This window comes from Rhinolophus ferrumequinum, chromosome 8 (genome assembly GCF_004115265.2).
Source record: "Rhinolophus ferrumequinum isolate MPI-CBG mRhiFer1 chromosome 8, mRhiFer1_v1.p, whole genome shotgun sequence".
In the NCBI taxonomy this organism is placed as follows: domain Eukaryota; kingdom Metazoa; phylum Chordata; class Mammalia; order Chiroptera; family Rhinolophidae; genus Rhinolophus; species Rhinolophus ferrumequinum.
The window spans coordinates 18,270,815-18,340,149 of record NC_046291.1 but is presented as its reverse complement, the minus strand read 5'-3'; the positions used below and the strand labels follow the sequence as shown (position 1 = coordinate 18,340,149).

Sequence of the window (69,335 nt, the reverse complement as noted above, 5' to 3'; positions counted from 1 at the left end):
GGGGAATGGGCCGATTCTGCTTTTGTTTCTTGGCCAGGAAACGCTTGATCCTGAAAGTCTTGTGAGAAGACATGGCGAGGAAGAGTCAGACGCACGCCCTACGATGGCGGCGAATAAAGAGAGCCCCTACACCTTTCTTGAACCCCTCCCCTTTAATGCCTCCCCTACAGCTCAAGACCATGCTCTTTTCTTGTCTCCATAGACAGGGCCACAGCGTTCTAACTGGCTTCTCTGCCCCTCCTTGGTCCCCTTCATACCCGTTTCCCTCTCTCATTGGGATCTACCTAAAATGCAGTTGTGTCCATGTTACTCTTCTGATTAAAAACCTTCAATGCCATTCCACTGTTTTGACGTGTAAAGTTCAAAGATCTTCATAGGACTTAAAAGTTCCTCCACGACCTGGCCCCCCACCTACTGCTCCGGCTCCATTCCCACCATTCCCTGTCTTATACTTGACTTTCCAGCAACCCCAAACCACTAGCAGTTCCCACAGCTCCCAAGTCGCATCTACCTCCAGGCCTTTGTGCCATTGCAATGGCCTGGCGAGGCCTTCCCAGTCCAACCAACTCTTATCTGTCTCCAGACCGAGTTCCTGAGTCTCACCACCCCCAAGACGCCCTTACACACTGAGATCGGCGCCCTGCCACCTTGCCCCCACCTCCTCACCCCACCACCTGCCTGCTTTGTTAGTGTGACAGGACTTTGAGGGTAAGAACTGCATGAGTCTAGCTCATTTTTATATCCCCAAACCTCATAGGGGCTTGATCGATGTACGCTGAATGAATAAATAAGTGAAGGAATGCCTCTGCTGTCTCCAAATAGAAAATAAGTTTGCAGCCCAGTCCTGTACTTTCCCAATGAAAAGGTGAGTAACGATATGGAACAGAGCTCTCAGGTGTGCAGTTCCAAGCTTTGTGAGGCTGGAGGGTGTCTGCTCAGCGTTTTTCTCGAGCTAGGCTTGGTTAAGGACCCATTTCACCCCACTCCTTCTCCAGGATTTCACACTGCAGCGGTTTCTGTTTTTCAACACAGGTGTGGTGACCACATGATTGGACTGTCTGAGGTCAAACATTCTGTCTCTGTCCCTTTTATCTGCACCTGTACTGTGAGACCACAGGACCCGCTGTGTGGTTTAGGTGCCGAGGACACCCTGCCCACCGCTCTTGATCCCCTGCCCCTTCTCACTTTTTAGGAAAGGGAGTTTCATACAGATCACAGGTAAGAAGGTCATTAAAAGTGTGGGGTGCAGGAATGGAGGCATGAAAGAGTCATTTACTCAGCAAATCGTGTTGGACTCAGCAAATCAAGGTTCCGGGCATACGGTGGTGAGTCTGACAGTCGGTCCTTGTGTGCAGGAGCTTACCGTCCAGTGTGGGAGACACAGTCATCGGACACTTGAACAGCTAATGTGACGCTGTCACTGTAACAAGTGTGCGAGATCCACAGTCCTCGGGGAGTTTGTAAGGAGGGGTTTGGTGTTGGGAAGGACAGGCCTTCCTCCCGAGAGGCTGAGATGACGGAGAAGACAATTGAAGGGGGAGGTGACTGGTCAAAAGGGAAGGGACTGGAAGAGCTGGTTAGAGAAGAAATGAGGCAGGGGAGACACAGACCCCACGCTCAGGCCTAAGGCTTTGGGCCTCGATCCTAAGAGCAAAGGGAAACCGCTGAAGGGTTTTGAGTAAGATCTGAGTTGATCATATTTCTGTTTGGAGAAGAATTCTCTCTGGCAGCAACGTGGATTACAGACTGGAGCTGGGTGGAGCTTTCTTAGCAGGAGGACGGTGAGAAGAAACTTCCTCTGATACCTGACAGTTGTACCTGCTCTGCCTCCCATGTCAGCTCCCCCAGCGCAGGGGCAGTTGTCTGATTTGTTCACTGATCTATCCCAAACAATGAAAACAGCACCTGGCACATAACAGGTGCCCCCCAAATTCCTGTACACCTCCAAACTCCCCTAGTGCTTCAGGGCAGGTTTATGTCAATCTCAGATCCTTGGTTGGCTAAGGAAGGCATCGGTCATCTGATGAGGCATTGGCTCATTGGACCAATTTGTGCCCGGGGCCTGTGCTCGTGCCAAAGACACAAAGGATCCCCTCGTCTCAAAGGGAAGAAAGATGGAGCATCAAGGAAATGGCTGAGGCAGGATAGTAAGGGCCCGGCTGTCTACAATGCAGAACGATGAGCTTCTCAAACATGGATCTGTTGGGAGTCCCTTGATCGAGGTCAGCAGGAGCTCATTGGGTGCCTGCTTTCTGCAAGCTGTACGACCTTGGGCAAATCACTTAGCTTCTCAGAGCCTCACGTACCGTCATGGGGTGGTGGTGAGAGTTAGATAAGGTAATTAAATGAGGTTACTTTGGAAGGTGACCTTACTAGGAGACTGGTACGTAGCAGACTGCCCAGCTCTGCCCCTGCTCCCCTCTCCTCCTCCTCTCTCCTCCTTCCTATTCTTCCTCCTCTCTTGTTGTGGTGGTGGTGGTGGTTGTTGGCTGGCCATCCTCCCTGTGTCTCTCCAGAAACCATTAACCATGGTTAAATAAATCACTCCCTGCTTCTTCTCCCTTGTAATTAATTATAAGAGTCGCCCACTTAAGAAGCAGCTCAAATGCAACTCCGACTGCAGGTCATCAGGACTGTGACTTTTTTGGGGGCTTTATTTTAAACGTGTCTGTTTTCTCTGTCCTTGCTGGATTAATATGTGCCGCATGTCCCTCCTAATCAGACGTCACCCCGGCCTCCCTTTGCATCCCATGGGTATGCAGGAGAATGGCGGCCCGTCCAGCCCTTGGGGGCGCCCTCACCTCCCGGCCACTTCAAAGGAAATTTTGCTTCCCCCCCAAAACCTATATTTAAAGTCAAGTCCTTTGAAATAAGCCCTCTAGACCAGGTGGAAAATCTCTCCAGGCATTTTTCTGTGAAATGGAAACAGGAAATCTTACTTTTATAGGAAAAACCATCCCAGGACCTCACAGTCGTGTGGAGAAGACCGGGGTCACCCTGGGATGCATGGTGCAGAAAAGACCTCGAGGGACGGAGTTCACGCTACCCGCTTCCTGGAAGGTCCCAGGCACTTCTTGTCTAGCGCTGCTGTCTGAGCAGGCTGAGCACACCCATAGGACAGGCGCACACTGACTCCAGCCCCTGTCCCACGTCCTTGCCACGGCAGTCTGGGTGAGTAACAGGACCGACCAATGCTGAAATGCACATTCTCACCTCACACTGTGGCCCAGAAGGGACCAGAGCCCAGTGGAATGGGGATAGAATCATAAACAACTCCACTGGCTACATGACACTGTGCTTATCTCTGCAAATATTGACTCTGGAGGATCAAAGAGGTGGCCAAAAAAACAATAATATTTTCCCTCAGAGAGAAGGTCCTGTTCCAGACAGTCAGGACCAAGTAGGCGGACAGGTAGCGGCAGGTGGCACACCTGCAAGGTGAAGGTCTCTGGCAAGGGCACTGCTCTGCTTCGGTGGCTCCCTGCAGAGTCCTTATGGCGAGGGAAGGAGGGATGGGGCTGAGTGCCAACAGGTGGTCCTGAAGAATCCCTGGCACCCCAGGTTCCGGACCGGAGTTTTCAAAGTCAGAAGACCGGTCCAAGAAGCAAGCACCCCACAGGGAATACCCAGCTTGGGTTTGGCAGACACTGAGTTGAACCTGCTCTTTGGACCAAACATCCTGCCAGAGACCTTCATGTGTGATTCCTCTTGATGCTTAGAGGAGCCCGTGAGCTAGGTGTTCTCACCCCGTTGTGCAGACGAGGAGACTACAGCTCCAAGCAGTTTGGTGACTTGCAAAAGGTCACCCCAGGCAGAGCTGGCATCGGGAGCCCCAAATAACTGCCTCTGATATGTTGTGCTCATTCTGGTGTTGCCAGCTTTGAAGTCCTTGGTGTTACAACTCACGTGCCCCTTTACACACTGAAGGTGCAGAGACCAGGATTCTGGACAAAGAACTGGAGCTGAAGTCACTGATTTGGCGGAGCCTCTGGGTTGTTTACTATTTTGTAAAGCTATCGATGGAAATAATTATTGACTTGTCACTGTGGCTCAAGGGCAGGAGGCAGAGTTTGGAAAGTATTGGCAAGGTGCCCAATGCTGCCCCCCAGCCACACAGAGAGTGTGTGTGTGTGTGTGTGTGTGGTGATGGTAGTAGGGGGGTTCATTGTGACTCTAAACCTTCCCTTCAGCCCAAACCCAGACAGTGATACCTTAGAGTCCCACAGCCACTGATTAGCATTACAATATAGCCGAGTCCCCAGGACTCTTTTCTACAGAAGGAAAGGCCTGGGTCAAGGAAAGAGGGTTCTAGCTGGGGGTGAGAATGGAGATGAAAAATAATATACTTAATGAAGATAACAGTGATGGAGAAAAAGAGGCAGAGGATGCAGAGAGAAAGCAAGAAAGAGACCAACCCCAAGATGAGCTTCAGTGTGACAGAGAGGAGGAACAACATAGCAGATAGAAATAGTTACATGGTGACGCGTTTGCAGAGAGGAGAACACTGCAGAACTGCAGGGAAGACAAGTTCCACTGGAGGTGGTGGTCAGAAAGATTCCCAGTGGGAAAAAGCCTTCTACACGAAGGCTGTGGGTGGCAGGGGGCGAGTGGGGGGCTGTGCAGGGGACTCGGAGCAGCCGAGGGCGCGGAGTGCTGGACACACCTCAGAGACACAGGCACTGCTGCGTCTGATGGCCCTGAGGTCCTGCCCACCACCGGGCCCCAGAAAAGTTTCCACTGGCCACCTGCTGTCCACGGCTGAAACTCAAGGGAAATGCGGAGCTGAGATGTGGGAGAGGGAAAAAGGATTCCAGGAACACCCTCACAACGAGGGCCAGAGCTCTGACGTCTACCACCACCTCCAGGAAGCCTTCCCAGCAGCCCACTGTGGAGACTGCAGGGCTCCCCATGACCCATCCCCTTGCTTTGTGTTCGTAGCTCCACAGAAATATCATCAGAGCTTTAATTCCCTATAGGCTCTTTTATTTGTGTTTTTCATGTGGGTGGGTATTGTTGCTTTTAATAGCCCGTACATTCCTCTACTATTTCTGTTATATCCTCGCAGTATCTGGTGCAGGGCTCCTGTTCTTTTGAGTATGTACAGCACTCTCTATCCTTCCTCTTTTAGCAATTTATACTTTAAAAAAAAATTCTCTCTCTCATTAAACTTTATGCTATTCTCCTGGCCATGTCTTCTATTAAAAACTCCCCTTCTATTTCACAGCTTCTTATACTGCCCACTGCCCTTCATGGGGTGTTTGTTATCTTGTGAAGGCAGAGGAGGCATTTTGTTCCCCATCTTATAGACCCGGGGACTGAACCTCAGAGACTTGCCTATAATAATTAACCTGGCCAGAAGATTAAAATACTTTGTACGTTTTGTACCAACGTATGGTACACGAGTTGATTCTAGGTGGTGTGCCAAAGGTCAGCTTTCATTCGACAAGTTATGTATTTTGTTCCATGTGTAAAGAAAAGGTAGTATATTAAACGGGTGCTTTCAGAAACATTATTGCTTGCTGTATCCTAACTAAATAAAAATAAGTGAGTTGGTTTGAAGATAAATATGAAGGAAACAATAATAACCGAGGTGGTTCAAAGATACGGCAAAAATTGGAAGCAGGTTCCCAAATGACTGATGTTTGGGAAACGCTGCTTGGCGTCAGCTCTGTCCACAAGAGCCCTCAGTCTGTGAGGTTCCCTCGGTCTGTGAGGTTTCGTTGCCCAGGTGAAGAGGAGGGAGTGCCAAGTGGAGGGACCCAGGCTCCGAAGAACCACAGATTCATCCAAGGACCTTGAGCAAGAAGGAGCTCCATTTCTTCAGGCCGCAGTTCTTCCATTTATGCCACGAGGCATCACTGCAGCTATCCGCATGCAGGCTTGTAGGGAGAGTGGGGTAATCTCCATCTACGGTGGGCAGAGTCAGGCAGAAGGGGGATGTGTGTTGGGGAGCAGCACGAGGGGCACACAGGAATCAGAGAAGACCAGTCCCTGCCCTCAGTGTCATGAGGAGGTAGAGGAGATGCATGGATGACCCAAAAAGAAACACAAAGTAATATAAACTCTAACCTCAGGACAGCTTGCACCGAGCTCCATGCCTGAGTGGCAGTGTTAGGAGCCATGGACGGGGATAGAGGAGGTGTGCCTCACCTGCAGGAGTGAAGAATGGTAATTAGAAGAGAGGCCTCCCACAGGGAGCTTCCTCATTCTCACACTGGCCTGTAAAGAATCCCCAAATTGAAGGGCCTCCTCTTTCCTCTAGGGAAGGATTTCTTTGCTAGCCCCTCCCCCCATGGCTTTGTTTCCAAATTGGATGATTTCATCATTTCCTCCCATACTCAAGTCTCCCTCCCATCCCCTCAATCTTGGTGGAGCAGTTACAATCTCACCAGGCTGGCTTCTGAGTAGAGAAGGGACACTGATTCTTAATTCCAAAGCAAAGGAGAAACAGGGTTGTCTGTACAATTGTAATGTGTTGTCCATACAGCCGTTCCCCCAGGCAGGAAAGAGGTGGGGAGTCAGAAGGGTGCCCTGCAAATCCACTTTTTACCACCACCACCCAGCAGCAATTTTGTAAGAGACCAAACTGCCTGGTGCCTACAGTAACTTCTTTCTCTCCTCGACTCTGAGACAACAGATTTCCTGGAAAGGGGAGTTAGGGCAATGAAATATGTGCGACATGGAGGGGAGTGAGAGGTCTGGGGAGGAGGGGTGTCTGTGTGCTCAGCTGGACACACAAATTCTGGAGCCTGCATTGCAACATGCCTTTGCAGTGGACTTGGGTTTCACCTGTAGGGAGGGTTCAGCTTTTGTTGTAGTTGGGACTTTGGGGGAGGCTGGTGCCCTTGGAGCCGGAGGCAAGATGAGCCAGTGAGTTTGTGATTTCACGATTTCACGTTGTCAGGGCCTTGCAAAAGCTGGCTGGGTCCCTTCCTATTCTTTATTTGTTTGTCTTTGCCTGCTTCTCTGTGGCCTCAAAGGGGTGAGGGGGTGGGGGAATGGGGAGATGAGATAATTGTAGAGGCCTGGACAAGTTTGCTCAGACAGTATTGTGTGGCTGAGACCCATTGAGCAAGCAAGAGAAAGAGAGACCCCCTGGGAGGACAGGGGGGAGGGAGGAAAACCAAGAACAATTCTAAAAGGGAACTGACAGTTACCAAAAGTAAACGTGAAGACTCAAAACCCAGGCTCTGTTAGCGTTGAGAGAGGGGTGGGAGGTGGCAAGTGTGAGCTGTCTTTCCCCCAGTGAAGGCCAGGGAGTGGGGGCAGCAGGGATTTCCTGGGAGGGGAGGGGTGCCTGCAGACAGATTTGGGATTAAGAAATCCGCCGTGTTTCGGGAGCTTCCCCCACCGGAATAAGATGGACTGCTGTCTGCCAGAGCCTGAAAGGTTTATTTAACAATTCCAGATAGAGGATCGCCAAACAGATGTAGTCTTGTTCCTAGAAAGAAAGGCTGCAGCAGGCAGGAGGGGGTGGGGGCAGGCCCATCTAATGGAGGCAGCACCCCACTCACGTTGTCCACAGATGCTGCACCCTGCGTGAAACCTTCCCAGGGAAGCCAGTTCTGTCCCGCTCTAATCCGTGGCATCTGCCTGGCTCCCTTGTGCCTGCTGCCTGTGCCGCTCTCCTTCCCCGAGAAGTCTGGGGAGCACCTGGTCCGGTTCTGTGTCTTGTCCTAGATGACCGGGAGGCTCTGCTGGCGTCTGGCCACATGCCGGATCCAGACTCTCTACTGGGGAGGCTGCGGACCTGCACACCTCATTGTGGGGTTCTGGGAGGGAGTGGGGACCAAGAGGGGTGCTGTGGGAACAGGGACACTGGTAAAGAACCCGGCATTTATGGAGCTGGCCTTTCCAACAGGCATCCTATTGCTCCCTGGAGGCTCAGCGCAGGGACCAACACACTGCGGACCTCGGGCCACTGCTGGCCTCCATCTAGTCTCATAAATAGTCACTGGATCACAGCCATGCTCGTCGGTTTGACTGTTGTCCTTGGCTGCTTTGGGGCTGTCCTGGCAGAGTTGAGTAGTTGTGACAGAGACCATATGAAGCTCACAACACCTAAAGTATTTGTCGTAGGGTCTAATCTAGAGAATTCCAGTGGAGGGATGTTTTGTTTAACACCCCTCCTTGAGATGCCCCGGGTCCCAGGGTTTTGAAGCCGTCAAGGATTTCTACAACACCTTGACCTCAACAACCTTTCAAAATGTGCTATGTTTAATGAATTGCACCTGTACCCAAGGCTTGGAGCTCTGCAGGGGTCTTTGTAAAACTGAGCGTTGGAGGCTGGGAGGACTGGGTGACGCAGGGGAGGGAACAGCGTTGATCCATTTCATTCCTACCAGCCTCGCTGCCCCCCCGGAGAGCACCAGTTGCCCCTTGCTCCCCAGGAAATGACCGGCGGCCTGGCTTCCACACAGATGCTCTCATCAGTGAGGAGGGGTGGAGGCTGTGCCCAGTGTCCTTTCTAGAGATGGCGTCCCCCGTATGTCCTGTGCCACTTGCCACTGCCCCATCCCCTTGAAGACGGGCTGTCTGGTGACTGTTTCACCGGCAGAATACAGGGGAAGCGATGCTGTGGGACTTCTGGTTGCCAAGAAGCCTGCAACTTCCACCTGGCCTCCTGGTGGAACACTCACTCTTGGGGTACTCCCTCTCGAAACGCACCACCATGCTCTGAGAAGCCCAGGCCATATGGAGGAGCCACAGGTAGGTGCTACTGGTCACCAGCCAGCCTCAACTGCTGGCCAAATGAGTGAGCAACGCTCTCGGATGTCAAGCTCAGGCAGGCTCAGGGGACCCACGTCCCTCTCTATTATGACCACATGAACGAGCCCACGTGAAAATGACCCAGCTGTGTGTCCATCCACAGAAGCACGGGACATGATACAGATGGTTGTTTTAGGACTGAAGCTTTGGGATGGTTTGTTACCCATTGAGAGGTGACCAGAAGAAAGGCGATGGCAGTGTGGGCCGTGAGGGACACGGGGGACAACTGTGGCCACACACCTGGAAGTTAACAGCAGATCTGGACGAGAGTTCTGCTTTCTTGGCTCCCCTGTGGTAGTGGCAAGGTGAGCGTTCTATACCTGGCTCGATTATATACTAGTGAGTGACTGTGGACAGGTCACTTGACCTTTCTGGCCTCATGTGACACTTAGGAGCATTAAATGAAATAACACGTTTGAAAGTGTTTGCACAGACTTACTGCTCTTAGTTTGTTCCATTTTCCCTCTTGTTATTTGCCTGCCTGTGGCTATGGCCATCAGGTCAGCTGGACCCCCTATGACACCAGGGAGAGGTTCTGGGCCCCCGTGGCTGGTTCCACGCCTTCTCCAGGCCCCTGAGGGCCGCTGTGCTTAGCTGGCTTCTCCTGTATCTTCCTTCTTACCTTTCAGTGTACTTCCTGGAGGCTCTGTGTACCCAGTTATCCCTTCCTGCTTCACTGCATGCCTGGGCGCCACTCCCACCACTTCCCACCACGTTTGAGGTCTTCCTCCTGCAAACATGTTCCCAGATTTATGAGAGGAGGGGACAGACGTAAGTGGTGTTTTCCTGACTTCACACTGAGGAACTCAGCCTCAGGCTCTACTTCTGCTTTGTGCCAAAGGACCTGGGCCCCTCCTCATGCGTGCCAGGTAAGAATAACAGTGGGACCATCTATTGTGGAGGGTTGCATGGCAGGCAGAGTGCTAAGGACTTCACCTCAATTGTTTCATTTAAGCTTTGCAGCAAAAATAGGTACCATTATTATCATGTCCTTATTACAAATAGGAAACTGAGGCTCAGAGAGGTGAAGTAACCTGCCCCAAAGGACATGTCCAGTGAATGGAGGAGAGGGCCATGAATCCAGACAGCTAGCCGCTGTCAGCCTGCAATGCTCACATGCCTCATTCCGATTCTTTTGTGTCCTTTCCATTTGGTCGCTTTAGAGTCATTCAACAAAATTCAGTAACTTCTAGAGGGCAGGGCCATACGAAAGGCTAAGCCGGTGTCTGGGAAGAGGCATTTGGTGAAGATGACGGATCAAGTTGCTGGTCTGACACGTGAGGCTTTTTCAGGAAATCACCACAACACAGGTAGCTCTTAGTTACTTACCCCAAAGGACATTTTTCACCTTTTCCACAGTGATTCTCCTCAGATTTTCATGATGGGGTTTCCAACCAAGGAATTGCATTAGAAAAGCCAGAGGTCCTCATACCTGTGTAGTTTGCTTCAGGATTCACCAAGAAGGAGATGGCGGGGGCCTGGGGCTCTCCCAGGGTTACGGGCTGGAGAGTGGAGGACACTTCCTCTGCTCGAGCGACACTCTGACTCTTTTCTGCTTCTTCCTGAAACATCAACAAAAGTAAAACAAAAACCTCCACAACAAATTGTAGGTGTTTGATCATGATACATGGGCATGACATTATATGACATGATTCCCTTTTAAAATTCCTCCTCTTCTGTCATTAAAAAGGTGCTCGCTTCCATGAATCATAAGGGACTAAAAAAATATAACCACAGTAAGATACAACTACATATCCACCAAAACGGGTATATTGAAAAAAGGATGGAAAATGTGTTGGCAAAGATGGGAAGCAAGTGGAATCCTCTTGGGGGTTCAGAATTAGTTGCCCCAAGATGTGCCTCTGTGGTATATGGATTATTTTGAGTTAAATCTTTGGGCTCAAGAGAAACTTCTGCCACCTCCCCCCCACCCCCCGCCGTGGTTTAACTACCTAGAAGAATTTAAATTAGGGGCCTTGTCCATAATAAGAGTTATTACCAGAAATAACTTTTTACGAACTATCTATAGGGCAGGGCAAACATCTAATTACTGAACATCTGCTCTTTTTATCGTTCTGTGAATTACCTCATTTTAATTATTCAACCAGTTAAAAGGACCAGAGGAGGGAAGGGAGACATTTCCCCCTCCCCTACACCTCATATATTGTGATAAAAGTATAAATTTGTACATTTACTTGGCAAAGCTTTCTGGCTGTAGCTACTAAAGCTGAACACTTAATATACTCCATGACCTAGAAATTCCACATCCAGGTATAGACTGAACAGAAACGTGTGCACACGCTCCACAAACGACTTGTTCTGGGAAGTTCAAGCAGCTGTGTTGTAAGAGTCAAAAACTGGAAACTATCCAAACGTCCATCAACAGTAGAATGGATAGATTCTGGTGAAGTCTTACCATGGAACACTACCGAACAATGAGAAAGAACCAATAACTACATGCAAGAAGAATGTTGAACAAAAGAAGCCAGAGAGAAAAAGACTGCATATTGTATGTTTTCGTTTATAGGAAATGCAAAAACAGGCAAAAAACTTATCCATGGTAGTAGAAGTCAGAATCATGGTTGCCCATGGACGGGGGGCAGGTAACAATTGGAAGTGAAGATAAGGGGGCTTCTGAGCAGTTACTATTCTCTTTCTTCATCTGGGAGCTGGTTACATGGGATGGCCAATTGTGAACACTTACCACGTTTATGATGTGTACTTTTTTTGCACGTGTTACATTTCTTTTTTTTTTTGTAAAGATTTTTTCTTTTTTTTTTTATTGGGGAAGGGGTACAGGACTTTATTGGGGAACAGAGTGTACTTCCAGGACTTTTTTCCAAGTCAAGTTGTTGTCCTTTCAGTCTTAGTTGTGGAGGGCGCAGCTCAGCTCCAGGTCCAGTTGCCGTTGCTAGTTGCAGGGGGCGCAGCCCACCATCCCTTGCGGGAGTCCAACCAGCAACCTTGTGGTTGAGAGGACGCGCTCCAACCAACTGAGCCATCTGGGAGCTCAGCGGCAGCTCAGCTCAAGGTGCCCTGTTCAATCTTAGTTGCAGGGGGTGGAGCCCACCATCCTTTGTGGGACTCAAGGAATTGAACTGGCAACCTTGTGGTTGAGAGCCCACTGGCCCATGTGGGAATCGAACCGGCAGCCTTCGGAGTTAGGAGCATGGAGCTCTAACTACCTGAGGCACCGGCCCCGCATGTGTTACATTTCAATAAGATGTTTTTAAAAATATTCCTCTCCTGATGACTTAATGGAGAAAATCTCAGCTTGGGTCAGTCTGGCTTGCCCTCCTACTTCTCTTACCCTGGATCATGTTTTGTTAACCAGAGAGTGTGCCAGGCGCAGAGGCTTTAGTAAGCAACAGTATCCAGCTCGAATTGAATAACATTGTTTTGTTTCATTGTGTTTATTTTTATGGTTGCTATCTACATATGACCATCCATACAGGTTTTCCATTTATGGTAGGGATATAAAGTTTCTTTTAAAAATAGCTTTCAGTAAAAAAAGAAAGTGAATTGACTTTCCTTAAAAAAAAAGTTATGTAAATAATAGTACAGGTGGTACTTAGTTACAGTAAACTTGGAGAGGGTGGAGTTGGTGAAACACTTTTCAAATGGAAAAACGCAAGGATTAGGGGGAGGGAAGAAAACCAGTTTCAGCCTGTCCCCATCTCTCCACAGGAGTCCTCACCGCCTCACACAGACAGGCTCTCAGGCCTAAGGATGTATCCTTTACAGAGGACTCATGAGAAATGTAAAGTAAGGTATGCTCCGGGAACAGTGGGCAAAGCAGGGCAGAGCAGAGAACCTGAGTTCACTCAACAAATATTTATCGAGCCTCTGTGCTCCAGGCACTGTTCTAGGCTCTGGGCCTGCAGTAATGAGTAAAATGGAGCCCCCCACCCTACTCTAGGCTTCAGCTGATGGAGGGTGTTCTGTGATTGAAGGCTCTGTGGAGTAGGGCTCTGAACCTCATGATGGATAGGAGAGGACGTCAAAATACGGGACTGTTGTTGTTGTTGATGGTGGTGGTGGTGGGGGCACAATTGACTATTAACCAGGGAACCAGGAGAAAAGAATTGGGGAGTGGTCTTCAGACTCATTAGAAAGACAAATCTCATTGAATACTTTGCATTGGTGAAGTTAGCCTCACGTTACCTGCTCATCTGCAGGGTTCTTGGCCAAGAGATTAAGAACTTTAAACAAGGGCAGAAGGAGAAAGAATCTCAAAAAGTGAGTAGCTGAATGAATGAAAAAATGCGTCTCCTGTCCTCTCAATACATTCATCACAACCTTTCATCCCCAGCAGCTGGGCATTGCAATGGAGACTGAGAATAAGGGTCCCAGCTGGGAGTCTTTTTAGGGAGAGTACTTTTCATTCATTCATTCATTCATTCAACACATTTACTGAGTGCCTACTAGGTGCCAGGCACTATGTTTTAGACCCATGCCCTCTCTCATTTGGTAGCTGCTAGCCACATGTGGCCATGGAGAATTTGAATTTTGGCTAGTTCAAATTGAAATGTGCTGTCAGCACAAAATACACATCAGAGCTTGAGGATTTAGTATTAAAAAAAGGAATATTAAATCAGTAATAATTTTTAACATTTATTGCACATTGAAATGATAATTTGAATATATGAGGTTAAATAAAGTATATGATTAAAATGGGTTCCATCTATTTCTTTTTACTATATTTTAATGTGGCTACTAGAAAACTGAAAATTGCACCCATGGCTTTCTGCGGTTTGCTTTGGATTTCCGTTGGTCAGTGTCATAGTGGACGCTGTTCTTACTCGGAAGGGGCTCAGACGCTAGGGGGTGAGACCAACAGAAACAACGTTACCAGGTCTGCACACCCATGAGGAGTAACCAGCAACCTCCCCGTGCCTGTCCTTTTTGACTGCTGTCAGATCTGCACTAGACACAGTTCCAGTGGTTTCCAGAAGACCAGCTCTACCTGTTTCACTCCTCTGCTCAAACATGGACGCTGTACTCCCCTGCCTGCCAAATAAAGTCAAACCGCCACACAAGTCAACTGGATTTCCTGCCAGTCTCTCCCCTCCTCCTCCTGCATTCTGCCGACATTCTGCTGGCCACAGTGGACTTCTTTTCTCCAACCTCACTTTCCCATTCCGTGTCCTTGCTTTGCCTGGTCTTGGCGTGGGGTGCCCTTGCGACCCCGACATTTCCCCTGGTAGACTTCTAAGCTTTAGTGTGAAGTCTGATTTACTTGTGAAACCCTCTTCACATCTCCATCTAAGTATTTCTCCTCCTCAAAGCCTCTGACAACCAGTTATTTGTTCATCTTAATAAACTCTCTGCCATAATATTGTTCGTTTCTTAAGATCAGGAACTTGCCTTCCTGGGCATCTAGCTCATCTTCAGGGCCAGGCCACTGGGTAAGTTGAATCAAAAGGTAGAAAGCACTGGAGTGGAGGGAACTCTGGTGGAGGGAAGGGTGGAACGGAGGTACAGTAATGCACAGCTTAACGAGGGGGATACGTTCAGAGAAATGCATCATTAGGTGATTTCTTCACTGTGGGAACATCATAGAGGGCACGTAACCTATCTCTCCTAGGCTACAAGCCTGTATAGCATGTTACTGTATAAAACAACGTGAGATCTAATCAAGCACAAGAGTAAATGATGCCATCAAGACACTCGGTAAGCATGACATGGATGAGGCTGCTGTCAGCATAACACTGTATAGGGCTTTACAGTATACTCTGAAATAATGACAAGAAGTAGAGTAAATACGTACGCCAGTAACAGTTGTGTATCACGTTATCAAGTACCATGTACTGTACAGAATTGCACGTACTTTACTGGCAGCACAGGTCTGTTTATACTGGCATCACACAAACATATGAGTAATGGCTGGGCTATGCCGTTTGGGCTGTGAAGTTACTAGGTGCTAGAATGCTTCTGCTCTAATTCTGTGGGACCACCTTCACACATGCAGTCCCTAGTTCACAGAGACAGACGTCCTTATGTGGTGCATGCCTGTGTGGAGAAATTACACCTGGGCTGAAGACAGCTTAATGGTCCATCCCTCACCAAAAAAATTCTCTGACGATGGTCTTTGTTAGGGTCACATCCCAGGGAGATGGGTGATAATTGAGGCAAGTCCAGCCTGGAATGCTGAGGGGTTGGGGACAGCTTGGGCAGGACTCAGTAAACCAAACAGGACAATGAACGGAGGCCATCCTTGGCCATCTGCATTATTAGAGAGAGCTATAGATGACCTTCCTCCGGGATGTTCTCACATACCTGGAAGGCTGATCTGACCTCTCCAAGTCCCCTGAAGCAGGGTGTTCTGGGATCACTCCTGCAGCAAATGCCTCCAGATCTATGGGTACAGGGCCCAGGTCGCTAAGTGATTACTTTTTTGGGAGGGCGGGGGAGGCAGAGTAGGCAGAGAGGAAGGGAGCAGTTTCTCGGTGTCCAGAAATTGCATTTCTGGTACTTACATGTCACCACCCGATGCTTGCAAGGTTGGGAAACTGCAGTGGTCCCTAAGGGAGGCTGTTGGGGCTAGGCTGGTCTAGAGGACCTGAACCACCTCCGGACTCACCGTCCCAAGCAACGCCTGTGTCTCTGTGTGTGTGTGTGTGTGTGTGTGGGGGGGGGTTGGGTTGAAAACCGAGGATGGTAGGAGTCGGTGGCAGTGAAATCTACTTGAAGGTCGAGAGCATGTCTTTTCTCCGTTGCATTCCTCCAGCAGTTAGTCCAGTGCCGGCCACTTGGGAAGCGCGCAAACTAAGTCCTTGCGAATTGAACCGAAAACAGGAGACAAAAAAACACCCATTCTTCGCTCCCGCGCCCGTCCTCCTCAAGCCCCCAAGCGATTCTTATTCCTCAGGAGTCAGGGATCCCGGGGTAGAAGGGTGTGGACAGGCAGAGGAAGGACTAGTAGGGGACCTACAGAGCAAGTGACGAAGTGGGGGTGGGCGAGTGGGCGTGCGCGCACGCACCAGCCGGCGCTCCTGAGTGTCGGGGGAAGGGGGTGGTCTCCAAAAGGGGGAGGGGAGAAGGCAGGGGGCGGGGAGAAGCAGGGCTCTTTAGGACCCGGCTGCGGCAGCAGGGGAGGAGAAAGAAGCCCAGGAGGCGGCTCCCGCGCTCTCAGGGCCGTGCCACCTGCCCGCTTGCTCGCTGCAGTCGCGCTCACCGTCGCCAACATGCTGCCGAGACTGGGCGGCCCCGCGCTGCCGCTGCTCCTGCCGCCGCTGCTGCTGCTGCTGCTGCTGGGCGCGGACGTGCGCGCCGAGGTGCTGTTCCGCTGCCCGCCCTGCACGCCGGAGCGCCTGGCCGCCTGCGGGACCACGCCAGCCGTGTCCGGGGCGCCCTGCGCCGAGCTGGTCCGGGAGCCGGGCTGCGGCTGCTGCTCCGTGTGCGCCCGGCTGGAGGGCGAGGCGTGCGGCGTCTACACCCCGCGCTGCGCCCAGGGGCTGCGCTGCTATCCGCATCCGGACTCCGAGCTGCCTCTGCAGGCGTTGGTCCTGGGCGCCGGCACTTGCGAGAAGCGCCGGGACGCCGAGTACGGCACCAGCCCCGAGCAGGTTGCAGGTAACCTAGGCTGGGACAACTAGTTGCGACAAACTTGGAGGGTAGCCGGGGGTTGGGCTGGCGGCCCTTCAGCAGGGAAGGAGTGTGCAGCGGGCCCTCAGAACGTTTTAGCGGAGGTAGAGCGGAGTCCTTGCCCAGCTCCCGGCGGACTCCTGTGGACTGTTGGGAGGGGAACCCGAAAGTCAGGCCCCGGGAGGGGACTGGAGTTAGAGCGCGCGGAGGAGCCTGGCTACTAATTTGTGCGGATAAATGGCGAAAGGCACCCCTGTGATCATGGTTTCCCCGGGTGGAACGTACCCTGACTTCTATTTTGGAAGGGGGGTTACTGAGGAAGAGGGGTTGGTCAGGTATGTGGGAGTAGGAACCGAAGGGTCCTGGAAAGGTCCTGGTGGAGGACGCTGCTGGGGGGGCTGAGGTGGCGGGTGCCGGTGACACTGAGGACCTCTGGTGAGGGGAGGGGCGCTAGGCGAAGGCAGCGGCGCGATGAGGAACCCTTCCTGCTACTGGGATTGTACGGTGGGAAGAAAGGACGTGTTGGCACTTGGCAGGGTGGGTTGCTTAGGGAGAAAATAAAAACGGACGCTGCTGTTTTACACGGAGAACGAAGAAGGAAGGCTCTTGCTACTATGTTGGATAGAAAAATAAAAGAGGGGCATTTGGGAGGCGAGGAAGAGACCCTAGCAGCTGAGTCAGTGTAACTTAAGCCGGGTCGCCCGCTGCAATCTAGAGGCGGGGACAGCGGTGCTGCTCAGTTTAGTATCTGGGCCCAGGGCGGAAGCTGGAGGATGCCCGGGCGACGGTCGCAGCCACTCTTACTGAAGCGCGGTGCCCCTTCCCTGCCCCCATCTTCACTTGATAGAACAGGGACCCTAAGATTCTTTGTAAGGGGCCCTCATCCCCCCCAAGAAAAGTTTTTTGAGGGACACAACTGAACTATGAGGATCTCACCTTTTTTTGTTTGTTTGTATGTTTTTAAAATTACAAAAGCCTCCTGCCCCAGTGGTCTGGAGGAAGCTGTAATTATTTTCTTTCCTCTTGGAGACAGTGGTAATATGTGTCCACTGCCTACTGCTGTTCAAAACATAAAAAGCAGGCGAGTCTGACCAAATTTCTCAAAGTTGGGGGAAAAAAAGAATGAGAGAAAGAGTGAAGGAAGGAAGGAAGGAGGGACGGAGAGAGGAAGGAAGGAAAGAAGGAAGGAAGGAAGAAAGGAAAGAAGGAAGGGGAAAGGAAAGACAAATAAAAGTGGAAACATTCTTGCTTGCTTCTCAGCTTCTGGGTCATTGTACAACTTGCCCTCTCCCCCAGGGACTCCCCCACCCCCTTTCCTCCAGCCTGCTATTGTGTTTTTCCTGTTCCAGAGACTAGAATGAGGAGTAAGAGTTGAAATCTTTTTCTATTTCTCTGGCACATTTTGACTTTGAGTGCAGAGCAAGTTCGGGCTTCCTCCGAGCAGAACCCCTTGGTCTCTTTCTTCTCCCTCCGGCTGGCTTCCCTCCCCAGCTGGGCTTGACGTTACCCCATCCCTCCTGCTTCTCGTAGAAAGTAGTAATAAAAGGAAAAGGACTCTGCAAAGGTCCTTTCACTGCGGGCGCCTGTCCCCAGTCCAGCGTTCCTACACCCTCACTCCCTCGCACGCCGTGGTCCACTATGGTTTCTGAGCTGAACTCTGACAAACTAAACATCGTGCTCAGCGGTATGAACTTTTCAAAAGGCCTCCAAGTTCATGGAATCATTTGGATTTTGACTTTTAAAAAAGTGCGTGGTACATGTCCTTCCTAAACGTTACTATTCCACCTCTCCCCCCACCCGCCTCCGCTCTTTATCCTTGTCACTCTCAACCTGAAAACCAGCTCTCCTGTGTCCCACACCCCAAAAGCAGGTTAGGGTCTTCAACAGAGAACAGATGCAGATTCCTCATTCACTCCTCCCTGGAGCCTGAAGGGGGAGGTTTGTGTGTGTGTGTGTGTGTGTGTGTGTGTGAGCCCGGGGACAATGGGGTGAGTTCGTGGGCAGAATGTCACTTTGGATTTTCTGCCTAGTTATTATGGGACTCCTTTCCAGCTGCCGTGTTAGCCTTCTCCTCCCAATGCCCAGACAGATGCCGTCCACATTTTTCACTTGTGCTCCAGATTGTGAAGAGCGGATCGAGGTGGGGCCTGGGGCCGGAAGCTGGATGTGGAAGCCTAGTGGGCACGTTGGAAACAAGTGACCATGAGCAGGGAGCCTGAGGCATGAGTCGGGCTGGGGGGAAGGGGCACTGTGGGGAGAAGCCTGGGCTTGCAGAAGTGCTGGGAAGAAAGAGGGGCGAGTCTTGAGGCTTCTGTGTAGAAGAGGGTCTTGGGCTGGGGCAGGGAGGGGGGCACTCATAGAGAGTCTAGGTTCTGGGGGGGGGCAGGGACTGAGCATGGTGGGGGCACGGCCCAGAGGAGACCTTAGCACGGAATGCTGCTGCCTCCTCCTCTCCATCTCCCGTCCCTTCTCCTCCCCCCTCGGAAGAGTGAGCCTCCCTCCATCCCAGCCTGCATTCCTCTTTGAGCAGGTTGCTTTTGAGAATTTTAAACATACCCACTCATTTCGAGGCAGCAAACCCCAGCAGTTCCGGCTTTGCTGTTAGCTCTTTTGTCTTTGTTCCCAGGACTCAGGGGCTGTGTCGCTGGCTTCCTGGGGATGGCTGGGATGCAGGGGGTGGGGGTGGGCACTTCAGCGGGGGCTGAGCCTGCATCCCCTGGGGGTAATGGGCTGGGGCTGGGTTCAAAGAAACCCTGAAGTCAGACTGGGGGATTGGAGTGGGTGGGTCTGGAAGAAAAATGGGAGCGGGACACTGAGAGCTGAAGTCTGGACCTTAAAAGTACGTGGCTGTGTCTGGTGGTGCAGTGGGCAGAAGTGCAAGGAAAAGTTGGGGAAGAGGGTTTGGGCCAGGTCGGGTCCTTTCAGAATTCAGGGCCTCCCTCAGCATCTCCCTGCTTCCTTCCCTACCATGCACAATACCAGGGATTATGCGGAGGGGCCGAGCTGCCCAAGTGAGCTGCTGTACATATAAAGGTGCTAGGGAAGTATGCAGTTATTAAAAGTCTCAGGGCAGACAGACAGACAGACAGACAGACAGACGGGCTGGCCAGCCAGCCGGCTGGCGGGCTGGGGAGGCTTTGCATCTGCAGTTGCTCCAGGAGGATAAAGGGGGGCAGAGGCAAGCACTGATTTACAGTGGTTCAGTGCAGTTTCAAAAAAAGGGGGAGAAAAGCAATGGGACTTCTGGCTCAAAGCACTGCTTTGCATCTTGTCTTGCATAAATTTGCATACTGAGTTCAAAGTCGTAAAATAGACTTGGGGACTGAGTGGGACCCACTGTCACTGATGGCTAACACCACTACCTTCCACCCCCCCACCCCGCTTCTGGACAGCTCGCTCTGCTAAGCTGCTCTGCTTGAGTCACCACCGCTTTGGAAGGAGGAGGTGGGGAAGCAGAGGGCTGCTGCTCCTGGCTGCTCCTGGGGGCCACGCGGGGTGTGGTCCTGCGCACTCTGACCTTGGCAGGACAAGTAGTAACCCAGCTAGGCAGGCGGTGGCCTCCGCGTGCCATTGTGCTGGCGGGCTGGGATTTGAGGAAGTCCCAGAACTCCAGGGTATTTGCCTGTAGTCTCTACCCACCTTCCACCTGTGTCAAGTGTTCACCCAAGACAGTTCCCTTTGTGTGGTGAACGACCCCATCCATTCCTTTGGCAAGAAACTTGAGGAAGCTTTGAGAAAAAAGCAAATCCTGTATAACAATGTCAAAAGATCTCCCCAAAACAAAACCAAGGCTAAGGACTGAATTAGAAGAGGTGGTAGAGTCTAGGGGGAAAGAACCCGTCTGTTATGAGGGGTGTATCCATGCAGTGGTTCTTGGTCAAATTGGATTACTGAGTTTCCTGGCTGGCGAAGGGAAGAGGGAGGCTTCTGTGGTTCTCACTGTAAGTTTACCTTAGCATTGAGCTTTAGAACAAAATTTTCAGGCAAATCAGTCCTTTGGATTAGGGGGCTACATAGAAATTAGTCCTATAAAGATACCTGCGGGTTGCGTGAGAGCAGGAGAATATTTCAGTCATCCTTGTCAGACATTTAAGGGCTTACTTTGAGAGATTCACTGCTCTCTAGCCCAATTGTCAGATTAGCTTCTAGTTGGTTCTCAGATTAGCTGTTCTCTGCCATAGAAAAGGGTACAACTGCTAAGGTTTGATATGAGGAAGTTCCGAAAATTCTTGGCTGTAATAAAATGCAGAATCAGAGCTTTTTTCTCAACCTGTGTATGTGTGCATATGGGGGTTGGGGCAGGGAAGGAGCTACTAAAAGGAAGAAGGGAGGAGCAGAAGATCAACAGATTATTCCCACATTTGGTTTTGCTGTTTGTTGGCTCTCTTCACATTCTGCAACACTACAAAAAGAAAAAAAAAGGCTTGGTTATTATTGTTTTTAAAGAGATTCCATGTCCAGGGACTGCATTTAGCTTCAGTCTCTTCTCTGTGTTCCCAGCTGCCCCTTTCCTCCCCTGCTTTCTCCATCCTGTCTTCTCAATGCTCCTTAGACCCTTCTCCTGTCCCATGCCTCTCCCACTGTGACCTGGTCTTGGACACGTGACCGGACGCTAAGTGAGGTGGCCAGGCCTCGAGAAAATGACATGGAAAATATGTTGCCCCCAGCCTTCCTCAGGGATCCACTTAGAGGGAGACCACATAGGTGATTGGGGACTGGCATGTTTGAGTCAAATCTAATCCTTAAATGAGGTGGGTGGTAGGCTGGCAGTGTAGGGGCTGGGCTTTGGGGGTGGGGAAATAGCCATTTTCCCCTAGGAGGGTTCATGCTACAGCTGCTCCTGCTGAAATCAAGGCATAGCGGAGCGAGGTTATACTTTCAATTCACCAGGGAAACTGGTGGTCTGGTTGGCAGATGTTCTAGGCTCCTCTGCTTTTCCTTGCTATCACTGGCCAACATTTTGCTGAAGTGGCAGGCAGCCGCCAGGAGCTCGGTCGTCCTCCCATCTGTCCTTATCCTGTTAGGAACTGACTTTGCCTGCTTTGTCTGCTGCCCACGACAGCCCTGCAAGGGACGTTTTTGCCTCCCTGTTGCGGGTGTAGATTCTGGGCTTAGTCAAGGGGAACCTTAGCAGCTAAGTAATGGGATGAGAAAATAACCTGGCGACCTTTCCTCCGGGCAAGCAAGGGAGTGGGACTGTTAGCAGAACAAGGCTTTGACCCTGTCAGCCGGGAGGTTTGGTCCTGGACACCGGCCATGTGCAGGTGACGTGGGGGTCGCGGTTCATTACTGCCATGTTCAGTGAATCGCATTCCCTCGCCTCCTCCGAGGTGCCCAAGTCTTCGAGCTTGAGGACTTCAGAAATGGAAGTGGCCAGCATGCAGCAATCAGGAGGGACAGAAAGGTCCCAGGTGGCCGTCTGGAGAAGAAAACTGGTGGGCATGAAGGAATTGAGAAGAGATGACGGTGAAAGCAGCCTGGCCTTTGCTGTCAACTGACCTGGGTTTCAGTGCACACCTGTCTCTGCGAACCTGAGTGGTGATGGCAAGGGCCTTCCCCGTGTGCGAAATGGGGATGATTGAGTATGTCTTAAGTGGGGTGCGTGTGAGGGCAACTGTGGTAGTGGCAAGTGTCTAGCACGTAGTAGGTTAGTTAGCTGCTTTCGTCTTGGCAAGCGACGTCTCATTTCTGATGCTTAGGTAGCCGGCCTTTAAAATGAGGGCCAAACTGGCTGTGTCAGGCAGGCCGCTCCTCTAAGGTTTTACCACGGTGTGTAAGGGCCTTATCAGAGATATATTCTCTATGAGTCTCAGTTCCCTTATCTGTACATCAGGAACTGATAGAATCAGCTCTATAGGGCTGTGCCTGTGTGTGTGTGACGATAGATAATACAAATATAATATAAAGCACTTGGGTTTTTTTTTCTTTAATGAGTCACTTGATTTTTACCTCTTCCCCTACAAAATGGAAATATCCATACCTTGACCTACTTTCACAGACAGTAATGAAGCCCTTTGTAGAAAGGGTAGTGGAACTATTTTAAATGCGACATAAACCCAGTTGACAGTAGGCAATGGCCTAAGGTCAACAGGCTTGCACTGTTTATGGATGAGTTAGACCATGCTCTTTGGGGCCCATGTCCTGCTGTCTGGGACCGACCGTTCTTGGTATGGGAGCTTCACACTGTAGTGCCCAGATTGGGGGTGGGAAGACTGGGGGGGACAGAGGTGGCCCCAGAGTTTGGACACTGGGTACTTGTGCTGGCCTTACTGCTATAAACAGGCGGCACAGGGCTGAGTCCTGCCTCCCCCTGGCCCTCCAACCTACAGGACCCAGCCCTCCAGCTGCCTGTGCCCAGGGGACTATGACGACACCTCTTGGGTGGCACGCTCCCTCCTGTATGGAAGGCCCTGATGGAAACCTGCAAGGATCAGTGGGCTCAACACGAGCCGAACCGGTCCGGACACGCTTAGGACATGGGCCATGTGTGCGAGGTGCAGTTGTTGAGTTGTCAGAGCCAGCGAAGACCCCCTGGTGCCCATTTCCTGCTGCAGGAAAATGGGCTTTCAGATCCATCCTGTTGGAGGGAGCCAAGGGTGCCAGAAAGTTGAACGTGATCCTGGCAAAGAAACTGGATGTTCCAACCAAAAAAGTGACGTTTCCTTACTACCAGTCTCCAGAGTTTACCTCACACCGCGGGGGGACCAGCATCGCATTTAGCAGGGGGCTGGAGCATCTCACTGGGGGATGCTGGGCGCTGGAGTTCTTCCTAATGTCGGATTCCATTTGTGGTCCCAGAAAGTCCTTGGAATGACAGGCTGTCTGGGCACAATGATGCCTGTTCTCAGGCACCTGATGGAGGTGAGGTCTCAGGACACGCAGAAGATGGATCAGCATATGCTTGTGGTGAGACTCAGGACAGTAGGGACAAAGCACAGTATTTGCCACTGGGAATCTGGGGTGGCCGGTCCCCTTAGTCTCTGGGCCTTCGTGGCGTGTGTGGTGGGGAGGGAAAGCCCACTTTACAGGCGGGTAGTTGGTCGAGAGAAGTTTCTTAGCTTTCAGGTTCCAGAGTAACTGCCCCCAGCCACCCTCACCTCACCCCTGCAATGAGTAGGGTGTGTGGGCCACAGGAGATGCTTTTTCAACTGGGAAATGGACCATCCCCCTACGCCTCTCCCCCTACTTGGCTCCTAACCCTGGGCCCGGCCCTCCTCCCCCGCCCCCTCACCACTCCTGAGCCTTAACAAAGCCAGGGAAGATCTGGGCTGGCTCAGCTCCTGGGTGTCAGTCAGGACGCAGAGGGAGACCTTGCTCAGAAAGCGGCTCCCCCGGAAAGAAATACAGACTGGACTGTAGTCAGGAAATGTTTCCCTTCCCCCTTTTTTTGTAAGGGGGGGCATTTGGCAGCCCTTGGGGCCCCTTCTGGCCGCCAGCCCCACATCTCTTCCTGGCTGTTGGGAGGCAGAACAGGAGTGAAGATTGGGGAGAAGGGGGCAGGGGCTGGCAGGCCTCCAGCTGCGGGCCAGGAGAATTGGCCCACAGACCCTGGTTAAGTTGGCCTGAACAGAGCCCGGGGAGGTTTCTAATTAGTGGACGGGTGTAGGTGTGTCAGCCTGTGTTCATTCAAGGAACTGAGCTCTGGAAGCCTGGAAGCCAGGAAGCTGAGGAGGGGAGGGCACTGAGCCCAGGGCCTTGGTAAGTTGGAGAGGTGGGGGTGGGGGCCAGGCGAGAGGAGTGTGCTCAGCGTGTCCCACCCTGATGGGAGTTAAGGAGATGGGGACCTTTCAAAGCTGGAGGGATCTGAGTTGGATTGTGGAGCTGCAGTGAGGAAAGGGGCAACCTCAAAGGGTAAATGACAAAATAAGGATAATTTGAAATTGCGTTTTTCTAGACAATGTCTACTTCCACCAAAGTCCCTATAGATTTTTTTTTTCCATCTCTGTTTTAGCCTCAGGCTTCTCTTCCCTTGACAGATAAAGAAATCAAGGCTGCATTCAGGTTCTAATGCCAACGCAAGCACAGACCAGAATGGACGGACCAGAATGGAGTCTGGGTCTCCAGCTTCTCAGTCCAGGGCTCTCTTCTGTCAGATGCACACATGCAAAGAAACAGTGAATTATATACTGCTGCTTGGAAAAGCTCATTTTCCCTGGGAGGTAGTAATTAAGGCATAACTTCTCAAAAATGTTCCTTTATGCAACTCCCCAGGAAATTTCTCTTAGGTCTATTGTCTTGACTTCTGGATGGAGGTGCCAAATTGCCTCTGGATGGTGAGCTTGCTTTCTAAGTGCCTGAGGCCAAGATAAAATGCAAATGGCAATTCCTCTATGCCCCGCCCCTACCGCTGCCACAGTCTGATAAGGCTGGGTAGTTTCTATAGCAACAGTGGCAGGGGCTGTGTCAGGCAGGATGGGGGTGGGATGGGTTTACTGGATCATAAAGGCTTTTGAGGTTGGGTGGGGCCAGCTGACATATGACTGACGGCTTCCTTCCCTGGGAAGCTGGGGGTCCTATGGAGATGGGCAGGGGGGAGAGATGAGGAACAGAAGAAATGAAGCGCTGGTGTTAAAAGCTTTGGTTGCGACTCTTCCCTTAGGTGATGCCAAGTGACCATTCTGGATGGTTAAAGAGCTATGATGTTAAACAGCATCAAACCCAACCCTGGGTTGGGTTTTGGCTCTGCCATTGCCTACGTGACTTGGTACAGTTGGCCTCAAACCCTTGGCTTTTTTGTCAAGTGTGAGAGGGGATAAGAAATTATCAACCTCGTGATTGACGATAAAACGAAGTTATGTACACAAACCACTTAACACAGAAACTCGGTGTTCGAAACTCAGATAATCAGATGTGGTCATGCAGGTTTTGATCCCCTCCTTCCGTCTCCCTCTGTTCCCTACACACAGAACAGAAGGAGAATGGCAAATGCCTGTTTCTGGATGTTTCCCGATTAGCCAAGTTCATTAAGAAGAGACACTTAAAACTCCTGTTAGGAGATGTGGCTTACCTGGACAGCTGCCCTTTGCTTTGGAAAGTCCAGAATGGAGTCAGTGGTGGAGGGTTTCTCAGTCACGGCCTTTCGTGCATTGTCAGTCATCATGACTACCAAAAGCTGATGGCTGAGCATGGCCCGTGTATGCCCCCGAGGTGAGGATTTTTCACTTGGCTCTGCTGGTTGTCTCTGGTTTGGTTTCCTGCCTCTAAACCCAGAGAGCATAAGGAAGGCAGACAACTGATGTGATGCAGTCGTATATCAGACAAAAATGAGTGAACTTGTAGTTAAAGAAAAAGAAAAGCATGGTGACCTATTTAAAGACACTTATTTATATGCAGGACACTTCTTGTGCTGGTTTGAGAGTGTGGCCGGCAATCCTGGACATCTTTGCAGGTTTTCAGTTTCTTTCTGCATCCTCTGGGTTCAATTTGTTGGGCCTGGAGGACCTGGGAACAGTCTTACGAGGATGGAGAAGAAGCGAGTGGAGAGGGGGAGGGTGGGAGCAGAGAGGTGAGTAGGACCCAGTCTGTATCCCTCCATGGGTGCTGGTCTGTGGGGTCACGGCATCCAACATGAGTATAGGGACAGTTGTTTGAATGTGGGAAGTTCCCTTCCTCTCCCATCTCCTGCTTCTGTTTGCTCACTGCCTTTCCGTACTCCTAACCACTCTTGCTGCTATGGGACCTGGATGGTGAGGGAGAAACCAGAAAAGTACGAAAAAGAAGTAATATCACTTGATATACTCCAGGCCAGAGAGTGAGTGGTGAGATGCTCTTTGGATTGTCAGCTTTCCTAATGTTGAAACAGTGATTGAACACATCTCGTGTGCAAGCTATGAGACTGACTACATAAACATGCGGTTGTCACCTGTAGCACGTACTTTTTGATCCTGGAGAAAAGCAAGAAATGTATTTGAAAAATTAAATATTATCTACGAAGAAACCAAGTCAGTAGAGATGTATATAATCTCTAAATAAACGGCCTACTCTTTTAGCCATTTGACCAAGAAGGCTTTTCAGAAGATCGTAATATGAAATAATGAAGGTCCTTTCTGGTGAATAAAGGCACAGAAGCCAGAGAATCAAGTTGGACAGATATCTATCTGCTTCTTCAGTTTTGGAAGAAGAAAGCACAATCTCTTTCTTCCCCCAAAGTAAATTGAGCACACAGAATGTCTCCTTTCTTGTCCTTTTATTATGTCTACTTTTATTGCGGGGCCCGGGGCGAGGCGGGGGGAAGCTCTCTCTGGAAGCGAAGTCCAAGTTTGTGTCTTTAAGAAGCTTCCATCTTTTGGAGGAGGAAGGAAAAGCAAGGACACGTGTCTTTTTGCCAATGCGCTCAGGTTAGAGAGCTGTGAAGGAAGGTGAGTCAAATTACAAGAGTGCTTTGCCCAGGAAGGCCCTTCCTCAACCAGTCAAATGGGCTTTGGACAGGGAAGTTCATATTGTCCTTCCTTCATCCACAAAAGGCTCTTCTAACTTATACTGGAGGAAGTCTGTGCAATTTGTCATTTTAGTTCTTTCCCATGAAACTCTTGGGTGGCTTCTAACCTGGGTCTCTCCTGTTTCTGTTAAAGGCTGTTTGATTTCTGGTCTTCAAGGTGTCAGAACAGATGTCTCCCTTCCATTGGGCAGGACTGGCCCTTGGGCATCTCCACCTCTGGCACCTGTGGGCGCCTCCAGAGCTCTTTGCGCTGTCCCAGGACGAGCTCGTCTTTCGGGTTTTTCCATTCTTAGGCCTGCGTGTCTTCTCCCTTTGATCCTGTGACTCTCTTCCACTATCTTCTTTTCTCGGACTCCTTTCCCAGTTCTCCTGCCACAGAAGCCTGACCAGGAGCCTGTGGTCAGTCTCTGACTGGTGGAGCAGGTGACCCTGGGGACACTGCACTAGCCTCTGAGAGAAGCAGTCAAGGTGGCCGGGTCACTGTTGTTTGGACCTCTACCAGCCAGTGGGGTTTCAGGGGCACCCCAAGTTTACCAAAACCCCGGCTTCACAAGAAGGATGAGGAGTGGGTGGCGTGAAAGAGGTGACTGCTTGAAAAGGAAATTTTAAAAAAATGTAGAAAAGTACGAAGAATAATGGAATGACACTAGTTTGCCACCCAGAACTGGGAGTGGTTGATATTTTGTTGTTATATTTGCTTGAAATCTTTTTTTTAAAGCTTCCTCTGAGGGCCCTCTCTACCAGCCTTCTGTTCCCTACTCGTCCATCCCAGAGGTAACCGTCAGCATGCAATACATTATTTAATATTTCTCTTTTTTATATAAATAGATTTGCTGATGGATGACCATTATCTAGAATAGATCTCTGGAAATACATGGAAAACGTACATAAAAGTTTTATTTTGTATCTTTTCTCCCCTGTCAATCTTAGGTTCCTGAGATCTACTAACGTTGAGTAGATCACATGAGTGATTAGAGGTCGGAGCTATTCTTTTCAACTGCTGTATGTTGTTCTGTTGTATTCTACTGATTTACTTATCCATCCACCTATTGAAAGACTTTTGGGTCTGGTTGCCAATTGTTTTTTACAAGTACAAATAATGTTGTAATGACCGTTGTTGTACATGGGCCCTTGGGTACATGGCTCAGAGAAGTAGAATTGCTGGGTCAGGCACATTCTCCCCGTGCCCACAGCTCCTGGTCCAAATTCACACCAAACACACTCTCTACTCACTTGGGCCTTCGGCAGAGAGGTCACCTTGCCAGATTCTCGGGTGGCTCTAGTTGAACCCCACAGGAGAAACGTTCGGGACCCATGGAAAGGAGTGAAAGCTGATAGCACTGTTTGCCATCTTGGTATCAGTTTCTCTGGCTCTTCAAGGACAGCCTGGCTTGCAGAGTCCCAGGGGACCGTGGCTGAATTTGAGCATGTTTTTGTTTTCTCAAACTGTCTGCCTCTGCCCTGACCCTCCCCAGGTCTTTGCGATTCCAGGAATGACCCTGGTGTTTATAAAGCAGCCCTTTGGAGAGTGCATAGGCAGGGAGGCTCTGTAGAGGCTGTGCTGTTTCTGCTCACTCAGGACATGGCGATGTGAGGGCACGCTCTAGAAATCTCCAGGATGCCTGGCCAAGAAGGGCTCCTCCACGTGCATCCAAGCACACAGATGTGTCTGTTTAGCAACCCATGCATCAATGGGTGGAAACCGCTTATACAACTGTGCCTTTGCACACTGGCTGGATGAAGCCATATCTCTTGAGAAGAAGAGGCATTTTGTTCTCCCATCACCAAGAAGTTCTTTAGGAAACTGAGACAGGAGAGAGCACCACGAAGGAATGGGGCCCTGGAAATGCCAGAATTTGAAGGGGGTTGTTAAAAATACAGATCCTTTGACCTTTGTTTAGGCTGCTCTCTTTGAACTTCAGGGGCTGGACTCCAGGACCCTATTTTTAGATAGCTCTTCAGTTGATTTGTGAGGCACAGCTCTGTTTGGGAGCCGTTCACGTAGTCTAACTCTCGGAGTTTACAGGTGAGCACACTGAAGCCTACACATCTTGAACACCCTGCTGGCGTTACTCAGAGCCCAGGCATGGTGGCAACATCAAGGTCAGAGCCTTGGGCCTCCAGGCCAGCGCTGCTCTTCCTTCCACACTAGAACCAGTTGGCCGAGGCTTTGAGCCCATCTAGAACAGCGGAGGAGGTTGCTTGCAGCCATTTCCTCCTACAAGGAGAATTCAGAGGGGGAGAGCCACCTCCTATTGTTCAAAAACCATGCTGAGGAGCTTCTGTTCTGTTCCCAAGGGATTTCTCCCAGAACATGGTGGCATCTGAGAAATGTCAGGTTTGCTTAGTTGGCTCCCTTGCAGGGAGCAGGGGCTCAGAGTGGGGAAGAATGGGGAAGGGGTTTGGAATGAAGCTGGCTGTCACCAGGGGGTGGGTGGACCGAACAGGAGAACATCATTAACTAAACTGGAATGTGTCCTGGGTGCCAGCCTGCACCCCAGCAGACCTCTATGCATTCACTATTCATCCACTGCCCACTGCTGCCGCTGACCTTTTGAAAAAAAAAGGAGAGGAATACACATAAACAATGTCACCCACCCAGGGAGACTAGGACCTCAGGTGAAACTTTAGCTGAAAAATAACAAAGAGGCCCCCCGCCTTTCTACTCCATTTCTAACTTCTGCTTGCTTCCTTCTCCACCTCCCAGCATGGCCCAAAGTACCCACCCGGCTTCTTGGTGAGCTAGCTGTGTTAATGAGCATAGTGACCACATGCTAGAGGGAGTTACGTGACCACAATCAGCCATCCAATGGGACTAGCTTCAAATGCTTTCCAACGAAAGCTGTTTCCCCTGTGTGTTGGTGGTTTACCTATGAGCCCTGCCTCACCTGTGCATGCGTGGCAGTTTGACAGTTTGAACCACCACCTGTCCCCTTCCTTCCTTCCTTCCTTCCTTCCTTCCTTCCTTCCTTCCTTCCTTCCTTCCTTCCTTCCTTCCTTCCTTCCTTCCTTCCTCTATATTCTATGAACAAAGGTAAAGTAATTTAAGGAAGTTCATACTGACACGAGGACTTTCGTCGAATGGCAGAAAGCTTTGATGTTCTGCAACATACAGAACTTATATAAGCAACAAAGTAAAGTTTTCGAAGAAATAGGTGAGTAGTATTCCAGAACTCTCTTATAACTCATCCCCCACCCCCTACACATTTGGCCATTCTACAGATGAGCTGTTATCCACCGTTCCCCTCTCCCTAGCAAATATACCTTTCATTTACTCATTCGAGAAATACATCACCTCTCTGCACATTTCTCCTAAAGCTTGATTTTGCCCACATTGGGAGTTTGAGTAATAATAACACTGTATCCTATTTAAGTTGCAGCCTTCACTTTAGTAGAAGTATCATTCCCATTTTTCAGAGTTGAAAAATTAGAGCTCAGAGAAGTTAAAGTGTTTGGCCAAAATCATGGGTGTATCATAAGTGGCAAAGCCAGGATTAGAATCCAGGGCTCTTGACTCCCAGAGTTCTTTGCCCACTCGGTGTTTTAATGAATTGTCCACTTCCATGGATGTTAATGGAGAAGTTGTCTGGGAGAGAGGAGGGAGGTGGTAGTTAGTATTTATTCTTTTGCCCAATACATGTCAAGGTGAAGTGCGTTTTGGGAGCAATCAACCAAGAACGAGCCACGTGAGTTCTATGCCCAGCTAGGGTGGAACCAGGAAGGCAGCCAGCACCCCCTGGCCTGTTACTCGAAATCCATTCTTGAAGGGCCTGCAGTGCTATTACTTGTTGAAAGGTGAATCCGCTGGGGGGAATGACAGAATCGTGGTTGGATTAGGTCATCTATGTGGTGCTCCAGCTCTTAGATTTCCAAGTAATCATGAGATAGACTAAGGAGAAGGTTGGAAAATGACTAGAGTTTCTTCAGAAGCAAGAAAGGACCTATTACCCTGCTACAAAGATGTGTGGTGGTTCTGGAAAAAAGTCTCCTTTTCTTACTAGGCCTGAATAAGGACAGATGCCGCATCCTTGAAGCAGGAAGGAACAAGAGGTTGCTTTAGATACTCGGGGTGTATTTCCGTAAGAGTGCTTTAAGGTCTCCCATAGATCAGGAGTCACCCACTGTCCATTGGAGCATTGAGGTGAGATTGTCGCCCTAGGAGGAAATGAGGTTTCATGAGTGCAAGGATATGCTAGACACAAGGGCTTTCATTCACTGAGTAAGGTCGTCAATGGTACAAATGAAATGACATTGTGGGAAAAAGGGCTTGCCGGAATGGAGGTTCTAACACCAGGGTATGACTGCATAGGAGTAGACAAACACAGAGCTCTTTCTCCTGGAGTTGTCAGCTTCCAGCTGACCTCCCCCACCAGATTAGAGGCTGGGTCAGAGGACGATGTGGACCCCATGCCAATTGGGAAGCACCTCTGATGGTGGCAGAGAAGTTGTGGCTCCTGTAGATCCAGATGGTAGTCCTTCCGGGCCTTGGGTTTGCTATGTGTAAAATGGGACACTTCATCCATTCTCATCCCACCGCCTTTCTCATCTCCAGCTCTTCTCTAGGTGCGTAAGGTGGCAAGGTATGGGGAGACACCAGAAGCAGGATGGGACTTCTCCCTGCTCTTCCAGGCCTCCCCCAAAGAGACTGGGACTCTCTACCCTTCCCTTATTGTCTCCCTCACTTCTCTTTGGAAAAGCTTTGCCTTCTGTGTGTAATTGGGAAATTCCCTGCTTCAGTCTCGACCCATGTCCTGGGTCTCTGTGTAGAGAAGAACAGCTAATGCTCACTAATCTTCAGGGGGAGATCTCTTCACGGGCCTTGGGAGTCCCTATCCATCATCTCTGAGCCTGAAACCTTTTCCAGCTCTGCTTTCTGTGTTGCTAAGAACTGTTTCTTAGAGTGACCTTTGCACTGCAGCCCACGGAGCTGCATACATAAGTGGTTGCTTAATAAATATTATTCTGAACCTAACTCTCTTAGGCAGAAAAAAAAATGCAACTTGGTATTTTTGTTCTGAGGGCAAATTCCATCTCTAGCTGGAGTTCTGCATCTGGAATGTTTTCCCGCGGACTGCTCCTGTCACCTATCAGAGAATGTATGGGAAGAACTTGGTAATGTGTGGTAATGGCCTTGTCTGACTGAGTGGGGGAAGCCATGTGGGCACTTCTCTCCCTCGGCAGATGGGGTGGGCGTGGGAGAGAAATGAAAGCAGCTAAAAGCCGTGAGTGCCCAGCACTGTAAATGCAGCACCTCTTGCAATCTCGGCTGCCATTGGAGGTGCTTGCTGTTTGTCTGAGTTTTACAGATGTGCAGTGGAGCCACAGAGAGCTGAAGAAACTTACCTAGGGCTGCAGAGTTCCGTGGGAAAGCTGGGACTCGGGCGATTGGATCCGGGAGCCTGAGTTCTTGAACCCCTTTGGCTGGGAATGATGACAGTCAGGGAATCAAGCCTTTGCCCAGCCTACAGTCCTTTCTGATCTCCACCCAGTCAATGATTTCCTTTCCTTTCCCGGGGCTTCTACTTCCAGATATGGAGGGTCAGCATATGTGGCAGCAAACCAGGCCTGGGGATTTCCTCATCGAATTGGCGTGTTTGTTGGCAGTGATGCGACCAATAAAGGCATGGAACGAAGCATCCCCTTGAATCTGGGAGGCCTTCGTGAGGGCGAACAAACTTGACTTTCACCTCAGAGGGGTCGGGGCCATCTCAGGACAGGAAGCCAACTCTGTCTTCCTGGGGGAAGCCCGCCCAGGTGACCCTCATGGTCTGGGACCTGGAGCGGAGCTTCATCAATGACTTTGGTGGGCTTTAGACATTGTCTTAGTGGGTCCCTTCCTCCATCGTATTTTATCCAACTGCAAATACATCAGTATTGTATAGTGAGACGTTTTCCTTGCCCTAAAAGCTGCTTTTCTTTCCTGATACTCAAAGAAACGGAAACATTTTCTAGGCCCCTGTGCACTGTGCCTGCTATGCCCAGTGAACGAGCCCTGCAAGCCTGGACACACTCATTTGTGTGTCCCCCTCTGTCATTACACATGTTCCCAGAGCTTGTGGAGAGTGTTTTTTCTGAGTGCTGACCTCTAGGACTCAGCCAGGAGATGCATCTTTGGCTCCATCATAGGTGTGAGTGTCCAGGAGAGCTCAAAGAAGAGGAAGCAGCAGGCTGAGTCCATCAGGATGCCCAGAGAAGACCCCGTCCCTCTACTCCAAGAAGGTGGACGAGGAGGCTGGAAGTGTGGCTGGGGATGGAACGGGGGGTCTTAGCAGAGGGTGGGGAATAGTAGTAGAGCTCAGATCTGCTGTATGTGCGGCCGGGGTCTTCAGCACTGGGCTGCGGAATTTCCTGGCCTCTGGAGGGAGCCCAGCTCCTGCACAGTGGTTTTCAAGTGGGGCGATTTTACCTCCCAGGGACCATTTGGTAACGCACGAAGACAGTTTTGATTGTCACAACTTGGGCAGGGTGATACTGGCATCTGGTGGGTAGAGGCCCAGGATGCTGCTCTGCATCCTACAGTGTATAGCACAGCCACTCTGAAGAGCCCTCTGGTCCCCGTGTCAGTAGTGCTGAGGTTGAGAGAACCTGCTCCAGAGGGTGTTCCAGGCATTGGGTTTAGGTGAGTGGGCATTCCCTGCGCCAACCAGAGAACGTGTAATTGTAGCCACAGTGGAGACTGGCTGTCTTAACCAAGCCTAGGGGCGGGCAGGTGATCCTCCTCCCAAAATAGAGGAGCCAGTTGAGCTTCTGAGAGTCACAGGCTTCTGACAGCAGAGTGGATGGTTCCAGAAGTGGTGTCAGTGTGCTGCCCCAGCCCTCGTCTTGTCGAATTCCCATGTGAGTTGAACACAGGGTCTTGAGTGCTGGAAATCACCAGAAATTTCTCCCTGGCCCTGTCGGCAGGAAGCCAGCAGCTGGGCAGGGTGACCTCAGGTACAAGGGTTTGGGCAAGGGCAACTGGGGGCTTCCCAATGCAGCAGGGGACCAAGCGCTTTTCTAGGCACCTTGCTGTCCTCTTCCTGTGATCCGTGGGCCAGTGCCTGCAGGGGTGGGGACAGGAAGTGAGCCTGAGACTGTCCCACCAGGTCTAGTTAGAGGATCCTGTAGAGATGGAAATGGCAGGAGAACTGAGGTGGTGAGAATGGGGATGACTCCCCCCCGCCCCGCCCCCGCCACACACACACTTGTGCCATCTGCCTTATGCGTCAAAGGTTATTGTAAAGGAGATGGAGAGGTACTGAAGCAGACCATCCTACTACTTGGGAGAGTTTTTCTCACACTCTCCCAAGCTTCTCCCCTCCAGCCTCCTGCCCTCTACCTCTGTTATCTGAAGAGGGAAAGGGGTTGGTCTTCTTCACGGTTGGTCCCACCTGCCTGACCAGTCCCAGAGGGCAGCCCTGTGCAGACCTGGTGGGACAGAGACAATCTGTGTAGCCAGGCAGGGCTACTCGGTGTCTCCATGTTGGGGAACCTGGTGGGTAACTGAACTGAAGTCCCACTGGGGAAGTGGGACTACTTCTCCTGGAGCCTCTGGATGTCTGCTGTTTGAGCCTCAAAGAGGCAGGGTGGGAGAGGAAAGTTGGGACCAACCGATGGGCCTGGTTGAACAGGATGGAACAGGACTCCCACCCAGCTTGGTGGCAGTTGCTTCAAATCAGCCTTTCCCTGTGGGTGGTGTTGGGGCTTCTGAAACAGGACTTAATCTGTGCTTGGTTTATTTATGATAAAACCCAGGCTACTCAGAGCGCGAGGGACACTAGCCTTTCGAGAGAGAAGAATTTTCCAGGTTTCGGAGGGCTTCCTCATTTAAATATTTCAATTTTTAATTTTCTAAAGTTTAACAATTTTCAATAGAAATCTTATTTTTTTTAATGTTGAATACTTGACATGTTAAAGCCCTCCGTATTGTCACAGCTCTTGTTTTGGGGTACACAGTGAGGAAGTGCTCAGGGTCACTGATGGGTGTAGAGTTGTTTGCCGTGACTAAATGTCCCCAGAGCTCTTATTTATTTTTTTAAATTTTTTGTGTCCTCTTTCCTCCCTGCCATTTGATACTTCTTGCCTCTGTCCACGTGCCTTCCTTTTTTCCCTTTTAGTTTTGTTGATTTTGTTCTGCCGTGGCCTTGGAAACCAGACACCCAGAAATCAGGCTTACAGGCTTACTGGAGCAATAATGCCGCTGTGAACTGTCAGGGTTCCTCACTGCTGGTTCTCCCCGCATCTTGGGAGGAAGGCACCCAAACTTGACAGTGCACGGGCGTGCTGACAGCTCTTCTGGTGCTCAGAGGCTTGTCTTCCTCTGCTTCCTGGTTCTTGGTTGGGCTCCACGTTGCCGAGGTGGCGGGTAACTGAGGCAGTCGTCGCCGCCATCATCATCAATGTAACCACTACCACCACCGTGACATCGCGTTTCTGTGTTACAGGCGGTAACATACGCTCAACAGTTCTGTGAAGTACGAACTATTATTATCTTATCCATGTACAGTTAAGGAAATGGAGGCACAGGTTATATGCGCAGGAGACATGCAGTTGGTATAAAAAGTGGTAGAGCCTTAACCGGGTACACCCGCTTACCCAGTGCTCGCCAGTCTGGGGATAATGTACCAGGTTCTAAAAGGGATCCTGCTATAGCTGGTGAGAACTGACTAGGCATCAGGCCCCGTGGGAAGGGAAGGGAAAGGATGGGAGCAAACCTCTGTGGAACACTTCTGTTTGCTAGGACCGTGCTGGTGCCTTGTCACCTGGAATCTGCTGGAACACACTCCGTGAAAGTAGGTGCCAGCTCCCCCCGCACCGCCCCATGGCACGGAGGAGTGCCCCGTGGCTTAGGTGGTGTGTGAGCGAATGCCCCAGCTCACAACAATCCAGAGCGGGCCCCCCTTTCACAGATAAGGGCCAGCGTTTTGCACCACACACACAGCCCAGGACAGCGACCATCTGAGCCCACCATGCCATGCCTAAATTCTGAAGGGACTGCCAACTAATAGTCACTTAGCCTGAGACATGGGTGTAGAAATATTTTTAAGAGCCATTCAGTTGCGTTTGGGGCTGTACATTTCTGAAGGCGCATTAAAAGAGAAGAGAAAACGTGCAAGATTTGTTTAGAAACTCTCCCTCCCCGCCCCCAGGTCTTGTTGGGACCTGCAGGGGAGCCACTCGGGGCAGCGTCAGCTGAGGCCCTGTTTGCTCTGTTGTGTTGACAAGGGGCTGCTCGCGTTCCAGCCCAGGAGCCACGTTTCCCTCGTTCCCACCCTTCCATACCATTCTGTTCCCCTGGCTGGACATGCCTAAGCCAGCGTGAGACCATGGTAGTTGGCGACTGCTCTCAAGGCCCCCTCCCCCTGAGCTGTGCACACAGTAGGAGTCGTTCCCTGTTGTTGACTAACTAGTGGTCTAAGAAAGCCGAAAGAGACTTAACAGATGCTCCTTGGACAAACGTCTGGATGCGATAAGATGAAATGTCAAAGTCGAGGAGGTCATCGTTCCTGTTCTCGGGGCTCTTGTACTGCGGGACAGCAGTGGCATGCATAGACGGACGTGGGAACAAAGCAGGGCCACCGGGGCACTGCTGCAGCAGCCTTTGGAGCAAGGCACTATGGGAACGAGAGGAGGGGCAGACGAAGAGTCACAGCAGGGGGTGTTGAAAACTAGGTTCTGGGGGTGATGTGGCTGCACCTTCTCACTCACTCGCCAGACGTCGCATGGCTGTGTTTTAAAAATTCACCCAATCCGTGCCCTTTCAGACCATGAATGATGAATTCTTTAAAATGGGGGTTTAATGGCAGGTAATTCAGGGAGATCTTTCCTAGGGAAGAAGGACGGACTCCAGAAGGGACTTAATCCCATCCCACGGTGCGGGCCCTGAAGCCATGTTCATCCTTCTTTGTCCTGCCCTGCTTCCTAGGAGGAAGGCAGAACAGAACAGGCATCCCGGGCATTTAAGGGAGGGTGCTAATACGAAGAGTTGCTGTGAAGCCGAAATTGATAACCACGTAAATTGCTCAGCGCACTTGCTCACATGTCAGTTATCTCCATCCTCGTCATTATCAGGGGTCCTGACAGACCCTGGAGGGCCCAACTCTGGAAACTGGACCTGGAGCTTTTCTTCTCCTTTCTGCAGACAATGGCGATGACCACTCTGAGGGAGGCCTGGTTGAGAACCATGTGGTCGGGACTACGAACATGTTGGGAGGTGGAGGCAGTGCCGGCCGGAAGCCGCTCACATCGGGCATGAAGGAGCTGGCGGTGTTACGGGAGAAGGTCACTGAGCAGCACCGCCAACTGGGCAAAGGTGGCAAGCATCACCTCGGCCTGGAGGAGCCCAAGAAGCTTCGCCCGCCACCTGCCAGGGTTAGAGGGGGTTGGGTGGGGTCTGGTTAGGGGGGTGGGAGGATATGTAGAAGGAGTCTCACAGTGGGGGAGGGCACCCCAATGAGATCCACGGCCTGTGTTGCCTGCACGTAAAGTACTTTCCGGTGCTGCCCCTAATATTCAGTGGTCTCCAGGCTGATCAGCCAATCAGTATCTTTGGGAGCCTCAGTGTCTTTGGCTGTGAAATGGACTGGGCATGTGGTTTCTTGAAGTCCCTTCTAAAACTTCCACATTTCTGCTTGGCTTTGGGACACAAGCGAAGAAAATGGATGTTAGAGGTGAAGATGGATCCACCTGAACTTGCTCACTCTTCACTCTTGTTATGCTATCTTCCCCTCACTCAGCTTGCCCCCTTCCTCTTTCCAGCCCAGCTCTGCTGTCTTCCATCTTGGTTGGGTTTATGGAAAGTAGTGGAGCTTGGGCCAGTGGGTTTGGTAGAGATACCTAGAGACAACCACTTGAATTCTGTATTTGCAAGTAGATCCCATCTTGACCCCTGAAAGCCATTGACACAGAACGAGGCGTGGAGTGAAAACTCACAGCCATGCAACTTTTCTTGAGGGGTGGGTCAGGCACAGTGGTACGGTAGTGAGCTCAGAGCTGGGGTCACAGATCCCTCATTCCTCCAACACTACCTGTGTGGCCTTGGGGAAGCCCCTTCCCGTGCACGAGCTTTCTGAGCTTGCTCCCAGGGCCAGTGTTTTGTGAACTCATTCTCTAAGAATCCTCTGTGCCCGTCTGTGCCCACAGACCCCCTGCCAGCAGGAATTGGACCAGGTCCTGGAGCGAATCTCCACCATGCGCCTTCCAGATGAGCGGGGCCCTCTGGAGCACCTCTATTCCTTGCACATCCCCAACTGTGACAAGCATGGCCTGTACAACCTCAAACAGGTGAGAGAAGATCTCCTCAGCCCTGGCCCCTGGTGTGCCTTATTTCTGCCCCACCTACCTGTAATCCTCTGAGGTCTGAGAGCCAAGCCCAGGAGAACTAGACTTCTGTAAGGTGATGGGGATGTCACCTGCCAGAGTGGGGGGGGGGGCTTCCCTCCCTGGTCTCAGGCCTGGCGGAGGCTGACGCCACTTACCCAGCTACCCAACCGCAGCGCTTGGTGTCCAGGTTGGGAGTGAGCCTCTCGGAGAAGAGATGTGTGTGGGCTTACACTAATGCATCTCAACCTTTATTGAGTACTAGTCACCTGGTGGTCATTCCCAGGCCTGACTCCCAGAGACGGCCTGCCATTCAGAAGGTTGTGTGTGGACCAAGAGTTTGCATTTCTGACAAGCTCCCAGGGCATGCTGATGGTCCGCGGACCACACTTCCAGAGTCACTGATTTAAAACCATTGATCAAGTAGCCTCTGGTTGTCAAGGATCTCAGGGAATGGAGAATCAGGGACAGAGAAACGTCACTTAAAGTATTTCTAAAAATGGTAGTAGAACAACATTTTAGTGCATTTAGAGAAAATTAGGAAAGTGAGTAACCCACCTGGAACCCTCTCCTCCCGCACCCTTCTACTCTCTGTTCTTCTAACCGTCTGCCATCTAATCATCAATGAGCACACACAGTATTTCTCCGTAACATTATCAGTATTTTTCACACAGTCACATAGAGTTTGTAGTGTTGATTGTTAGTTGGCTGTTCAATATTGATCGGTTATCCTTTTACCCGGCCCGCCCCTCACCTGCTCCACCTCATCGCCTCTATTGGGAGAACAAGTATATGTGCCTCCCACTTAAGGTGGGGAGAAGGAATGGGAGGGAGAAAGGAGTGTGGGCTCCACCCACCATCCCATTTCCTGTTTTCAAGCAACGGTTCTGAGCCCTGGCTGCACATGGGGACCTGCTAGGCAGCTTCAGAAAAGTACAGAGGACAGGGCTGCATCTCCAGAGTATCAGATTTTGTGTCTGGAGTGCCTGCTGGATAATGGAGTTTTCAAAACTCCCCTGGTGATCCTGGCGGGAGTTCAGACTGACGTGAAGGGTTGATGTGTGGAGCCAGGAGATGGGCTATGGGGCTCTGCTGATCCCTGGGTGGGGGTGTCTCACTTCCCCACCTCCTTCACAGTGCAGGCAGCTTGCCTCTCTAAATGTCAGTCTAGTGTTAAAAGCTATTTGTGCACGTGCCCTCTGAATGTAAGCCAGCTACCTCATTTGGAGCTCAAAAGAACTAGTGATCTCTTCTAATAAAAAACAGGCTGTGTGCAGTACCTTACGGGTAACTAAAGGGATTTGCAAGAGCCATGCATTTGTGGGTAAAGCAGAGACCCTGGGAAAATGCCCGCATTTGCACGGCAGCTATGGCTCTTACTAGCTGTGTGACGTTGGGCAAGTTTCCTAACCCACCTGTGCTGCTGTATCATCCTCTGTAAAGTGGTGAAATAACAGTACCTAATTTACAAGGTGGTTGTGAGGATTAAATGAATATCTACGTTAGATGCAAATTGTACACGAGCAGCGCAGATTGCTTACATGGAGTCTGGCACATAGCAGGACCTGTGCTAGCCTTGATTTTTACCATTATGTGTAAATTTTTCACCTCACACTTGACTAAACTCCAGTATACCAGGTCCCCCACTGGATGGGACCTCCCTGCAGCTGAGGGCGGAGCCTTTTCATCTTTGGGTGCGCCCCACAGCCTCGCTAATCAGAGTGTGGTCCCAGGGCCAGCAGCACCAGTGTCACGGGGGAGCTTGTTAGCCATGCCAACCCCAGACTCACTGAACGGGAACCTGCATTTTAGCGAGATTCCCCGGCACACATTCAAGGTTGAGAAGTCGTAGCCTGCACTGCTGGCTCTGTGCCACCGTGGCTGCACCTCGGGTTGAGTGACCAGAGGAAAGCTGGTGGCTGCAGGGACAGGTTCTCCACTGCCTCCTCTTCTCTCCTCAGTGCAAGATGTCTCTGAACGGGCAGCGTGGGGAGTGCTGGTGTGTGAATCCCAATACCGGGAAGCTGATCCAGGGAGCCCCCACCATCCGGGGGGACCCCGAGTGTCATCGCTTCTACAATGATCAGCAGGAGGCTCGCGGGGTACACACCCAGCGGATGCAGTAGACCACAGCCAGCCCCACAGCCAGCCGGTGCCTGGCACCCCTGCCCCACCCCCTCTCCAGACACCTGCAGAGAGGAGAGTGCTTGGGTGGTGGGTGGGGGAGGATTTCCCAGGAGTTTTGACACATGTATTTATATTTGGAAAGAGACCAGCACCGAGCTTGGCACCTCCCCCTCCCTTCCCCCATCCCCCGCCCCCCACACACCTTGCCCCTCCCAGCGGGAGAGGCCTGCACCTTCCCTTCTGCAGTCCCTGCTGAGGAGGAAGGGGACGTTGCAGAGGCAGAGCTGGGGTAAAGGTTTGGGAGGGAGGAAAAGGAATTTTTATTTTTGAACCCCTGTGTCTCTTTTGCTTAAGATTAAATGATGGAAAAATAAAGCGTGTGTGTGTCTTTTGCTTTGAGTCTTTGCTCCTCCTATCCTCAAGAAGTTCCAAGGCTTGATGACCTCCTTCCACCCCAACTCCAGGGGAAGTGGGAAAAGCACAGCTTGGGTTTCCCCATTCATAAGGAGGAGGACGAGGCAGGAAGAAGGTGGATCTCTGAGTGGCCTTGGCCTGTGAAAACTTGAAGTTCTGAATCCATGTGGGACCCTCCAGTGCAGTCCCAGTCTGGACACCCAGCTGAGGCCTCCTGGGCCCCATCCCACCCTTGGGTGAGGAGAGGCGGAGCCCTTGTCTGCCTTCCTGTCACCTACATTCATTCAGATGACACCACAAAGGGAGAAAGGGCACATGGAAACATTGGAATTGGGGGCATCTGGCCCCTGAAATAAGGAGAGCTCCCTTCTGCGTGGAATGTGAGGCAGGGAGGGGAGATGGCAAACTCAGCCCCCAAAGCAGGGAGTGGAGCTGCTGTGGGCCAGCGTATTCACAAAGGTGCTGCCTCCCAATTCAGGCCCTGCTCTGAGGGGCTCAAGTCACTGGCTCCACGACAGCAAATGATAACAAAAGGACTAGGGAAACTGAGGCACAGATGTGGACCTTATTTCTGAAGCCCCTCAACCCCTGGTGAGTTCCAGGGCCCCCCGCACTTTGCAATGGGGAAGGCGTGCTCAGTGTTTTGAGGCCCACTGTACACCCCTCTTCCCTTTTCCAGCGCATGGCACAGAGCCCTACCTTTCTTGTTACCCCGTCTTCTGTGTCGAGGAGGGGACGGTAGGCTCAGGAGAAGAACACCTGGGCCCTTAGCCGGGTAAGATGAGCTTGTCTTCTGGGAGAAGAAAACCAGGTCCCCCAAAGCAGAGATTCCCCGGCCAGAGTGCACCAGACCAAAGCCGGCAGGACGTTTGGTCCCTTAGCTGGCAGTACGTTAATAAAGTGAATCCTCATAAATCCACAAATGAGGCTCTATTTATTAGCTCCACTTTACAGATGCGGAAAGGGTCCCAGAAGTGCCCAACCTCCACTTCCTGGGGGCCCCTAACTCCACAGGACCTGGATGCCGCTCAACCTTGAGTTATACCGCCCCCTTGTGGATAGAAGCAAGGCGGGAAGCTTGGAGAGAGCCTGCAGAGCTTTTGCAGCGGTAGGATCTGGGCCCTGGAAGTCAGCAGCCCCTACTTGAGGGTCTCATTTTCTTTCATCCACAGATGGGCACTTCGCCACCCCTCTCCCGTCCCCTCAGCTGCAGTCAGCAGCTGGTTGCAGCCCCTGCTTGCTCTCCTGGGAAGTGCAGTGGTTCTTAACCTTTGGCTAACATTTGAATTGATTGTAGTGCTTAAAAAAACCCCAAAACCAAAAAGCTCATGCCAGTGCCTCACCATCAAAGATTCTGATCTGATTGATCTGGAATGGAGCCCCGGCAGGTATTTTTTTAAGGTTTTCCAGGTGATTCTAATGCAGAGCCAGGGATGAGGCAAGAAGAATGCTGGAGTCGGAACACCTGGGTTTGAATCCAATCCATTATTCCCCTGCCCTGGAGCTATGCCACTCACCTTCTTCAAGCCTCAGTTTTCCTCATCTGTCTAATGGGGATGATTTCAGCCTCAAATAATGGTAATATTAATGTGAGATGGTGAATGTGAATGTGCTTTGAAAATTAGGCATATAAAATAGGGATGTGGGGACAGAGTCAGGAGAGCAGTTTCCAGGCTCTCGGCCTCACGTGTTAAAGTGCTGGCTTGGTTATTAGATGGCCATCAGCTGTAACCAGTTAGCCAATGGCCACTAATATAACTGCCATGGCTACACTAGGGGGTTGGTTGGTTGGCAGAGAAGTGGCTGGTGGATTGCGCATCGTGTGGATGCTGTTTCCTGCACCTCCAACCCAGCTGCCAGCGAAAATACAGTGGTATGACGTTGGTATTCCTTTTTGGCCTCACCATATCCTGCATTCTTAGCGGGGAGCGGGAGTAGATAGAGACACCTCATGACAAGGGGTTATCATGGGGCCATTGCTGGGGTCAGCCCTCATGTCAGCCCACATGCCCTAAGGTTGCCAACTTGCTTGGGCCCTTTCTGTAACGTTTCTGTTGCGTGCTCCTGAGGGTGCCATGATCTGCCTGAGCAGTTCCATGTCACTTGCCGGTAGCCTCTTTGTATGTGTTCTAAACCCTCTGAAGAGGTGGGTTTCGTGGATGTGTGAGCAGGGAACTTGAAGATGTCAACCCAGTAGCTCACCCTCTGCCAGTTGGCAGACACTGAGGTTATACTGCCACTGTGTGGCAGCATTGGGGGACTGCAGCTGATCTTACCCTAGGCCTGGGAGTCTATTTTGCTTAAGAGGTGGGTGGGCGGTCTCAGGAGTCCAGAAGGAGTCAACTTCGGCGGCTTGTTAAACTTGCAGAATAATGAGACCTACCCCTGTGCTAGAACCTTAGGAAGGGACCTGTCAATCTGCATTAAAACATGCCTTCTGAGTGATTCTCATTTGTAGAATCACCTAATTTCTAGGTAACTTAATTCGTAGGACGCAGGGCAAAATGAAATGACAGAGCCCCTTGTTCAGAAAATATTAAGAATTTCAGGACAATAGCAGAGCATTGAATCAAGCGCGGGGCCCGGTGTAACCGCACAGGTTGCATGTCCATGACGCTTGCCCGGTCCTTGTGCCCTCTGAATTTGGAAAATCAGTGCTGTAGTGACCGCATCTCTTGGGGTGTCTTGAACACTAGCTACCGTGTTTCCCCGAAAATGAGACCTAGCCAGACAATCAGCTCTAATGCGTCTTTTGGAGCAAAAATTAATATAAGACTCAGTCTTATTTTACTATAAGACCCGGTATAATATAATATAATTATAATATAATATAAAATATAATTATAATATAATATGATTATAATATAATTATGATATAGACTGGGTCTTATATTAATTTTTGCTCCAAAAGACGCATTAGAGCTGATTGTCCGGCTAGGTCTTATTTTCAGGAAAACACGGTACGTATGCTGTGGTGGTTGAAAACATGGTCTTGGAGGTGAGGCAGTCTTTGAACAGCATTTGGATTCTACTAACTATGGCTTCTGTGACTTTGGACACATTTCTAACTTCTGAACCTCATTTATTTCATCTTTAAATACTGAGATAATTTCTCCCAAAGAATTGCTTTGAGTATATAAAATAATGTCTGTCATATACTAAATGCGGCCTAAATATACTTAGTATTGTATTCTAGGCTCAGTGTTCGGGTTTTAGGATATGATGCTGAAAAAGATTATGGTCCCTTTCTGGAAGGGCTGACATTCTAGAGGAGGGAAAAAGCCACATAACTCCATGATGACCAGGGATGTGACAGAGCTATACGCAGGTGCAATTAAGAGGAATAGATATGTCTCAGAAGAGGTGCAAAAAACAGAATTGTAAGGAAGTAGAAATTCAGGGAAAAGGAGGTGTGTGTGTGTGTGTGTGTGTGTGTGTGTGTGTGTGTGTGTATGTGGCGGGGTTCAGACAGAGGGAACAGCATGAGCTACATGATGACAGTAGAGACCTACCTGTGGTACAGGGAGGGTGCAGGTAGAAGTGTAGCTGGAGAGGAAGCCAGAGGAAAGCCTGTCAGGTAGAATGCTGGGTGTCTTGCTGAGGGATTTCAACTTTGGAATGAAGCTCCCAAGAGCCAAGGGAGGAATTTAATCGGAGGATGGCATGACTGGATGTATATTTTAGAAAGTGAACTCCAACTGAGGTCTAGCATGGAGGAGAAGACACGGAATGGAAGTGGGGAGGAAGGTCCAGCAGGATCCAGGGGAGAAGTGAGTGTGATCGGAACTAGGCAGGGGAGGTGGAGAGAAGGGTCAGACGGAAGAGTTGTCAGTGAGGTAGTTTGCTCCTGGGACTTACTGGATGTGGGGGTAAATGGAGTCAAGACTGATAAATGCCCAGGCTCGGGCAACTGGATAGAGAGTGGTGCCTTTGTCGGAGATACCAAACAGAGGAGGAAGGGGAGGAGGTGAAGGGAGATGAAGAAGAGATAATTTAGGGAGAAAGACGATGAGTTCAAATTTTGTTCTTAGTGTTGAACTTGTACTTGTAAGGTATAAGGTACAGGATAAGATAGGCAAGGTGCCTGAGCTTGCAGGATGCGTTCAGTTGGGCATGTTGAATTTGAGTTGCCTGGGGGGCACTGGGCGCATTGATGGATCGAAAACTAGAACGGGGGAGACCAAAGACTCTCATTCACCACTAAGCAAAATGCTACGTTGCTGCCCCCTCGCCCCATTTCTCTCATTGTCATAGTAGACGAGGACTGGGATGGAAGAGTGGGCTTTTCACGTTTCCCGAGTGGAACCCTTTAGGTACCAAGGCTGGGAGTGTGGCTTCATGGATGGAGGAGACCCTGTCCTGTTGAGGGTTGTCACAGAGCAGTGTTTCTAAAAGTGTGGCCTCGGACGCGCCACACACCGCTGGGGGTGAGGGTGGCAGACACGCAGGCCCCCGTCCAGTGGTACTGGATCACAAGGACCCCAGGTGAATGTGTAATCACCAAGGTGCTGTGTGGTCATTGTCTGATGACCACTGAACTGTGTGGTGGGGGTGGGGCAAGGGGTGGAGCAGCTGGGAGCCAGAATCCTAGGAGTTCCTAGATGAGGGTTGTCAGGGGAGGGAGGAGCTTAGGGGTGGGGCTGGGGCGAGACGAGCCCCAAAGCGGCAGGAGCAAGTGAAGAACAGTCCTGCTCACACGCGCTCCAGGCAGAACGTGGGCCATGGCAGGGTGAGCAGCTTGCAGTGGAGAGACCAGGAGCCAGTCCCAGGGCAGGTGGTGCCACGTGGGGTGACCCAGGCCAGCTCAGCCGGCCTGCACGTTATTCTTCCTGACCCCGCCCCCATGCGTCAGCACCTCTGCAAAAGAAAGTGGGGAAGACGCCCAGCCCCTCTCTGCGCCTCCTAGCGCAGCTTTCACACCTTCCGTCTTTGCCTTCACTGGGCCTTGGCTGAATGACCAGACATCCGGAAAGCTGTGCACGGATGGAGGTCTCAGGGAAGACAGTTTTAGCCACCCAGCGACCTTTCAGGAGTATGTCCAGTGACCAGTTAATCCCCTTGCCAGGCAGGGATGCTCCCAATTACTCCTTCTGGCACGTGACTCACACGGGGCAGGGCACAGGGTTCGGGCTGGGCAGAGTACCATGCCACCAACTCCATCTCCCTGCTGGGCCCATGGACTGGGAAGCCCTTGTAGGGTGCGGTCAGGGGGATCCCTGAAGGGCGGTATGCTGCTGTGGGCTCCCCAAATGCAGAGGGGACATGGCGGTTGGGAGAGGAGGCTGAGAGGACGGGTCTAGGAAGAAGGAACACCAACTGAGTGACTGAGGCAGGAAGTTGGACAATGTAGCAACTATGCTCCTTAAGTCCCGGAATGGTTGAAATCAGAGTCACCAGCCATTTCATAGCTTTCCTCTTCACTGGGCAGAAACAGAGGTGGGGCTGAGTAGGAGAGGGAGGTAGCATTCCCCTCAGCCATAGGTTCCCAGGAGTTAAGAGCTTACAAGGCACTAGAATAAGTGACTGAGGAACATTCTAGAAATGCCTTCGTTAAAATCCTCTCCAAGGAGAAGAGACCCATCATTTGCTTAAGGGTAGATTATGGCCGCTTTACTTAATAGGAGGAGCTGAGATTAAATGATAGTAATAATTAATAATAATAATAATAATAATAACAGTAGCTGAACAGGTATCGACTACTTGCTGTTCTAAGTGCGTTGTGTATGTTAACTCAGCTTTGAAGGGACAGAGAGGGGGCAACCAAGTTCTGGATGGCAAGGTGGGTCAGGGGGGTCCCCTCTGGCCTGCCTTTACCTGGTCCTTTCTCTTACCCTCTGGAGTGTGGCTAAGGGAATGTCCTCACCCTTTACCTACCTTCCCTGGGACCGGAGGAAGCTGACGCAGGCTAACTGAATGCATAACTTTATTAAATAAATGCTTTGTCATGACAAACGACAAAGATCAAGGAGTAACATAAATTATAAGTTGAATAAATAGTATACAGCAATCTTCACTTTTTTAATAAAACGTGAGATCCTCTGTTTTTTCCTTTTTTATTTCCTTAGGTACAAAATGCTAAACAGGAGGCGAGTTCTTCCGCATTCAGGTGATTTTTTTTTCCCCGCTTTTTTTTTTTTTGTCACCACAAACTGGTTTTGTTTGTTGGTTTGTTTTCCCATCGTTTTCACCAGTAAAGATTATGAGCATTTATTTAAAAAAAAAGTTGAAAACAAAAAAGAGGAGAAAATAGAGCTATGGTATGTATGTATGTAAAACTATCAAGAACTACAGTAATATGTGCTGTGGTTATTGCTGTCTTTAAAAAAAAAAAAAACCAAAAACACAAACCGGCAGGCAACTCGGAATCTGAAGGATCTTGTCTGACAACTGTCTATCCGTGTGGGCTACTGTGTGACAGTGGTGGTGGCAGGTGGGACTCAGGCTGGTGTCTGGGGACCAGAGAAGTGGGGGGAGTGGGCGCAGGGCGGCCAGCCCTCCCACCTTCCCTTTCCCCATCCAAAAGGAGTTTAAAGAGAGGAGGCCAGAGTCTGTGGAGATGGCTAAACTATATACTCCATTAGAAAACCAAGAAAGCATGTTTAAAAAAAGACACAAAACCTAAGAGAAAAAAAAGTGAAGAAAAGTGCAAAATACATCTTGCACTTTAGTGGTTTTAAAAATAAAGACAGTACAACGCCCAGGTTGCTGGCTGGTAAAAGCCCATTCCCTTGGCCCCACCACTTCTCAGAGCGTAGCTTCCTTTCTCTTGGAAGCCACAGCCGTCCTGTCCTCGGTGAGCCCAGAGGGCAGCTTCTCCCTGGCCCACTCCTCCGGAGTTCCCATTCTGAGCTAGGGGCTGAGCCGTGGAGAGGGGGAGCACTGTCCCCTGTAGAGGGGGGCTTGGTGGTTGCCATGGCAGCCGGTGGCTGCTAAAGAGCTAGGAGGCAGAAGGGTGGTTGTGGCCCATCTCCCTCAGAGGAGGTTGACCCTGCAGGGTTACAGTGGAGACCACCAAGTTGGTGATGGGAAAATGGGCGAGAGGAGAGGAGAGGAGGTGGGACCACACAGGGCCTCTTGGGCCACCCCTTCTTGGGCCACCCCGTGTGGGGGTTGAATGTCTCCAGGCCTGCCTGTCCAGGCCTGGCTGTCGGAGACACTTATGCATCTCTTCCTTCCTAGACACCTTGCTTTGCCAGGGTGGGTAGGGTGGCTCTGGGGGGAGGACGATCCGTCCTGGCTGGGCCTCCATCAATCACCTGGCAGCAGTGGGGTATGGTTTGCACTACTGGAGTGAGGCATGAGTCAAAAGGGGGATGGGAAGAGATGTCCTCCTGGAGAGGCAACATGTAGACTAGAGGCCATAGAAAGCCTGGAGCCGAAGGGCTCTAGGTGAGCAATCAGTGACCAGCAGGGAACCTGCAGCCAAGGAGATGCCTGCTCAGGACTTTCTGGCTGGCAGCTCCACACCTGCCTTCCCTCCCTCCCACCCTGCCCAGGGGACGGGCTCCATTGTCCTCAGTGACTCCCTCCCCATGGTCTCCCCACTCTGGGCTCAGGCCAGACCTCCCCTTTGAGAGGTTTAGTTCCATCCGTCATGAAGGTCCAGGGTCCTCTAGGGATTGGCCAGCTGACCAGAATCACCCCCTGCAAGCACTGGGGACTCACAGGTTGGGGTTAGTCGTCATGAACTTTGGAAACCTGAAGAGACTGGTGGAGTTAAACCAGGCCATAATCCCCATCTTATGGCTGAGAGCAAAGAGCCCATGGAAAGGGCAGAGGCCCATTCAAAGTCCAGTAAACAGTGGGGGAAAGAGAGAGCCCGCTCAGGAGCCAGGTCCAGGTCTGGGGAGGGATTGGGCTGGGGTATACAGTCCCTGGCTCAGTCTTTTCTTAGGGGTAACGGCACCCCAGTATCCACTTGGCAGATCCCGTTAGATGACTGCTCAAGATTCAAAGGAAAAATTGGGCAGAAAGAAGAGGTAAGTGGGAAAGATTCATGATACTGGCCTAAGACATAGAAATGTGAGTTGGGGGTTTGGGGACAGTTGCACAGAGAGATGGGGGTGCACTGACACAGCAGGTCCAGTAAGTCCTTGTGGCTGCCAGTCCCGTCAGGCCCTTTGTGCCGCGAAGACGGACCACCTCTCCCATCCCCAGCCAAAGGTCCTGTTCGGGGGAAGAGGAGACATCCCCCCAGTTCCACAGCTGCACGTTTTCTGCTAGCGGGAATACATTTGCTTCTTTGCTGTCCCTCTTCGTTGCCCCAAGTTCAGTGTTGCGGTGGTCTCCACGGTGCCATGGCATCAGAAAAAGAGTGGCGAGAGCTGCGCTCACAGCGATAAAGGGTCTCCTTGCCAGTGTGCAAGCCCCCTTTCCTGGCAGGCTATCTCCAGCCTCAGAGGACAGTCTCAAGGTCACCCATTTGTTGAGGAAGTCAGTGGAGAATGGGATTTTTCTTGGTTCCGAATGTGGCTGTCACATGACAGCTCCTCCCAGGCGTCCATTCCCTGGTTGTCCTGGGCCTTTCTTCCATCCTCCACCCAGGAGGGAGCCTGAACTGACCAGAGTGGATGAAGAGCTTAAAAGACTCCCTGGCCTCAGTCCCTCATGGAAGGGTGAAGGTGGGCATGTGAGCACTTCGTCTCGTCCCTTCGAAAGCCAGTCTCTACTGATCCTTGCTCGCGTCCAGTTACTAAGTCTAGAACCCACCTAAAGTTTCCCACCTTCTGTGTCTCTAAGGCCTGGACTGAGCTCATTTCTTCCTTACAACCTGTCCCCTTATTTTCCTCTCTCCTTCCTCTTGAATCCCAGGGAGCTTCTAGGGTGGGGAGCCAGGAAGTTTCTCTTGGCTTTGTCCCCCTTTCTGCTGCTTTGCTTCAAAGATAAAACGGGGCTGTCAGCCCCCTGTTCCTCCAGCCCCCGGTCCCTTCACTCCATCTGCTCTGGCCTGAACAATCACTTTTACTGTTTCCCTGTGTTTAAACTGTTTTCAGCTCCTTCTCCCTCTTTGCCATCTCTCATTTCAGTCTCTCTCCTGCTCTGCCAGCATGAAGTGAGAGAGGCTTTCAAAATGCAGGCTCTGCCCAGATGAAATGGGAAGGTTGGCCAGGACCAGTAGGTCAAACTTGGACCTGTCGGGCTCGTTTAGGATGGGGTCCAGAGACGGAAACTTCTGGAGAGTCTGAAGGCTAAATTGGGATGTACTGGACAGCATGGTGGGTGCAAACCAAGTGCCTCCTCCACCCGGCTGGGTGGTGTGCATGGACACACGTGCACGTGGGAAGTCACGCAAAAACTCCAGCATTGTGTCCCACAAAGGGTTGCGTTTGCTGCTCACGAGAGGCAGGCCAAACTGGTGTTATGGGTCGTGTTAGAAGAACATGGGTTTTCTTGGTTTTCCAAGAATGGGGAAGCTCCTCAATGCCCCCATAGAAACTACTTTGAAGAGTTAATGCAAACCTTTGAAAGGAAGGAAGAAAAAAGAAAGAAAAGAGATTTATATGCCTATATATGACTATATGGAGCCTTGTAGATAAATACAAGCTCACATTTTTTTTTTTTTTTTTTCCAGCCTACCCTCCCCCACGGAGGCCGTGCTAGTTGAGAACTGAATGCATCGAGGGCTGAAAGCACATGCTTCAGCTGGCAGTTTTAGTCTCTCGGGGAAGAACAAGTCTTTCCACTATTGGGGTGTGTATAGATTTCTAAAAGTCTGCATGGGGAGTGGAATATGCACACATATTAATATTTATGTATCTGCATAGGGAAACCTATCTATCTAATATCACTTGATTATTCGTTTTGTTTTGAGAGGAATGGAATGCATTTTAGTTTTTGTAAATTTGGGGGGAGAGAACACTCTACTGGGGTGAGAGGAGAGGAAGGAGGGTTCGAGCGGCCAAATTGCTGGCTGGAGGAGGAGACAGATCCAAGAGAGGCACTGACACCTTCTGTCTTTTCCTTTCTCCTCCTGTGACCAATCCAAACTGGGAAAACTCCAAGTGTGTCATCGAATGCCACATCTTGGGCCATACCTTCTAGCGCCCAAATGTCTCCCCGACTTGGGCCAGGGCTGCACATGAAAGATGGATCCAGCCACGGTCCCCAAGATCTTTCCTTCCCGCCCACGTTCTTCTTTTCCTTCTCGCAACTCTGTTCATCTTTCCCTTTCTTCTACACATATGCTTTCTTCCCTTCTCTTTCTCTTGTTCGTCCTCTCTTCCCTTCCCTGTTCATTCAACTTGCCTCAAAAAAGAAAACCATTGTAAAGAGGGGAGGGGTCTCCTTAGCTTTTTGCATCTCCGTTGTTGCCATTTTCAAAGTTGAGACCTTGCTAGAGATTCCGAGGTCCTCAGTTTCCTCAAATAGATAGATATATGTATTCTTTTTCCCTTAAATGAGATGAAATGAGTGGCGTCCTGGGGTGAAGGGAGGCGCTGGCTGGAGTCAGGGCTGGGGGTGGGGTGGGGTGAGGGAAGAATGGGGAGGGGACACATCACTCAATGTTGCTGCTGTCGAAGGTGTGGCACTGAAAGTCCCCGTCGACATACTCCATGCCTGGCAGCTTCATCCCGTACTTGTCCACGCACCAGCAGATGCCACGTTTGCGGCCACGGGAAGGCTTGCACTGGGGGTGGGGAGAGTGACAGGCAGTGAGGATGGCTGGGCCCCCAGGCTCTGCTCCTGCCTGTCCCTTCGTCTTCCTACCCCAATCCCCAGAGAGTTGAGGTGGCTGTACCCGACCCTTGAGGTTCTGGTGTCCCCACTGCATGGGGATGGCCTGGGGAAAATGCTAATTTAGGGTCGTCTGCCCTTGGCTACCTCCTACAACTTTTTTTTAGGTCACCCATTCAGGGTCGTCCAACTTGGTATTCTCCAGAGAGCTGAGGTCTGGTGATATGATGATGATGGTGATGGTGATGATGGAACAATAACAACAATAATAATAAATAATAAAGCATCACTTGTGTAGCTTTACCATCTGCAAGCACTACTACTTACTACCTACTAGGCAGTAGGTACTGCTCTAAGTGCTTTACAGAGATTAATCCATTTCTTCTTATAATCATGTGAGAATAATTGGTACAACTATTCTTCATTTTACAAGGGAAACTCAAAGCAGAGACATTAAACAACCAGGTCCAGAGGACACCACTCCTAAGTGGGAGAGCCAAGAATTGACCGAAGGCTGACTGGCTCTTCACCCCTAACTTAGATGAGGGGTACCCTTACGGAGTATCAGGGACATGTGTGAGGGAGCCTGTTGAAAAAGCAAAATTCTCAGTCCACCCCAAACCTACTGATCAGACACTGGGGAAGCCTGTGTGTGTGTGTGCGCGCGCGTGCAGCAATTAGTGTTGTAACAAGCCTGAAAGGTGATTCTGGTACCCTAGGATGCCTGAGAACCATTGACCTAATGTATGTCAGACCCGATTTAATAGGCTTAGTACTACTGGTTAACCAACAGTGGACTTGCCCAAAGGGGAGCCTGGCCGTGAATGGGACATGAAATGATTTCACGTGGTACATGGTGAAAATATGTTTTAAAGTCATATATGTATGCGTGTGTGTACCAGAAAAATAACACATACAACATGGGATGTGACACAGTGATATAAAGTTTCCTTTTCAAATGAATTCATGTAAATAAGGTGAATCATTAAAACTTCCGTAGATTATAGTGTAGGAGAGAATGGGGACAAGTCACAAATGTGGTTTGTGCGTGGGTACTGGAGGTTCAGGAAACACTATTAACGACAGAAATTGGAAGCATTTAGAAGGAGAGGCTTCCTGGGAATCGCCCTCTCAGGAGCCCATGGAACCTGGGGGTGTGGGGTGGGGGCGTACCTGCTTTCTTTTGTAGAATCCTTTGCGGTCGCAGTTGGGCAGGTACACGGCCCGGGGCACCATGCGTGGGCTAGCTTTGAGCTCCTGCAGGGAAGCCTCCATGTGTCTGCGGCAGGGGCCCTGTGTGCAGATGGGAGGGATGAGAGGTGTAGCGGGACCCAGGCAGAAACCGCCTAGGTGTGCAGGACGCGTGGCCCAGGGTTTGGGGACTAAAAGGTCTGCGGGGCAAGTCACCACGTGTTGTTCCAATTAGTTGCTACCAAAGGTCTTTCCTCCTTCTCACCTGTCATGCACCATAGGTGTATGAAGTGTGCAAATCCTGCATTTTGACCAGGTACACAGGCACACTGTCCCATCTGTCTTCCACACCACCCACCCTCAGCTTTTCCATGCTGCTGAGAAGTCGGGAGACAGTGGTGTGCGCATGCACTAGGAGAGTGTTCCGTGCCTGCCGGGGTGAGGATAGAGCCGGGTGGTTCACACACCTGGTGTGTGGTCGTGTGCTTGCTGTGGCTGGCTGGCACTTCCCTTGAGGGAGCACTGCCTCTGCTCCTGTTCACTCAACCAAGCCCTGGGTCCTGATAAATGTAAGCACTAAAAAATTCTCCATGGTAAGTGGTAGGTCCTTTGCTAAGTCTCGCATAAGCACCTCCTGCTGCCACAAATGCGCATTTATTTAGTTGCAGGGGAAGGTCAAACGTAGGGATGATGGCAGAGGCTGCGGGGTGCGGAAGCAGAGGGAGATGGGGGAGAATCCTTGAGACTCACCTGCTCAGATTCCTGTCTCATCTCAGGTGCAGAGATGACCCGGGGGTGGGCAGTGTTCTCAGCTCCCCCGACAAACTTGGACTGGGTCAGCTTCTTTCTGCGGTCCTTCTTCACGGCCTCAGCCTTCAGCTCGGAGATGCGGGTGTGCTTGGGCCGGAAGATCTTGGGGGAGTAGGTCTCCTCCGCCATCTCGGAGGTGGTCGGGTCCTCATGCTCTTGAGAGTCTCTCTCTATAAGGAGAAGGAGGCGGAGGCTGAGCCTCTGCAGCTGAGACGCAGCAGTGCAGGGCCCAGGGTCCGGAGGCTGGGGTGAGGAGACCGGGTCTCTGCCTTCCCAGAGCTTAAATAAGAATCAACACTCATGTACGTGGTGGGAAGTTGCTGGCATGATTGGGGGCCAGTAAAGCGAGTCTAGGAAGACGGCATGGAGTGGGAGAGTGTTGAAAAAGCCAAGCTGATAAACGAGGGGAAGTTTGACAGGAGGGAGAAGAATTCTGGGGGTGGTGGTGGTGGGGGAAGTGGGAAGCGAGGGAAGTCGCCTAGGGGAGGACCCCAGCCATTGTAAGGGGCTTGCCTACTGGGGGGCTGCCTAAGTATAGAAGGAGCCAGGTCTGGAGGTGGGGCTGTGATGTAAGAACACAACTTGGAGCTCTTGGCTGTCCGAGGAAACTAGGGGAGAGCAAGGGCGTGGGCAAGAATGGCCAAGTCTCCCCTCTTGTGAGGTCTTTGTGCTTTCAGAACTGCTGGAGTTGAGATATTAATATACGTGGACTAGGGGAACGGAAGCAGGAGGGTCCTGGGCATCTGGACTAGCGGTGGGAGGTGGGGGTGGGGGGAGGGTGAGGAGCCATCATGAACAACAGGGGGAGGGGACCTGGAAAGCCAGAAATGTGGGGCCTGGAGGGGTGAAATGCTGGCTGACGCTGGGGACATGGAATCCCAAGGCCTCACTCCCGGCTCCCACTCAGAGCTAGCTCTGCGCTCCGGGCCCTGGATAGGCTGGAACATAGCTTCAGGCCAAGACAGGCTGACAACTGGCTGGGACTGGTGCAGTTATATATAGGAGTGACTTGGTGACAGTCTATACTTAGCTGACTTATGACCTTTACAGAAGTAGGACTTTGTTCATTTATTTGTTGATCTGTTAATTTCACCCGCCCAACGTCTTCTCAGCCCACAGATTTCCGTTAAATTCTCATCTCACAGGCACCCTCCTCTGAGTCCCTGTCTCTCCTCTCAGCTCCTTGACCCCACCAGCCCAGGCAGATTGGGGTGGGGAGGTCTCCATTGCTTTTCCCAGGGGGATTAGGATGCCCATGGCAGGGCATGCAGGGGCAGGGAGGCCTGCCTTCATTGTCCTCTTTTCTTTTCAAATTCTAGAAAAAGAAAATAAGGCTTTGAGGTGACCCCCAAATAACTAAAATGAGGTGCAGGAAAATCCTATTCTCTACCCACATTGCTATCACCGGGCTACCCAGGAGCCCGGTAGCCAGGCATTGGGGTGGGAAATAGGAGAGGACTTAGAAGAGGTGGGGATGAGGGGAGGGGCAGGGAGAGAGAAGCTGGTTTTGTGTCCCTGGGGCAGGAGCTCTCAGCCCAGGAGAAGTTCCAGGTGTGTGTTAAGGGAGGTATGTGGAGACCTGGCCAAACCTGGTCAGGATGGCAGGTGGCAGGAAGCTCCCGAGCACCTGTTTGTCTCTTGGCTCGGGATTTGTCACATTTAATTGAACAGGTATCCGGTCTTTAAGGCCCTGGCAGGGAAGTTCCCCGCCCTAAAGAAGCTTCCACAGGTTTGCAGTGTTCTGGGTTGTTAGCTGATTTGGGTATTTATTCCCTGGAGAGGAATATGACAGGGAGAAAGCAAATAGCAAAGCAGTGGGCAGGCTCTCCCTGAACCAAATGCAACACCAGGACCCCTGTCCCCCCACTTTTGGCATTTCACTCCCTCTTCCCACCATGTCCCGACTCAGTGCTCCATCTGCACTGTATAAAAAGCTGCTGTGATGATTCATGGACGTGGTGATGTGCCTGGTTCATGGAATGTAGCCTTCTAGGAATTAGCTAAAGGAGTGATGCTTTGGGGTTAAACCAACTTTTCTTGGTTGTGGGACACGCTAGAATGGGGGTGGAATGTAGGGAGGAGCATGGCTGGTTTGGGGGGGACTCTGTACCAATTGAAAAGTTAGGGCTCTGTTACCTAAAACTCAAGCTCAAACCTGTGGCTCAGGACTTGGGGAGAGGGTTTGAGGAGAGGAAAAGCTAACCACGGCATAGAAGTGTTGCTGAGCCCGTCTTACTGGTGACTTGAGTCTCTTTACTCAACCTCTCTGGGCATCACCAAGCATTCAAATCCTCAAAAAGCAGTTGACCACTGGGGAAGGGGAGAGGGCAAGAGACGGTTGCCATTGAAAGACGGGGAGCATTCTGGGGGTCCATGGCCATACCCCTTCCCTAATCAAGACTGTATGTAACCAGATGAGATGTGGGGAGGAGGGCAAGAGGGCTGGGTGTGGACCAGTGCATGGAAGAAGGGTGAGTGTCTCCTTCAGAGGCTGCTCCAGGAATCGCCAGCAAAGTGTCCTCAGGGGCACTTGTGAAGCTGGCCTCCAGGAATCACCTCTCCAGTGGGAGAGAACCCAGGAAGCTGCTCACCCCCAGTGGCTGGCTGTACCAGCTCCTGGACTCTTTTCCAATAGACCATCTAGTTCCTCCCTCTGTGCCCAAGCAGAAACAAGTTCTTGCACCTATCCCACGGACACTCTTCCTAGTTCTTCAAGACATCTGGGATGCCACCCATCCTCCTCTGACCACCTGTTTTAGGGGGACCCCGTTGTCCTTTTAGTCAGAGGGTGTCATCTGCCAGATGTCATTTCCCCTTCTCTCCTAGGGCATGTCTCTCTCTGGCCTTGGTGGACGTAGTAGTGTGTTGGCTCACAGCCCTGCAAGTATCAACAGCTCTTCCCAAGACTCCTGACTTTAGAACTTCTAAGAAGCGCTGTGGGTTGCCCTTAACCTTGAGTCCCCCTTCCTGGGAGGAGGCTGTTAATGGTTCAGTAAACTTTGGGGCAAATTCACTTTGACCTCTTTTAATCTTTTCTCTGAACGTGATCATTGGGGCTAGGCAATGATGAGACCGGAAAACGAAATGTGGAACTCAAAACACTTTTGCAAACCGTGTGTCCCTCTCTGGGCCTCACCAGGGTGGAGCTCCTGAGGACATACCCTCCCCACTGCAGGCTCTTTGGCTGCTTCTGAAGGGCAGGCTTAGAGTTTTGATGTGCCTCCTGGTTTTTGGTGCCGCTTAACCCCATGGGACCTATAACTTAGGCAGGAGAGTCGAGTATCAAAGATACTAATCAGGGTCTCGTGGTCACCTGTAGGCTCCAGAGAGACAGCGGAAACGTGGAGCGGAGCCAGTTCAGAGCCACGAAGATTAAAGGGCTGGAGCGAAGGCCCGGAGCTGGAATGCCGGTGCCTGCTTAGCCCTACTCAGCTGCTTTGTGGCCCAGTCATAAATAGGCTTTCCATGTGGGGAGGGTTTAAGTCTTAGATAAAACAAGAAGACTGGCAGCTCCTGAGCTATGTTATCCAGAGAACACAGGCCGAGGTGGCAGAAGGGATTGAGGTGGGATATAAGGGAGGACTTTCTGCTGAATTGCCCTGCACGTGAACAGCAACAGAAGGAACAGAACAGGGCAGTGGATTCTGGAATCTGTTCGACAAACAGGTTAATACCTCCACATGGCCAGTAGATGGCGGAAGAAACTGATGGCCAAACAACAGGTTCCCTGTGCTGATCGCTACTAGAGACTGGGATTAATTTTAAAATCTGGAATTTCTGTGCCTCTCTCCCCTGTTTCTCTGGCAACCACCCAAATCCTCTCCTTCTCTCTGTGTGTCTGCATTACGTTTCTAAAGAGTCAGGGAGATGGACACACGAAGACTGGAGAGGACCTGTGTGAAGGGAGGTGGAGAAGGCAGGTGTGGGAACTGGAGGGGAGGGGGGCAAGGATTTATCTGTGCGTAACCCCCTGCTGTTTCTTTAATCTGCAATTGAAAAGTGAGCAGGGAAAGAAGTGAAACATATCTGACCTCCTTTCCCATCTGTAGATGTCATTTTGAAAGGATTCTGCAGGTGGGAACCATGGAGTGCTCAGCATTGTTCCCTCCTCCTTTAATTCCACGATCTTATCTGGTGGCTGAAGAAGCGAGGGCTATCATATGGTCCTGATATTTACCTGGGGGTGGCTTCGTTCTGATTCTGCTCTGACTTCTGGTCCTGCCAACCAGCTCTCTGATGGCCCCAGCACCTGCCATATTAGGGTGGCCAACTCATTCCTGCTTCATTCATAAGGCACTGCCCGTCTACACTGGGGCAGTAACATCCGGAGGCACAGCCGGACGGGTACATGGGCCCTCCCTGTGGCAACATGAACACCTGCTTGAGGACTACCCCATTCTCGGGTCCCAGCAAATACAGAGGGTGTCTGGGTGCAGGGCCAGCCACCATGGACCAGAGGCATCCTAGGGTGGGCAGGTCTACACATAGCACAAGTGCACAATGCATGCTCCCTACCCAGGCTCCAACACGCCCTTTTGCTCTGGCTGTTTTCTTTCAGGAGCGGGATGCTTTAGCAGCAGAACCAGGCACATGCTCTGAGGAAGCGTTCTGCTCCCATCTTGCTCCCCAGTCACAGCGATGGACGGGTCCAGTTGGGGACCTGCAGCTCCCTGCAGTCTGACCCCCCCCCCCCCCCCAAGGGCTCTCAGTCACACCATTAACAGCCCGCTCCGCTCCTGGGCTGGTGGTAGTTTCCCCACTCTTGACCTCGCAACCAAACTTCAGAGAAAACTGGGTGGCCCAGGTCTTGCGACTTTGCTTACGGAAACGGAAGAAACTGAGGCGTACTTGGAATTCACAGCTCAGGAAGAATGTAGGGCTTTGCCAGGCCACCTGGACTTGGGGAGAGGAAAGTCTCTTTTTCTAGCCAGCAGGCAAGATGGGTTCGCCCAGAATCTCTCTACAAGGAATGAAGAGGGGAGCTGGGTTTCTACTGGCTGTCATTCTAGCTCCCTCTGTGGAATTTAAACAGTAAACTTTTCAAGGGCAGAAGCTTGTCATTTATCTTCGTCTCTCTGGCATATGGTAGCCAATAAATAATCTTTAAATGGAGATGCACGGATCTGTGCAAGAGACAAAGAGAAGTGGGTCTAGAGCCTTTTCTATATATAAGCTGGGGTTCGCATTAGAGCTCGGTGGATGCCCTGAGAGGTCATTTCATTGGTGCCCCTGTCCCTCAGCATAATAATTAACAAAGAGTGAGCTAGGAAGCAGAGGAATGAGTCTCACGGGAGAGACAGAAGTAGGGTTCTCCTGGATTTGCTGGGCTTCTCTTTGGTCCAAGGCTGCACTGTCCGATACACTAGCCACTAGCCACATGTGGGTATTTAAATGGATAAATATTAAATCAAATTACAAATTCAAGCCCTTAGTTGCTCTAGCCACATTTCAAGTGCTCAGTAGCCACATCTGTCATTGCAGAATATGCTACTGGACAGCTGGTCGGAGGGCACTGACCCATTCTGGGTATGGCTGGACACTCTGCACCCCGCCCCCACCTTGCCCTGTTTCCCAGCCGACCTGCAGCCTCCTGTTCTTTGCTACAACATGAGGCTTATAGGGGAATGACGGATGGGCTGCTCACTCTTTAAAAAAACGTAAGGCATGTCTCAGTCTTCTGTAGTCTGACAGTTTCCCAGCTGCGGATGCCAAATGACTCAATTACACTGTGGTGCGTGCCTTTGCATAGAGAGAAAGGGGACAGGGGAGGTGGGAGGGGCTGTGGAGCCTTCCAGGGGAGCTGCAATGTCCCTCCTCCTGCCAGGTCCACCCCTGGCCAGTGTCTGCCTTGTTCCAGTCTCTCTTGCAAGACGCTGTTTTCTTTTCCTCTGTGGTCAGTCGCAGATGGGCTCTTTTTAACCCGAAGTACGGGCTGGGAAGGAAAGAAACACTGACTTTCCAAGAGGAAAACAAACCCAAACAACCATCATCCTCAAAACAGTTACAGGAAGGGAGGAGGTGCAAGAAGACGCGGGAGAGGAGTCCTACTGACTTGGGGTGAGTGGCAGAGGTGGGAGCAGATTCAATTAGTGCCGACCATGAGGGCAGCAGGCTTACTTCGCCGAGTTCCTTTCCTGTCCCCACCCCGTTTCAGGCCAGAACTAACGTGGTTCATTGCTCTAAACCAACAACAAAGGTGGCCAATGTGGGTATATTACTTCTGTATCTTGAGCAGAGACATAGACATCGTATAACAAAGTGGATAGACATTCAGAATCAGAAGCCAGACTACTAGCCCTCAACCTCAGTCACTCTTGAGAGGAAGAAGGGGCTGGTGACAATCGTTCAATAAACCTTGGTGCAGATTTACTTTGACCTCCCTTAGTCTTTTCCTCCCCTCTTTGCCTCGGTTTTCTCATCTGAATTATGGGAAGGAGGGCAGTAGCCCCTTCTCCGGAGGGCTGCCATGAGTTGATGGATGCTAATTACCTCTCAGCATTGGTCTCTGTTGCCTCTCACTTCCTTAGTTTCAATGATCAACAAAAATTTGGTTGCTTGGCACCAGGTTGTCAGGTGTCTACTTATAGATCACAAGATCTAAGGCTCCCTGGACTACAGAAAGGTCTGCCAGAAAGTGATGGCTCCATCCTGTCTCCAGGGCGTCTGCTTGCCAATCCCAGGTCACAGGGACTTTGCACCAGTGCCTCTGGGAAGGAGTCCCCACTGAGAGGACTCACCCGGGAGGGTCTGTCCTCTCTCTAATCCCATTCCTTCATGCTGCTTTAAGGCACTGAGTCTCCTTCCCTGAAGTTGGAAAGAGTAAAGGTGACCCACCTCCCTCCACAGTGTAGATGTGGCAGGTGTCAAGTTGGTGACACGCCCCCAGAATGAAAGGCTGGGTCCCACTCACACATCATGTACTCTCTAGGGACCAGAGGTAAAGAAAGGAAAGGAGCCTCCTCATTCCCCCCCCCCCCCCCCCCCCCCCCCCCCCCCCGCCCAGGGGCCAAACCAGTATTCAGGGCCGTAACTCTGCTAAACATTTCTTGATCCCTGGGAGACAGTTGGTGATAAATTGACACATAAGAAATACACACTTACAACTCCCAAGATGAGTATCTCCAGCCACCTTTCTCTAGAGGTGGAAAAGATAGAGCATGCTCAGTAGAAACGTCTATCTCTGTTCCCCTACTCGCCCCAAACCAGAAGGCAATGGAGGGGCTAGGTGGAGAGCAGCTTCTGCATGAAAGAAGGGGAGATGAGGAAGGGGAGGAAGCTCGGGTCCATTTCTCTGACCTGGCAACACTCCCACTCGTAACTCTTCAAGGCCCATTCAGAACATTACAATTAGGCAGCCACATTCCTCCAATAGTCCCGCATGACCAGAAGGGGGCGCAACGAGCAGCTGGTTTGAACTCTATCTGGTCCTCTTAAGAAGAGAGGCTCTGGGAAGGGTCAAACACGGGAGTTGTCTCCTGTCTGGCAATCAAAGCTCAGACTCATTTCCTTTTTGTCTCTTTGGGGGCAGGAGGAGAGAGTGGAAACAGCAGTCCCCTTCTCAGGTGCGGGCGGGGCTTGCTGGTGGCTACTAGCCACATGTGACTCTTGACACTTCAAATGTGGCTAGTGGGCCAGGGTTTTAAAATTTATTTGATTTACTTTAAATTTAAAAACCAATAATTCGATTGGGTTATTGGGCAATTTTTGAGAATGTTTGTAACAACTTGGGCATATCTACTTTTCAACTGTAAATTTTACGAAATCTGAAAATATAGATCAAATATGTCCAAGGAAAATTTAGTGTCTGAAGTGTGATATTTTGTAAATGCAAACTACAACTCAGATTTAAAAGACTGAATATGAAAGAAAAAATGTAGAATATCTCATTATAATTATTTATTTGGGGTATATGTTGAAAAGGGTAATATTTTGAATATATTGAATTAAAATAGATGACTAGAATTAGTTTCACTTGTTTCTTTTTACCTTTATAAAAAAATGTGGCTACTGGAAAATTTCAAGTGACATATGTGGCTTGCGTTATATTTCAATAGAACAGTGCTGTATAAAGGGTCTGTAATGAGAGTCATCTTCACTGGGGTGACAGAGAGATATTACAGCTGTGATGACACAATCTGCACGGTTCAGGATAGCTGGAGCCCACATAAAACCATCTCTGCAAACCAGCAGAGGCCATATGAGGTTGGGTTCTGAGTGCACATTCGGTCGGGCCCTCGCTTCAGGGTTTGGCAAGAGAAAGGCCGAGAGATCAAAAATGAAGTAACCTATTTATTTTAAAACTCCTGTGGGGCTCACCTGGCAGTCTAACCTAGTGGGAAGAGAGGCTGCCCTTATCTGCTTCCTTCTTGACAATCGAGGCAGGGGGAGAAGCTGCTACAGCCACCAGTATGTATCAGGATGGCTCTCAGCAATTCCTCCGATCAACTGTAATCTGGAGGCCGATTCCTTCTTTCCTTCTGAAAGATCTCCTACAGGTCTGCATGTTCAAAAATGCAGTGACCCTCTTGCTCGCTTCCTTATCAAGTTTGTGGCATGTGGTTTTCTCTTTTCTTCTGATGTAGAAATTCCCCAATTACTCCCTCATCCAAACCTAACCCCGCCCCCCCGGCCCCCCAAATCTCATCATCCTGCGTCATGTTCTCCTTAAAGACTACAGGCTGCTGCACAGCCAAGGGACAGGAGGGCTGCCTGCCTTTCCACGTAAGGAGAGCTCCCTCTAGTTCAGAAAATGAGGTTTGGCACATAGACCGCCCCCAATCCCTCACCAAATCACTGGCCTAAGCCAGCCTTGTTTGCAAGACTGTGTAGAAAAAGGGATGGGCCAGAGTGATTGAAAATAAAAGAGGTGTATTCTCCACTTTGGGGTCACTTCACTTCTTCCCCTAAAATAGAGCACCGCCAAGTTTGGAGCTCTTATTTCATCTTCACAACCTCCGCTATGGGATGATAGCATCAGGTGTTACCCTGTTTTCCCGAAAATAAGACCTAGCCAGACAATCAGCTCTAATGCATCTTTTGGAGCAAAAATTAATATAAGACCCGGTATTATATTAATTATATTATATTATATTATATTATATTATATTATATTATATTATACCTGGTCTTATAGTAAAATATACTGAGCTGATTGTCCGGCTAGGTCTTATTTTTGGGGAAACATGGTATGTGCCAAAGGCCTCATTGCAAGTTAGGCCAGGCCCAGGCAAGAGCCCTGATGACTAGTGAAGAAAGCCAGGAACAGCAGAATGGAACGCCCAAATCAATAGGGAAGAGCTGAGTTCTGGTCCTGATTCTGCCACTAACCCTACGTCTGATTTGAGGCAAGTAACTCCACCCGTTGGGCCTCAGCATCCCCATCTGTGAAATGTGGGCCTTGACTGCAAGGACCTGTGGGTTCCTTCCAGCGTTAGCATTCTTTGGCCAATACCCAGACCATTCCTGGAGAGATGTTAGGACCACGTCAAGCCAAGTGGTCAGGCAGGAAAGGCCACTTTGCCTCTTAGAAAGATTTCCAGTCAATCGTTTGGATTTATATATATATTTTAAAAAGACATCATAACAAAAATCATAGAAAGAAATGGAACTGGAAACAAAAGTGGGGGATGCTCTGGATATAGGGGAAAAGGGGAGTAGAAGCTTAGAACTAGTTTTGTTGTTTATTTGCTTATTTATTTTTGCAAATATGACATAAACCTTATTGTTTTGGAAAAGATAGGCAGATAGCAATTTAAGGATGGTCTCTGGGGAATTGCGACTTTTGGATCCACTGTAGTAAAGATTCAAAACAAAAAGTCAAACAACACCCCTCCAAAATGTCTCCTTGCCTCTCACCACAACCATTTTCCTTCCGGTTGGTTCCTCCTGGGTACCTGGTCCCTTTATGGTGTTCTTCCAGTTTCTGGATGTGGGCCTGGAGTATGGTGATCCCTTCTCCAAAGTTTTATTTTCCACACATTAAATAACTCAAAGTTTCAAAGGCATTGCTCAGGTTCAAAGTAAAATCTTCAGTTAAAAATCACCTTTCTTCCCACTAGCTTCCCCCCTCCCCTATTAAGGGGACCAGGACTTGTGTTGGGATTCTTGCTCCCATGACCTTTGCTGTAACCCTCACAGTGACCTCTGGCTCCTGGGGTCAGCCCAATCCTCTCTCTGCAGCTGCAAGCCCACCTGCCCGCTCAAAGCCAGCCCAAGCGCCTGGACTAAATCACAGCTGCTCAGACTGAAAACTCAAGCCCTCAGGGGATGCCTTGACCGTGGGGGAGAAAGGGAGGGGGGAGTGGGAGGGAGGGATAAAGAAGGGGAAAAGAAAAATGAAAAAAAATGTGGCCAACTGTGCTAGCTCTTCCAGGCTTAGCTGACACAGCAGAAAGGGGCGGGAGGTGGGGGGCAAGAAAAGTCAAGTTAAAAGCAGCATCTCTTGTCTTCCCAACTCCGTTTTGGTTGGCACAGGGCACAGCCAGCCTTTCAAAGACTTGTTTCAAAGGGAGGGGGTGCGGGTGGGAATGGAATCTGCCTCTTTCAGTTTTCCATGATCTTGTTCAACCCAGACACAAATTTGGCCAATAAATCTAACTCTGGAACTTGACTTCAGCATGGCATTTGGACCAGGTTTGTAGTGGAAGCCAGGGCGATGGAGGCCAAACCCCTCAAAGAAGCAAAGGCTGAATTCATTTTATTGAGGTAAACGAGTATTTTTTGTTTTCTTTCCCAGAAGCATATTTTGTCTTTCTTTCTCTCTTATTTCTCAATGACGATACTGAAACCCAGAATCCATTTCTCCCTGTATCCCAAACTTGATGTTTCCCAGGCACAAGAGAGATCTTCCAGACCCGGGCAAGGATGCGCGCCGCCCTCCCGCCCACAAAGCCACAGGCTCCTTCCGCAAACAATGCCCAGAGCAAGGCCGGGTCTTTCCTTGACTTGACTCAACTCACCGATATTTATTGAGGTTGGCGCAATAAATAACTCCAGTCTCCCGCCTCCCTTCAATCTCACACACACTGCCCTCTGTTTCTGTATCTATCTTTGCCCCTGAACTGGCGAAAATAAAATGCAGGGCCCGGCGCGATCCCAGCCAGAGGTTCTCCTGCGGGCTCCCTCTCCCGTTGCGCAGCAACCCGCCCAGCAAAACACCAGTCTCCGCCCGCCGGCCCTCCGCCCTTCCTCCCAGAAGCTTTGGCTGCCTGCCACCTCGTTCTCCTCCGTTCCCCATTACTGATTCTAGAAATGCACTCTGTTTTTAGGATTGAAAAAAGATCTATCTATCTATCTATCTATCTATCTATCTATCCATCCATTCATCCATCTCTTTCTATATATGCATTTTTTTGGTGTGTACGTGTGTGCGTGCGTATGTGTGTGCGTGCATGTGTAATCTATACCTGTATCTATATCTCTATGGAAACCACGGGACGGAAGGGCAAACCCAAGTGCACACTGCTGGTTTTGGTAGGGGGGAGTGGTGGTTAGATGTTGGGGAGAAGAATTTTGGCCAAAGAAGCCGACATTCTCCTCCATCTCTATTCGTTTTCCTCTTAAGAACTGCCTCTGTGCCATCTCCACCTTTTGGGGGACCTACCCAACGGTTTTCGAGCTGAAAAGCTATAGCCAGGAGCGCCCACTCCCATCCCATCTGTCCCAGAGGAGGGCGTCAGCGTCTGGCAACAGTAGAGCACAGCCATATAGTAACTGAAGTCAATCAGGCACCTGCCTAAGGTGGGGCGGAGTCCCTGAGAAGGGCTGGGGCGGGATAGAGATACCTTGAAGGTGGGGGTTGGGGAAGGGGCTGTAGAGAAATCTAAAGGGCATCTTGCTTGAGACAAAAGCCGGTGTGTGTGTGTGTGTGTGTGTGTGTGTGTGTGTGTGTGTGTGTGTGTGTGTGTGTATTCGGTTGAACTGGAAAGTTGGATGCGCCTATTTGCTCTCCCAGCTACTGCGCGCGCGCTTGCGCCCTGCGCGCACACCCTATGTATTAACCACATTACACCAACCACTTCGTTGGGCAAATAAAAGCGGGGCCAGAATGCGGGTGATACCTTGCATACTTTTGATGAGACTGGATTGTTACCCAGAGCGCTCGCTTCTAAACCAGGAAATCGATTCAAGCCTCTTCCCCGCCTTCTCCTATCCCCCCGCCCGGTGCTAAGCTTTTCCAAATCCACATCCCCCAAGATGAAGGCAGGCGGGACCGCCTTTGAAAAGTGGCTCTTAATAAAAATAACTCCACAAGCCGGCCTCTGGGGGCCTCCCGGCCTGCACGTTGCTCTCTGTCCTTTTATTGCACGCAGCAATCCCGAGACAGAGGCTATCTCTTGCAAAGCTACAGGAGCGGCCGCCTGCAACAGGGGAAAACCTGTAGGGTTTTCGGGGATCAAGATTGAACCCAGGAAAGTTCTCTTGTCTCTTCTCAAGTGCCTACGCACTCTTTCCCACATGATCGTGTCTGTAGTTTACAGTTTAAGAAAACTCATGGGGTACTTGTAATGGAAGGGGCTAGGAGAGGAGAAGGGCATTGTCCCAGGAAGAAACTACATAGAATAAACATTATATTTAGCCAAGTCTTAACCCCTTTTGGGGAGAATAACCATTCTGACGTCTCAGAACGCAGACTTTTGTGCATAGTTCATTAAACTATTTTTTTTTTTTAAATTTAAGATCAGGTAACCCTTTCCAGAAAACAAAACAAAATAACAAAAAACAAACAAACAAACAAACAACAACCCAGTCTAGGGGCAGAACTGTTCTCATTAAACTAGTAGCTCTGTCAGCATTTTAAATACTAGACTCCTGGCGCGGAGAATTTACGGGCAGTGCAACTCGGGGGCGGGGTTACTTGGAGGCGGAGGGGGCGGTACGGGGGCGTGGTCTTTCCCCTCTCCGCCCCGTTTATTTTGCATTCTGCGTCTCCAGGGCCCCTCTTACACTTACACCACACCCACTGTGATTAGGTTTGAGAGATGGGGGCGGTGGGAGCGGTTAGTACTGACGGGGAAGTTGTGATGTCTGAATTTCACTACCCCTCTTGCCTCCCGATCCTATATCCGCCTTCCTTCCTAGGTAAAAGCTTAATTGGGGAGGGGAAAAAGGAATTCGATTCAGGGACGAACATTCAGCACAGGAACACCAAATTCTTCCCACCCTTTCCCCCTCCTCCCGCGCCCCCCTCCTCCACTACCCTACTGACCTCCCCACCGCCGCCGTGCGTGCCTAAAGTAATCTTTCCCTTCTTGGACGGGAAAACGGTATTTTGCATTTTAATCTGCTTTACCACGCATCACAATCAATCATAGCAAGTCAAAAGTAATGGTGTGCACGTGGGAGGGGCATCAAAGCCCCCACCGGAAAGGCATTAGTTACCAAGGGTGCGTGTGTGTGTCGCGCGCGCGTGCGCGCGCGCTCGCTTGTGTGTCCGGGTAGATGGAAACGTCAGAAGGGACTGGTAGGGGGGAAGGGGGCTGGGAGGGACAAAGGTGGAATGCGCACAGAAGACCGGTAACGTGCCTCTCTCCAGGTCCCCAGTTAAATCAATATTTTAACAAAGATTTTTTTTTCAAATTCAGAAAACAAAAACGTGTTGGGTGGGTGGGTAGGAGGTAGTGAGGAGAGAACTGATAACAAACATGCACCCTTTGAAAGTGGAGATTGAGTACCTGGGGATTGGGACCTGGACACCAAATTGGAGCTCAGAGTCAGTATTCAGACGAGGGGGGAGGGGTGGAGTGGAGTAGGGTGGGGGGCAGGGACGAGGAGAAGGAGCGAAAAACGTGAGAGGCTTGGCTAGAAAGCAGCCCTGGGAAGCTGGATCAGCCAGGGCTCCAATTTCGAGGTGCAAAGACCCTCCCCGCCCTCCTCCAGGCTGCACCCCGGTTCTAAGCCACTTTTTGGGCAAAGCGCGCGGGGCCAGCCTGTCCCCTGTCCCCTGCCCGTGCGCCGTGTAACTGAATGGCACACTGAGCGCGCTCACCGATCTTGACTTGCTCGCGGTAGCTCTTTTCGTTGAGGCAAACCCCGCGGCCGTGCAGCAGCGCGTGCAGCGGCTTCTCCTCATCCTGCCGGGGGAGGCAGCGCAGCCCCTGGGCGCAGCGCTCAGTGTAGACGCCGCACGACTGCCCCTCAGCCAGGGCGCAAGTCATGCAGCAGCCGCAGCCCGGCTCCTTGACCAGCTCGCAGCCCAAGGGGCTGGGGGGGCACATGGACAGAGCTTTCTCGTCGCAGGGCTCGCAGTGCACGAAGGAGCCAAGGCCCTGGGCCGGTCCCGCACAGGCGGCCAGCAGCAGGAGGACCGCGGTGAGCACCATCTTCTCCGAATCTCTCCCTTTACCTTGGGGCGGGGCAGAAGAGCGAGAGTGCTGGGAGAAAGGGGCCAGGAGGGCGCCCGGAGAATTTTTTTTTTTTTTAAATTTCTGGCAGGTAGAGCAGGTCACCTCCCCCAGACAATTGCAAAATGTGGGGAGAGATGGAGGGCTGCAGAGGCAAGTCCTAGTTGCAAGGATTAAAGATTTGCAACAGGTTGGGGGGAAAAGAGGAGCGCCAGGTGCATGCGCAGGGAGTGGGGTCGAAGAAACAACCCTTCCAAGCCCGACCTGGTCAGAACTGCAGGGGGAAAAGCCCCAAATTGTTCACCCCAAAGCAACCACCGAAATAATGAGCTCGGAGGCTGTGGAGGAGACGGGATGAGGGCAGAAAAATTTAAAAAAAATTTGTTTAAAATTTAAAGTACACCCTCCTCCTTTCTAACCCTCAGCTGCTAGCTGCACGTATCTGCCGCGGAACAGGTAGGAGCCGGCGGCTGCAGCCGCGAAGGTGGGGGAAAATGTTGAAATCAAGAAAAAAAAAAAAAAAACAACAAACCTAAAATCCCAAGCCCTAACACCTTTTTTTCTCCCACTCTGCCACCACCTCTTCGAAATTCGCAGGTTCTGCGTGAAGCCCGGAGAAGGGTGCAAACGGAGGAGGGAGTAACTAGAAGGAGCAAAAAAGAGGAAAAACCCCACACCGCTTTGCAGCTCTTCCTAGCTCTTTTACCCCCGCAGAAGTTTCCAAAGAGACTACCGGCTCCGGTCGAGCAGGCGCTTTTAAATAGACGGCCCCTGGCTGCCAGCCAGTTTGTAGCTGCAATTTGAGCTCCCCAACACCCAACCCAGGCAAGGATGCCAAGGAGCTTTGCAGTACGAACTCACACGGGGTGGGGGTGGGGAGAGGCCTTCGAGACACGGGGGCTCCCCTTCGCTCCCAGAACAGCGCCCTCCTCCCCCCGGAATGTAAGAAAGGGGCATGGGGGACAGGCTTGGGGCTGCACGAGGGCGGAGGAGCTGGGCGAGTTCTTCAGAGCATGGTGGACACAATGAGGAGTAACTCGGTCTCCCCCTCCCTCTCACCCCTCAACTAGCCCAGGCCCAGGCTGGAGGGAGAAGCATTTTCTTATTAGCCAACTGGATATATACAGTGCCCAAGAAATTCTTCCCAAGCTTTGGGAAATGGCTGTGTGCTGGTGTCTAAGTACCATGTAGGGGTGTGTGTGTGTGTGTGTGTGTGTGTGTGTGTGTGTGTGTGTTGTGTACTTGCAGGAAGAACATTAGGCTCAGTGAGTTTCAGAGACTGGCCCTTGGAAGAAATGCTCCATCTGAAAATTTTGCCTGGTGACCTAACATGTCCCAGGGTGGGATTTTTAGATGGAAGGAAGGCAGATTGGAGCAATACTTTCCCTCCACATTCTTTTAAAGCGGCATTTCTGTTGGGCAGGGCCACATCTTTGGAGGGAATGAATGGGTGACAGTCCAGAAGGACACCCTGTTATAAGGTTAGTTGCCACACAGGCACATCCCAAGCTGAGGTGACAGGGCCACAGGACTTGCTCTGAAGAGATTCTGACCAGAACCTTATGGTCCCATTTGAAATCTCAGATAATCTCTTCAGACACTATGGACCCCTTCTTTCCTTAGTGAAATGAAAGAAAGCTAGTCTTAAAAGAAGGAATGTCGCCATTTTAGTTTCTCTGGAAATT

At 50.8% G+C, this 69,335-nt stretch overlaps 3 protein-coding genes across 4 annotated transcripts in view; 1 reads left to right on the top strand and 2 right to left on the bottom strand.

The window, feature by feature from the left end:
* The window catches only part of LOC117026108 (60S ribosomal protein L39-like), a 395-nt gene extending 281 nt beyond the window's left edge, over window positions 1-114 (bottom strand). Inside the window, exon 1 of the mRNA XM_033112615.1 lies at window positions 1-114. This exon is cut by the window's left edge and continues 281 nt beyond it. Within this exon, the coding sequence (XP_032968506.1) occupies window positions 1-73 (73 nt within the window). The 5' untranslated portion in view covers window positions 74-114.
* A 15,741-nt stretch (window positions 115-15,855) lies between these two features.
* IGFBP2 (insulin like growth factor binding protein 2) lies at window positions 15,856-40,594 on the top strand. The gene is made up of 4 exons (XM_033112685.1): window positions 15,856-16,344; window positions 36,915-37,144; window positions 37,916-38,056; window positions 40,054-40,594. Exons 1-4 carry the CDS (start codon window positions 15,957-15,959, stop codon window positions 40,216-40,218), a joined length of 924 nt encoding a protein of 307 aa, XP_032968576.1. The 5' UTR covers window positions 15,856-15,956; the 3' UTR covers window positions 40,219-40,594.
* A 6,078-nt stretch (window positions 40,595-46,672) lies between these two features.
* On the bottom strand, window positions 46,673-68,468 carry IGFBP5 (insulin like growth factor binding protein 5). Of its 2 annotated transcripts, XM_033111939.1 has the most exons (5): window positions 68,183-68,468; window positions 67,296-67,652; window positions 53,249-53,478; window positions 52,481-52,600; window positions 46,673-51,260 (listed from the first exon to the last, which is right to left on the bottom strand). In XM_033111939.1, the coding sequence occupies exons 2-5, from the start codon at window positions 67,627-67,629 to the stop codon at window positions 51,129-51,131; spliced, it is 816 nt and encodes a 271-aa protein (XP_032967830.1). In that variant the 5' UTR covers window positions 67,630-67,652; window positions 68,183-68,468; the 3' UTR covers window positions 46,673-51,128. The 2 variants fall into 2 exon arrangements, with proteins under 2 accessions (XP_032967830.1, XP_032967829.1); XM_033111938.1 differs by having other exon boundaries at window positions 67,296-68,462.
* Window positions 68,469-69,335: the final 867 nt, after the last annotated feature.

Excerpts from the sequence above, each read along its gene's own strand:
- IGFBP2 (XM_033112685.1), top strand. The coding sequence starts at position 15,957 with ATGCTGCCGAGACTGGGCGGCCCCGCGCTGCCGCTGCTCCTGCCGCCG. Across the intron at positions 37,145-37,915 it reads TTCGCCCGCCACCTGCCAGG|ACCCCCTGCCAGCAGGAATT; the intron begins GTTAGAGGGGGT and ends CTGTGCCCACAG. Across the intron at positions 38,057-40,053 it reads GCCTGTACAACCTCAAACAG|TGCAAGATGTCTCTGAACGG; the intron begins GTGAGAGAAGAT and ends TTCTCTCCTCAG.
- IGFBP5 (XM_033111939.1), bottom strand. The coding sequence starts at position 67,629 with ATGGTGCTCACCGCGGTCCTCCTGCTGCTGGCCGCCTGTGCGGGACCG. Across the intron at positions 53,479-67,295 it reads CCGCGAGCAAGTCAAGATCG|AGAGAGACTCTCAAGAGCAT; the intron begins GTGAGCGCGCTC and ends TTCTCCTTATAG. Across the intron at positions 52,601-53,248 it reads TGAGACAGGAATCTGAGCAG|GGCCCCTGCCGCAGACACAT; the intron begins GTGAGTCTCAAG and ends ATCTGCACACAG.